At 35.1% G+C, this 72,089-nt stretch overlaps 3 protein-coding genes across 4 annotated transcripts; 1 reads left to right on the top strand and 2 right to left on the bottom strand.

Annotated features, from left to right (window-relative positions):
- Positions 1–46,807: 46,807 nt before the first annotated feature.
- Positions 46,808–48,444, bottom strand: LOC114307829 (DUF1262 family protein (DUF1262)). Its single transcript, XM_028253254.2, has 2 exons — positions 47,986–48,444; positions 46,808–47,824 (listed from the first exon to the last, which is right to left on the bottom strand). Exons 1-2 carry the CDS (start codon positions 48,300–48,302, stop codon positions 46,942–46,944), a joined length of 1,200 nt encoding a protein of 399 aa, XP_028109055.2. The 5' UTR covers positions 48,303–48,444; the 3' UTR covers positions 46,808–46,941.
- Positions 48,445–49,528: 1,084 nt separating this feature from the next.
- LOC114307830 (uncharacterized) lies at positions 49,529–55,449 on the bottom strand. Its single transcript, XM_028253256.2, has 6 exons — positions 55,180–55,449; positions 53,989–54,395; positions 52,518–52,663; positions 51,938–52,214; positions 51,005–51,277; positions 49,529–50,443 (listed from the first exon to the last, which is right to left on the bottom strand). Exons 2-6 carry the CDS (start codon positions 54,295–54,297, stop codon positions 49,955–49,957), a joined length of 1,494 nt encoding a protein of 497 aa, XP_028109057.2. The 5' UTR covers positions 54,298–54,395; positions 55,180–55,449; the 3' UTR covers positions 49,529–49,954.
- A 5,300-nt stretch (positions 55,450–60,749) lies between these two features.
- Positions 60,750–67,822, top strand: LOC114307831 (uncharacterized protein At1g32220, chloroplastic). Of its 2 annotated transcripts, none has more exons than XM_028253257.2 (10): positions 60,750–60,885; positions 61,897–62,017; positions 62,117–62,205; positions 63,469–63,524; positions 63,607–63,662; positions 64,737–64,830; positions 65,174–65,253; positions 65,702–65,744; positions 67,029–67,120; positions 67,322–67,822. In XM_028253257.2, exons 1-10 carry the CDS (start codon positions 60,824–60,826, stop codon positions 67,499–67,501), a joined length of 873 nt encoding a protein of 290 aa, XP_028109058.2. In that variant the 5' UTR covers positions 60,750–60,823; the 3' UTR covers positions 67,502–67,822. The 2 variants fall into 2 exon arrangements, with proteins under 2 accessions (XP_028109058.2, XP_028109059.2); XM_028253258.2 differs by having other exon boundaries at positions 61,915–62,017.
- Positions 67,823–72,089: the final 4,267 nt, after the last annotated feature.

Here is a 72,089-nt window from a genome sequence, read left to right on the forward strand (position 1 = left end):
AGATTTATGAATGTTCGTACGTAACACGACCACAAGTAGCACAAAGAAGGTAATCATGGTCCCGCCTCTAAGATTAAAATTTTGATATCGCACAAGTATTGGATAATTTCAAAACCCAATTCGCTCAAACTTGATTTCATAATGTAATTCACAAAAACTTCTTTTGCCTCCGTTTGGGAAGTGGGTTGGCTTTTTGACTTTTTTGGCTATTTTAACCTAGGCTAAAAAGCTTGATTTGTGAGGGCTTTTTAGTTTTTTGACTTTTTTTGTGAGAGAAGAGTGTAATGATTATGGGTTACATGTGATATTTTGTTTGTTATGACTAAAATAGCTTATTTTATTTTTTGTGGCTATTTTAACCCCAAAATCACTCGCTAAACATCACCTTTGTGCAACGATGGGTCCTACCAGACCTCTTATGTTCGTGCTGTCGTCCGACATGGTCACATTGGATTAAGGGTGGGATAAAATGGGGAGAAGTTATTAATTGGATTTGGAATATTACTCTATACTATTTATCGAGAGATAAGTGTGCCATTATTTTTTAGAAAAAGAAAGTAAAGTAGTGAATTTCACTAATTTAATTAATAAAAACTAAGTTAGCTTGTTCCATGAACAAATAATATTTCTTCCTAAAATGAGACTATTTAGGTGCCGTTTGGTAACACTTACATTTTCAATTTTCTATTTATATTTACAAAAATTTAAAAAACTCAAATAAAAACTTGTTTGGTAAATTTTTGATTTATAAATCAGTGGTCTCAGTTTATAAATTTAGCCAAAAAATATAAACTCAAAAAATGTGTTTCCGTTTTGAGTTTTCATTTTTTTTTTTTTACTACCCAACACTAACCACCACCCGCCACCATTTTCCACCACCGTCTTCCGCCACCACCACCCCCCACCACCACCTACCACCACCTACCACCACCACTCACCACCCACCTGCCACCCACCACCCACCATCTGCCATCTACTCGCCACTACCTCCCACCCCTCCCCACCACCCACCACCCACCTGCCATCCACCTGCCACAACCCACCACCCGCCACTACCATTCACCACCTGCACCACCACCCGCCACCACCACTCACCAGTCACCTGCCACCACTATCCACCACCCACCACCCACCACCCACCACCTGCCACCTACCCGTCACCACCACCCACTCGCTACCACCCACCACCCGCCACTGTCACTCATCCACCCACCACCACCACCACCACCCGCCACCACCAGTCATCTGCCACCCACCTGCCACCACCACCCACTACCTGCCACCACCACCACACCACCCACTCGCTACTACCCACCACCACCCGCCACCCGCCACCCACCTGCCACCACCCGTCACCACCACCACCCACTCGCTACCACCCACCACTCGCGCACCGTCACCCACCCATCCACCACTCGCCACCGTCACCCACCCACCCACCACTACCACCCGCCACCTACTCGCCACCATCACCCACCCGCTACCAACCACCACCACCCGCCATCCGCCTACCACCACCACCCACCACCCGCCACCACCCAGCCCCGCCACTACCACCGCCAGCGTCACCCACCCACCCACCACCACCCGCTACCTACCACCCACCGTCACCACTTTCCACCACCATCTTCCGCCGCCACTTGCCACCACTTGCCATTTTTCACTCTTTTTTATATTTTTAAATTTTTTATCAATTACCAAACGCGTTTGTAGTTTATGTTTTTCTAAAAATAAATAAAAAATAAACAAAAACTAATTTATAATTTTTTTATAAATGCATACTAAAAACGTAAACGTTACCAAACAAACCCTAATGATTAAGAGGAGGAGTGCTTAGGTTTCTTAAAGATTTGAGTCAGTGCTCTCTCAAACAATTTATAGGAGGAGCACTTGGATTTTCTCAAAGATTTGAGTCAGTACTCTCAAACAATTTGTAGTAGTATTAAAATTGTAATGATAAAATAAACGATATTATTTTTGACCCTATTTATTATATAAATTATAAATATCAAAAAAAAATTAAATTATATCACATCATCAATTAATACACTAATTAATACATTAATTGCTATAGATAGGATTATTCATGCCACTATTTTCCCTATTTATTTCTCTTTACATCGAGGCACCCCTTGGGTATGTGTAGCATGCGCAATAGCAAACTTCTTACAATTTCTTATACGACTATGTAAGTCTTTATTAATTCTAACATTTTTTTTCTCATAATTTGGCTGTGGGGAAAATACAAAACTAAAAATAAAAAAAATTACACATTACGGGTAACGTCACAAAATATTTACAAATTAGTGGTAAACTTTATCAATTTTAATAATTAAAATTATAATTTTCCAAACTTAAAAGAGTTTTCAAAAGAAAAAAAATTATAAAAAAATAGAATAATTATCCGTAGGTACTAAAAGTTGAATTTAATTCCTATTAGTTTGGCAACTTTCAGTTTTAGCCAAAAGTCAAAAAGTTAAAAAGTCACTGTAAATTGTCACATCACTCTCTATTTTTCTTTACATTTTTTACATGTCATTAAAACTTGACAATTAGTGATTTTTTTTAATCACGGTTTTTATAAATTATTGATAAAACTTACAATTGGTGTCTTTTTTGTGGCGAATTTTTTAAATCGTTGTTGAAAGCTAAAAATTAGTGATTTTTTTTTGTAAGGATTTTTTAAATAATTGCTAAAATTTTTAATTAATGATTTTTTATAACAAAGTTTTGAAACTGTCATTAAAAATTAACAATTAATAACGCTTTTTAATAATATTTGATGAAAAATATCAATAATTATCACGTGACCTATTGGATGATAAATCCACTTATTAGGGCCTACACGTAAGTCTCCCCAAAAAATATCAGAGTGACCTTTATAACAAAATAAATTTTGAATTTTTAAATTTTGTCAATTTAAATCCTACTATTTTTATTTATTTTCAATCTAAACTATTAGTCCTTTTTTGTTAAGTAAAAATGACAGAAAAATGATATTTCATTCATTAAATAAATGTAGGTGTACAAAAATGCCTAAAAGGTTTTTTTAATTGAGTTTAATGATTAAAATATTAATTTTTATTAATTTTATTTAACAAAAAGAAATAAATAGTTTATATTTAAAATAAATTAAAAGTTGAAAATTTAAATTAAGAAAATTAAAATTTTACTTTGTTACAATAGTTAAAACCTAAGATATATATATATATATATATATTTTAATTTCTCCAATAGTTTTCTATAAGAAATGGAAATTACCAAACAACAAACCCATTTTGTTTTCAACAATTTTCCAACACGAAAAAGGTTAAATCAAGGGTCTCTAACCAAAAGAAAAACAAGGTGACATGTTGTCAGAAATCAAATTATTAAGCTTGATTTGTAATGGGTTTGATTAGTGGCTCACCAATTAATAATTATTACTCGGTTTGTTCACAAGTCAACCCAAAATAGGTTTGTAGAAAAAGGCTACATTTATCATGTTGATGTGAGTTAAAATAGTTATATAGGATAAAATTAATTATTTAAATTAAATAGAATAAGATGTCAGATTTAAATTATAATTATTTTATTTTTTTTTATAAAAGTCAAAAAAATTAAAAAATTTATCTTAAATAAGACTTTTTAACCTCAAACTAAATAATCAAAAAGTTAACAACCCACTCTACATCTTAAACGAAAGCTTAGTTTCGAAACTATGCACAAGTCAAAGGTTGAAATTCAAATAGATAAACCTCGCCGAATACAAATATAAGTTCAAAATATAATCCAAGCAACAATTAAACACATTAGATCAGACATCGTAAATATAAAGTGATGATGAATTTTACTATTGAAGTTAATAAAAATCAAATTAAAATACTATGGGGTCTTTTGGGAACAATGGTAACAAGTCAACTTTTTGACTTTTTAGTTTTTTTAGCTAAAAAAGCCACCAAAAAAGTCAAAAAATTAAAAAGTCAATTTTTTACCAACTTTCCAGAACACCACTATATATTTGCTCTAATATTATTACATAATTTTACCACACCAAATACAATTATATCCCACATAATGACATCATTTCAAATAAATGTTAGCCGATAGAATCCTTCAACATGCTCATAAGAATCTTGAAATATCATAGAAGTCAAAATATAAATGTCACACACAAACACACACACACACACACACACATATATATATATATATATGTAAAAGAAGATTAATACTTTGAATTGAATGTTAATAATAAGAATTAAATATACAAGCACAAATAAGGACTATAAAAAATTGGAAGACTTACGTTTAGATCCTAATGGGTGAACTTGTTATCCTGTGAGAATTGATGGCATTTTTCATCAAATATTATTAAAAAAACGTTACTAATTGTTAATTTTCAATGACAATTTAAAATTTGTCACAAAAAAATCACTAATTATAAGTTTTAGCGACAGTTTAAAAAAATTGTCAAAAAAAATCACTAATTTTCAACTTTTAACGACAATTTGAAAAATTAGTTTAAAAAAGTCACTAATTGTAAGTTTTAGCAACAATTTATAAAAATCGTGACAAAAAAAAAATCACTAATTATCAATTTTTGGCAATATATGCAAAAAATTGTCACACAATTATTTTTAGTAACGATTTTACTAGGATTTCTTTTCAATAGAATTTGATGGAATTTAAGTCCAATTATTAGAATATATTAGTAATTTATCAAAAAAAATTAATGAGCCGTGAATAATCGGAGGTATTCAAAATTTCAGACAAAAAAAAAAAAGAAAAAGAAAGGGATTTATATGTATATCTTCTTCAGTAGCATGAGCGCGAGCAGCACAAAAGAACACCACCATAATCGTAAATCTAATATTGAAATTCTAGCGTGGCACAAAGAAGTGTTTGATAATATTTCATATGCCAATGTGCTCACAGATGATTTGACAATGTAACTCACGAAAACTTCCTCGGCAAGGGAAATTATTCAATACTTCCGGGCACCACGTGCCCATACTTCAAACCAATCGTCAATTAGTTAGTCTCATGTTGTTCCCTCATCCTTAATATAAATCGTGGACTCTTATGTCTCTCCACCAATTAAAACCTTATAGAACATTACGTGTCTATACTCCACGAGTACTGAATAATCACCCCCTTGGCAGTTTCTCCAGTTGCACCTATGCTAAGTGTTGCTGAACTGGCTTGAGCTTCCATGTTGCGTTGTTGACGGGGAGAATACTCCGACGCTGCCTGTCAACTATACTAGTGTATAGGACCTTGGAATTGGTATATATAGACCTAGGACGGTGCTCTCACTTCTTCTTCTTGGGTGGATCTTCTACCACGGGTCCCTCCTTTCTCTCACATCTTTATTTTGGTCATACGTGGGGCATACACACTGGTACTCTTCACACAATTTCTTAAAATGAATATTCGTATAGTGTTTATTCACGGAAGTTTATCATTTCTTTATGAAAGAGAAAAAAGTCACAAAGTATAAAAGAGTTTTTTATAAGAAAATAAAAATGGTTTTGAAACTATCAAAAAACAAATCAATTTATTTTGAAAATTCACCAACAAAGAAAGGTTAAGATTAGTAACAACCCCCCCCCCCCCCCCCCAAAAAAAAAGGTAGGTTAAGCTTGGTCAATTTCTCTCATTTGCATTTTTTTAATTTTTGCCAACAGAGAAGTGTTAATATTTACTAAAGGTGTTAGATCATTGAGGTAGTGTTTGGTTCATTATAATGGATTGTAATGGAATAATAATTACTTCAAAATATTCTTTCTCGTGTTTGGTTAAACTAAAAAATTGATAAAAAATTGATTTTCAAGGGATTATTATATAATTTGCTTCTTGGATTTGGATTATGTAGTAGTGCAGGGCAAGGGTTATACATTCAGCCTCAGTTTTTTATTTATGTGAGTAGTGCAGGGCAAGGGTTACAATTTATATAATAAGGGAGAAGTGTTTTTAAAAATGTATAAAATGTATAAGAGATACATTTCATTTAAATGGTCTAGATCAATCATATTCAGTATCTAACGATTGAGATCTATTTGTTTCCCACCCAAACACTCTCTTTCTCTCTTCCCCACGTCTGCCTAAACACATCTCTTCAACTCCCTCTCTATACGTTTCTCTCTCACGTTCTCTCTTCAAATTCAAAAAAAAAACCTGATCTCCTGTTGTTACCTTTACCCTTCTTCATTCTTCACCAAACACCACCACTGATCCGCTGCCGCCACTCACCACCACCGCCGCTGCTCATCATCATCGTCGCCATTGATCTAACTCCGCGACTGTCCCACCTTCCCTCTCTATCTCTTTCCCACTCTATCTCTCTCCCACTCTCTGTTCTTTTTCTTTAACAGAACGATCTCACCGACCCTCTTCCTCCTCAACGAAAGGCGAAAGAGAGAGCAGCAGCAGCAAAGTCCCAAGTGGCCGATGAAAGTTGAATCGGAAGCTAATCCGATGGCAACACCATCTGAGAAGCTCTCTCTCTCCAAAACCTTTGCCATACCCGAAAGTAAAACACCTCTCTCTCTCTCTCTCTCTCTCTCTCTCTCTATCATATTATATAAAACTATCTCTGCAATCGATTAACTGTTTTGGGTTTGTAACAGAGGATTCAAGTCTTGCTGCTGAAAAGAAATTAGGCGATCCAACTAACAGAGGTATTAAAAAATAAAAATAGAACATTTTTTATTACTCTCAGACTGTTTAATCCAAAGGCCCAATTTACTCTATGCTCATATCAAATTTTGTACCTTCCTTTAATTTTATTAGTTATGTCATGAATTGTAAACTCTTCTTAATCCTTTATTCTTTGTGGTTAAATAATTTGTATTATATAATCTGTATTATATAATCTCATTGTTTGTATTTTTAATCCCATTTTTGTTTGTATATAATCCTTTGTTATATACATGAGATCTATAATCCCATTGTTTCTGCCTAAACATATTTGTGGGATCCCATTTTTGTTATATACATGAGATCTATAATCCCATTTTTGGGATTATATAATCCTTTATCCCATTGTTTAATCCATGAGATCTATTGTTTGTATTTTTAGCTAATAATCAAGAATAAAGGATTAAAAAAAAACCTAATTTGTATTATATAATACAGTTCACAATCTGTATTATATTTGTATTTTTAGCTAATAATCCTTTATTCTTTGTTGTTGAATAATTTTATTTTATTTTTTTAATTTCATTTTGGTTTCAATTTCTTTTGAAGACACCCTATAAACTCTCAATCACGCATATATGGGTATGTGTTTGGATCATCACCAATCCCTCAATTGCTATTACTTACTCTCACTTTCCTTCATTTTCTAGCTGAATTTGTAGATCCGTGAACAGGAAACTTGTGTGTTTGATTGTTAGGGTTTTTGAGGTTTTTTTGGAGAGAATTTGTGTTGTAGATCTGTGAATTTTGAGGGATTCTACAAATTGAGGGTAATGCAGACCAAGTACATGGAGAGGATGACCTCTATAAGTAGAGAGAAGAGGAATTTGTAGGGCGGTGACGATGACCAATTGGAGCGCAAGCGACCGGCTTTAGCTAGGTAAATTTGAGTTTTGTTCGGTCGGTTGTGTTGATTTGGTGTTGTTTTGTTGTGTTTTATTTGTTAATTTTTGCTAATTGATTAGTTGGGTAGTGAAAACTGTAGTTGTTTTACATGTATGGTAATTATGTTAATACTTGATTGTATTGCCTCGGTGGAATGGAATTATTATGATTATGTGATATGCTTAATGATGTTGACTGTGTTTCTCTAATTGCAATCTTGAATTGAATTTTTTTATAGCTTTGTTGCAATTATTGGTAAGGAGAATAGGAGAGTTTCAGACAGTTTAAGATAGGTGGTCAATGATGGTGGGATGAGAGGTGAGTTCCTTTTGGCATGTAATAATGAGGAGGAGAATGGGAGAAATGTTTATTTACACTGTGCCTTTAGGCACGGCATACACTAGACCAAATGTCTGACTTAGAGCCATAACGTATGTCAACAAGAAACTCAGGGCACATATAACTTGAAGTTCCTACAACCTGAGTTACAAAAAAGAAATCTTGAACAATAAAATTAATGCAAAAGTTGGAACTTGAAAAATGAACCAGTTATGTTAAGCACAAGACTTACAGAGGATGCAAGATCATCTGATGTCAACATCTTAGCAAGTTCAAAATCACTTGCAACAAGATTAATCAATGGTGATTCAGCAAAATACTGACACCTCTCAAGAATATTAAAGAAAGAAAACATATCACTTACCAAGACGTATGTCTTGATCTTTTGCCAAGAATATATTTGAACACTGCAAGAACAAGACTGTCAATAACATGCAATTTTAGAAATTTCAAAAATATAATTCATCAATCCTTAGGTATACAGATAGATGCAACTTACCTTAACATCTCGATGAAGAATATTGAAAATCCTAATGTGATTCTTGATTAGATCAAGATTAAAATATTCCAAATCCCAATTATTTAAAACACGCAATCTAAATCTTCAAGCACTTACGAAAGTGATTTAGATTGTTGTTTTTCTGAATAAACAATAGATTGACACAAACGATTTTTACGTGAAAACAACCACAATTGAAGAACCTTCAATTGTAATAAAAAACCACGGGCGAAACGCCACTAATCAATCCACTATTGAAGAAAGAAAGATTACAAAGATAATACACAAATTACCCAACTCAGTCAATTTGTCTTCGAATCTTCTGTAACTCTTTCACCACGCCTTCGTCTCGGAATTGATCAATCCTGAAGTTGAATCCACAACTTCACTTATCGAATTAATGACTACGTACAGAATCAAACGCCTTTTGAAACTCTACGTTTAAATCTTCGGAATCCACCGAAGAGAACTCTCTTGAATATAAAGTAACAAACTCCTTTATGTATGAATCTCAAATCATAAGTTTAGAACTCTCTCAAAAACATCAAGAAAAACTCACAAAAACCTCAAAAGAAAACTTCAAACAAAACCCTAGGACTCTTGAATAAGATCTAGGAAAAGTAAAACCTAAAATCAACCTAAACAGGTATAAATAAGCAACCTGAGTCCGCGATCTCCGCTCGAGCGCCCAACATCCCGCTCGAGCGGCTTCAGCAAAATATGCGTGTGACAAAACAGAGTTTTGCTCGAGCGCTTGATAACCCGCTCGAGCGCGAAATCACACCTTCCAGTATTTTTACAGACCTGACAAAATACTGAGAGACCCCAATCTTTGCTCGAGCACCAATGGTCCCGCTTGAGCGGGAAAGACAAAAACATAGAAAAAATTACAACTTTTTCAATACAAAGTTTTGTACCCGGATTTGACAATAAAGGGACCTAACAAATATGATTCACATGTAAGTTGTCAAGAGCCATAAGCAATTGAACAAGCCATTTACAAAGCTTCTATAAACAATTTAACATCAATGTATCAGTGAACAAAGAAATTTGCTTAATAAATTAAAAGAGAATATTCAAGAGAAGATGGAGGTCAAAAAGTCATTTTCAACATTTTTTGCTATTTTTTTGAGTTCATTTCCATGTCCTTATACAACCCACTTAATAGTTTATTTATTATTAGGTCAGCTGGTCTTCTCTCTCTATTAATGCATGGGCTACATTCCAGTGTTTGTGAATGCATAGGACACATTCCAAGCTCATCATTGGTTAGTTGTACACATAACAAGCTCTGAATTCTGTTAATGGCCATCCGATTTTTGTTTCAGTGGCTTCAAGGTTCTGATAATCGATCTGTTTTTGTCCGATGCTGCTCTCCAGTTCTCCGGTCCTCGATTTTTGCATCTCGAACTCAGCTTGCAAGGTAACCTTCATCATCTTCTGAAATTTTTGGGTCTGTCTTTGCGCCTTTTTCCAAGGTATTCATTCACTTTTCCCACCACTTTGAATTGTGTTGATTGTGGACATTTAACGAGTTCCTTGCATTTTCTTTGAATTATTTGATTCAATTTCAGTTTCTTTGCATTTTCTCTGAATTCTGTTAATGGGCATCAGTTTTTTTTTTTTTTTTTTTTTTTTTCAGTGGCTTCAAGGTTCTGAGACAAAATAGATTTAATTTGATATAAATGGTGATTTTTTTATAATGTAGAAACTGGGAAAACCCTTTTTCCATTGGATTGATAATAGTTTGCAACTTGAGCCTTTCAGCTCTTTACAGCAACCTCTCACACTTTTGGTGTATAATAGATAGCATAAACAATAGAACTAATGCAGATAAATTAAGCAGTATATATATCCCACTTACCATGTAGAGGATTAGAGGTCTGGCTAAAGTTGCTCATAACAAGCTCTGCAAATATTGAGAATTACAAATGAAATTGTCACCACTAATTTTGCGTGTCATTTGCCAAACTACAACTCCAATGCATATCCTTAATCCAGAGCTTTCAACCAATAATAAACTTACAGCATGAGTAGTAACATCTTTGTGAATTTGGGAGTTGCAATCATCAACATATGCATATATTATTCATAGATGCTAATGTCCATCTAATGTTCCAAGAGCCTCCTTGAGAAGTCTTTGTGCTTCTAATTAGAACCTGTTTTTGAGGTTTGTGTAATAACCCTCACCACTGCTTACCGATAAACATTGATTACCGTCAAACTGAACTGATTATGACTGATAACTGAACTGATTATGACTGATAATTGAACTGATTAAAGTACTGAACTGACTGACTGAAAACTGGAACTGAATTGACTGAGTGTATGTGTTAATTTGTATTCTATCTGTTTGATTGATTATTTGATCTGTTCACGTTTTATGTTTAAACTGCTAATTGAAGGCCTTATCGGCGGCCGAACCGGGAATTGATTGATGTTTTATGATCCTCATAATTACTGTGATTTGCTGGTGTATTTATCTAAAAACTGATTAGGTATGATTAAATTAGATTAAATATTAATAGATTGCATAGTTTGACTTAATTACCATTAGACCACTTAGTGGCCACTACCTCACACATATTGAGCCTTGTACACACTTAAATCAAAACATTTGCTCAGCCTTCCTCCTTGCCATAGCCAACCAAGAGAGAGAGAGGGAGAGAGTGAGAGAAATTGGATTCATCTTGAAGAATTGCTTGGTAATTGAAGTGTAGATTGCTATTTGAGCTCCCCAAACCTTGAATACAAGACTTACGTAAGGATTTCATCTTCTCATTCTTGTGTTTGAGCTAGTTCTTGCATGATTCATGCTTCATTGTAGAACTAAGTCATGTTTTGGTTCATTGTTGTCGAATTGAAGCTCAATCCTTGCATGCATGTTTGTATTGTAGATGTTGAGCTGTTTTCATGGCAATATGTTACATGCATGCTCACAATTATGTTTAAGTCCATGATTTCATCATGTTTTGGAAACAATTGGCTCCTTAGAGCATCAAATTGAAGCTTTGAATTGATTTGAATTCATGCATGTTTGCATGTTCTCCATGTTCATGAAAATGGTTTGAAATTGGATTTGAATCAAACACCCTTAGGCTTTGATTTCTTAAAATTGAGCTTTGAACCATGTCATTCTATATGTTTACAAGTGTTTTCTGGAAATTCAGCCCAAGAGGATTGGTTTTGATGCATTTAAACCTGGTTTTGGCTTGGAGGTGCAATCTGGAATTCCCAGATTTTGCACTTCCGCTCGAGCGGGGACTAGTGACGCTCGAGCGTGGAATCCGAGCATCCAGTATTTTCTCTGTACTGTTTTACAATCCGCTTGAGCGGAGGATTGGGCGCTCGAGCGGAGGCATGTGTCTCACGATCGAGCGGGCGTCGAGCGTCCGTCGAGCGGAGATTTCACCCATCCAGTACTTTTACAGTACGCTCGAGCGGGAAAGTTGACGCTCGAGCGTATACCTTGTTACATGTCCGCTCAAGCGGGTAAAACCGCGCTCGAGCGGGACTCTATTTTTTCTGAAACTTCTGAAAATGCTTTTAAAAGTGCATCTTTGCATCCTCATCCCATTCTAGGCATTCTTAGGCCTAGTTTAAGACATCTTCTTGAGGATATAGATGTAGAACACACCGAGGCAAATTAGGGATTAAGTTATTATCTTTCCCAGCTGTGTAGCTTAGTGTGTTCAATCTGTTAACTGTGTAGGGTTGGCGACTGGGGAGGCACGCTCTAGCATACTGTAGCCCAAACTCTGTGAGTAACGATTGTGTAAAGATATGTTCACAAATGATTATCTTCTGAACAACTGAACTGTACTGTTTTCTGCACTGATTACTGTTAACTGAATGAATATATGTCCTATATTCTGAACTGTATTGTGGCATCCTTAGCACCTACTGTTTACTGTTACTGTGACAGAAATCTCTGTCGGTTCCCTTGTTGGAACCACTACTGTTTACTGACTGATGGCCATCATTACTGTTCGGTCTTTTAAGACCTACTGCTTACTGTACTGTTATGCTAATGGGTGTACCACATATGACTGTACTGACTGAACAACTGAAATACTGTTTAATTAAACTGTTTTCATACTGTAAGGACATTCATTCTTAACCTCTTTACGCATTATGTTATTCACTGGGCTTTAGCTCACTGCTCATATATATATGTAGGTGTTCAAGCACCAGACCACGGCTAGGAGCGTCAGGGTTACTCCAGTTTTGTCAAGCCAGCCTATGTGCCTCACTGCGAGGTTCCGAGCCTATCGTGTTAAGGCCTAGGGGTGTTTTACAATTCCCCCTTCTGTACTGTCTTACTGTTTTGTATAGACCGAATGCTTACTGTACTGTTATATAGGGAGTAAGTCCCTCTTCTGAATGATTGTACATATTGTGCATACTGTTCTGTACTGATTATGTGTATACGTATGAAAAGTCTTTTTGTATGCAGACTGTCACAGCTCATTGGACATTGTTTATTTACTGTTTTGGCTTCCGCCAGGCCCTGTACTCTGTTTTACTGTTCTACTGTTAAGCAGGCCTTCGGTAATCTCGGATTACTGGTCGGTTACGGTGCTAAACCCATAGGGCCGGGTTTGGATCGTGACAGTTTGAGATCATTGGGTTTCATCACTTTGGTTCTTCTATGTTGTGTGCTTTTGAATGATTCATGTAACATTTTTTTAATCAAGATAGTATTGTGTTATGTATAGTTCACAAGTTAAGGCTCAATTTTACAATCAATTGGTCAACTGACTTGACAAGATTGGATGAAAAAAAACTCACCCGCTTCTAATCGAATTTTGATTTGAAACTCGTTTGGAAATTATGGTTTGAATGAGAGTGAAAAAAAATTAAGTCGACTCAACCCTTTAGCTCTTTGGGGTGGGTGTGTAAAAAATAAAATTTTAAAGTCTGTTTCGGAATTATAAGTTTTAATTAAAAATTTAAAAATCACTATAAAATATTTTATCATTTAAAAAAAAATTGTAAAAAATTAGAAAATTAACTAAGTTAGCAATTTATTAATTATTAATTATTGGGAAAATGCCTACAACTTGAAATGCATACCTGTTCATTTTATTAATTATTGTTTAGGCTAAGCATAGTTTTTAATTATTGTTTTACAAACGTCATAATTTTAGGGGGAATGTATAAATCCGGATTGCTTGAAGAATGACCCAATCAGCAGAATACGATGGGGGCGGTTTCGACTACTCGGTTGTGGTTGAGATTGATGAATTTAATTCTTATTTCGGACAAATATTGAATTTAGGCCAAGTTTGGGAAGTTGAAAATAATCCATCTTTTTATCTTTTTATCTTTTTTCCACCACATCACCTCTCTACTTTTTTGCACATCTTTTCATAAAAAGACAAAAAGTGCACTTATTTAGGTCATCCAAAACAACGCCTTAACATATAAAAATCCATATAATCGACCCAATCAACTTATTCATGTGTACAACTTCAAACATGTTTGTTTATTTTCTTAATTAATAACTTGAATTCATCTTTAAAAAGTTGTCACTAAAGGACTTCAAAGAAGCAATTACAACCTGTTTTTGAGATTTGAGATCCTTGGGTTTCATTATTTTGGTTCTTCCATGTTGTGTGCTTTTGGATGATTCATGTAACATTTTTCATTTCAAATAACTTTGGGGAGTTGGTCTAACCAATTTGTTATGTTTGCACTTGAAATTGGAATTACTATTTTGTTGTTTTTATTGCAATAATGCTCTGCAAATTTTTCTGCATTTTAGGAACACCAAAGGACTCCAAAGAAGAAATTATAACCTGTTTTTTAGGTTTGAGATCCTTGGGTTTCATTACTTTGTATATTGTGTGATTTTGGATGATTCATGTAATATTTTTCATTTCAAATAGCTTTGAGGAATTGGTCTAACCAATTTATTATATTTACACTTGAAATTGGAATCACTCTTTTGTTGTTCTTACTAATGTGCTTTATTAAATAGATTTAGTATTTTTTTTCCTTTTTATTATAGATTTAGTATACAATAACTTTAATTTATGTTTTTTGTTCAGTGTCCACAATTTTTTTTTACTTGCTCTTATATTTTGATTTGCAATATTGGTGAACATTATAAATTTGATATGTTTGTTTCTTAATTTGTATTAAGATTAGGGGAGTTGTTATTTTATTTGAGTTTTGTAAAGCATGTAATACAAGTAAAATTGTTATGAGTTCTTTAAGAAGAAAAATATTTCAATATATTTTTATAACTACATTTTAATCTTAATATTATTTACACCGTGCCTTTAGGCACGGGCATACGCTAGTATATCACATATGGTGTGAGAAATCCTTATTTCTTTCATATAATTTCATTTCGATATAGTTAGTACAAATACATATTATTCTTATACAAATAAAATTATCTTGTTACCTAAGATTCTCCCAAAGAAAATGGAATGAATCGTGATTTTAAAGGAACCCTAGGATGAATTTTGAATTTTGAATTTTTTTTTTCATTTTTAATTTTATAAGGGTATTTTTTGGAGAATGGAAATTGATCGTGATTTTAAAGGAAATAGGATGACATGTAGATGAATTTTTAATTCTATTTTTTTTTTCATTTTTAATTTTATAAGGCTATTTTTTGTTTAGAATATGATGATTTTAAAGGAAATAGGATGACGTCTCTAGGGAATTGAATTGATTCATCCATCAATAGGATGGATTTTTAATTCTATTTTTTTCATCGGATGTCATCTTCATATCCATAGGATGACATCTCCTATACAGGAGGATGTTCTATTTTTTTATCCATAGTTTTTAATTCTATTTTTTTCATCCATAGGATGACAAATTGATCATGATTGACATATATGTGTAAGGGTACGTGATAGTAACACTCCCACAATTTCTTATTAAACCTAACAATTTATGTGGATGTTTATTAACTCAACATCTGTGTCTTATATTTTCGATATGGACAAGCACAAAGCTTAAAAGAATTTTCTATAAGAAAATAATAAAGATTTTGAAAATTACAAAAAAAAAAAAATCCATTTTATTTTTGAAAATTTCCCAACACAAAAAGGTTGAGATTAGTCTGTAACGAAAAGAAAAACAGTGTGACATGGGGTAATGAGAAATCAAATTATTAACTTGATTCATGAAGGATTTGATTAGTGGCTTATTCAACATTGTTCACATTTTTTTTTTTTTATAAATCAAAAAAAAAAATTATTGCAAGACTTATAAAAGATCGGAAATATCCCAATAGTAATTATGTGTTACAATGAAAAACTAAACAGCCAAAAACTAGGTCACATTTATAAATTGTAGTTTTTATTTTTAAAACAAGTCAAATACAAATTATCTATCTATACAATTATAAAGAGAAGATTGGAGTCCGTGTTTATATCTTATTTTTTGAGTTTTCTCAAAATACTCCAATAGTAATTATGCCTTACATTTTTTTTTTTTTTTTTTTTACATGGGCAATTATGAATCTATATATATATATATATATATATTTCGAATTTCTCAATTGTTGATCTTTTTAGATTCATAAAATGTTTTAATTTTTAAATTTTAAATTTAATCATACATTTCACAATTTTATTTTATTTTTTTTGAAAAAAAATAATCATATACATACACGCGTCGCTTATACCCATCACTTTAAATTCAACTCTTGGCAAAGTTGTTATAAGTCTCTTGGTATCATCTAGGTTGGATAAATTTTCCATACAGTTTATGTGACCACCAAAGTCTAATTCGACCATTATGCCTTGATTGATTAGCCTTATTTTAATTTATCGTTAATAAAGTTAAAACCTTATTCCTAATTGTTTTGTAATAGAGATGGCCACTGATGTTTTTCCTTGCATGCTTATTAGTAACTTAAGAAAATCTTCATTTTCTAAGAATGTGATCGATCGCACTTCCTTGCAGGATCAATTGTTTCATAAAGATAGATTGTGTTCGAGTAGTAACTAGTAATCGCTAGAGGATCGATAGCATGTTGATTTCTTCAAATTTTGAAATTTTAGTGGTTAGTGATTGCAAGGGGATCGTCACATACTTGCTACCACAAATGTGATCGATTGCCTTGTTTTAAGTTTGCGATTTTCTTTCTCTCTTCTCACACTTTTTCACCTTCTCATCCGAAATTCCCTTTTGCTTCTCTCTACTTTCTCTCACTAAAAATTTGTGTTGTTAACTCATTGAAACCTTAATCTAAGACTCCTAAAGTGGGTATTTTACAAAAACTCAATAAATATTGTAAAACACATTAAGAGTTACATTTTCATCATATTGGATTTTTTATTTGATCACATTTGAAATCCTAGGGCTCTACTCTTCTTCATTGAGGTAGAGATTTCTTACTTATGTTTAAATATGAGTTAGATTGTAGATATGTGGTAGTATTTTGAGGAAATATTATTTGCCCTCCAACTATCACTCAAAAATTAATTCAACTGTTAACTTTTTATTATATCAATTTTATACCTAAACTATTCAGTTTTGAATCAATTTCATCCATTGGGCTTTCCAATTTTAGATATGAACATAATGTTTCCTCAAGTTTGAGGAGCCTACGTTTCCTATTTCACTTGGGCCCTATTATTTGGTTTTGTCTCCCTTCCATAATTGCAATCTAAGAAGTATGGACACAGACATACAGCATAAATACTCTAATACAATAATTTTTTAAAAAAAATACAGGATACAACACATTGGGAAAATGTACAAAATATATTATTTTATATATTTATTATGTTTAATGATAATTAAAAATTGCAACATAATACTAATTTTCAACATCTAAAATAGGAGAGCTTAATATGTACAAATTTTCATTGCTTTTATTTTATCATTGGATCCCAAATTATTTTCTTTAAACTAGTATAAATTTTCATTGCTTTTATAATATGTTTCATTTGTGTCTAAGGAACGAACATGTATCTCCAAATTGTGTTACATATGTTGAGAAGTGTTTGACATGTCTCCAATAAGGGCATGGTTGCTTCTTGTAAGCTATGAAAAATGAATACTTTGAAAATATTACAATATGAATATTGGGTACTTACCATAATATGGGTAAGCACATTGGTACGGATGCACACACACGGGGTACGCAAAATAATCTAGGTATGGCTTGGGTATGGACCCGTATAACATGAATACGTCTCAGATACGACATGAATATGTTTTAGGTACTTTGTAGCATAAATGTAATTTTTAAGTTGTAAAGGTACTGAAACAATTATATTGTGCCTATTTTTTATATTAAAAATATAAAAAAAAAATTAGTCTTTTTTTTTTACTATTATAAAAAAAAATAAAAAAAACTTTGGTTATTTTTCACATTTGAGTTTTTAACTGTAATATACTACAAATTATAAAAATATTCTTTTTATAGACTTTTAAGCCTTCGTATGGGATGTTGGTTGACTTTTTGACTTTTTTAGCCTACAGCTAAAAAGTCTCATTTGGGATAAGGTTTTTGGCTTTTTTGACTTTTGTGAGAGAAAAAATGAAATGATTATAATTTGAATGTAACATTTTGTCTTATTAACTTTTTAGCTTATTTTGTCTTTTTTGTGAATATTTTGTCTCGATGGCTAATCTATCTCCAACTTCCTAAAGATGTTCTTTTTCCTCCGTAGCACAACTTACATGTCACGTGGCCTAATCAATTGTTTCTATTTAGGGTACAGACAAGAATAAAGATTGAGAGCTCTAATTTTGGAACTCTAGTGACGTGGCAAGGAGTGAGGCTCACATGTGATGCGATGTGTGTGCTTATATTTTTGTTTTGTTTTGTTTTTTTGTTTTTTTTCTCTTGCTACATTACTAGAGCTCTTGTTGGTACAAGCAATGATATAAAGTAAAATGCCAATCTAGAAAGTTGCCTTCCGTGGATATTTTTCTTGATCAGTATGTCAGGGATTAGTAAGACACTTGCCTACTTCATGACACAAAAAGTTTCTTTTTTGTTTTCTTTCTTTCTTTCTTTAATATGTGTTTAACTGCTAGGTTATTGTAAAAGAGGTTTGGTTCTTTGTTTGCTTCTTGGTATGATACACTTGTAAATTGATTATCACTGGATACTGCTCTTTTAGGCAAATGAAGGAGTACGTATGCCTAATCGCATCAATCAAAGCCCAGATTAAGATGGTATGTTAATTGTGATTTATATTTCATCTAGCTTTATCTTCCCTTTCCCACCCCTTATTTATTTCAAAACATTTGAAAACGCGCTTCATTTATTAGATCGATGTAGGTTTGTGAAAGGATACGGGAATTACTCCAACTTCCAAGAGAGGGGTCTTCCTAAACGAGAGTTCTCGAATTTTGTATAACTCAGTTCCTGCTGCTGCTTTGCTAGCATATCTGCACAATGAAGATAGAGAAGAGAAAACAAGGTATAGCGATTCCGGTTCTTAACCCATCTCTTGTTATATTCCGGACTCGAGTTGTATGGATTGAAAGGTTATTCATATCTTGTTTCCCTTGTCTCCCCTCTATTTTTGGTTATCGGGTTATAATTGTGCATTTGGAATAGGTTAGTTACTCCCTTTTCAAAACCTGTGTTGTCCAAATTTTGGCCTCTTCGCTCGATCGGGCATTCTTGCGCTCGAGCGAGCTTCACAACTTTTGCTCCTCTATTCGAGCAGCCATTCCCGCGCTTGAGCGGGATTCTACAACTCTCAGCATTTTTTTTTTTGCAGGTCTGTAGATGCTGAGAGAGTGCATTCGACACTCGAGCGTCTAGTTTCATACTCGAGTGGAAGTCTGTATCTGACCCTGGAGCGGGAATTCCCACGCTCGAGCGAACTGCATGAATATCAGTCCGAGAAGATGAAATTTTGAGTCACTTTTTCTTATCTCTCTCTCTCTAAAACTCTCCAAAAAGCTTATTCTTGAGCTTCTCTCTCTACATGTCACCTTCTCTCTTAGATTTCATTTAGATCCATTCTCCTTTTCACTCTAGTGCCTTTGGAAAAAAGGTAGAGCTTATCAAGATCTACATTTTGATCTGAATAGAAGCGGGTTTCGGCATTCTTGGAATTTGTCTCTTGTTGGGTTCGTCTTCTTCTTTGAGGTAGAGATTTTTTCTACACTTTCATATGATATTTAGCTTAGATATTGTCTTTGTGTAACAATGGTGTGATTTGGAGATGTTTTAAAACAAACCTTGGGTTTTGAGTGTAGAGTTTCAAAGAGGGGTTTTGGGTGTAAATGAAATTAATGTTTGTGAGGTTTGAAAATGATGTTGTGCTATGCCTAACTTGATGATTTTGGCACTTGGCTAATATTTGGAAAAATTGAGAAATTGCCTTAATTGGGTCAAATTATTATTTTGTACAAAAATTGGAATTGACATTGAAAATGTGAAATTGAGAGAGAGTTGACATAAATGGTGGAATTGGTTATGTATTAACTTATTCTTTTAGAAGTTTTGAATAAACTATCTGTTGAGATTGAATATCTGTTTAGAGATAATTGTATTGGGCTATCAGTAGAGGATAGCTTTGGATTGTTGTAGAAATAGCATGTGGATTAGGTAAATTAAAACCAATCATGATGGTTGTCATTGAATATGACCATGTTTATATACATTGTATATGTATGTTTGTTAGGAAGTAGAAAGAGGATGTGCTTCATGTTTGATTATCTATTTAAATACATTGCCTATGTGTAGATATTTGTTTGGGAGGAGAAAAGGAATGGACTCCAGTATAATTAAGTCGGCCGAAGTGTCTTGGGTGAAAGTCTCGAAATTATACATGGGTGCCTAGCCCGCGGATGAAATATCCTTAAAATGGCAATTGTAGTGCCTATATGGCCTACATTTACATGGGTCCTGTTTTACGACTGCCCGCAGACGAAATTTCCGTGAAACAAGAAGTTTGAAGTGTTTATGCATATGTGTTATGTGATTTTCAATTTATCGAGTTGTAGCCTCAATTCATTTGTTGAGAAATAATGAAATTGACTCATGAATGGAGAACATATAAGTGAATTGAAAATGAATAGATAAAGGCTTGAAATTGATACCTTATAAGTATTTAATGTTGAGAAAAGTTTTACCACATGCATTGTTTATGCACTTGTACATATACCTTTGCTAAGTTTCATATACTGTGTTAGATGATCTCTACTGTGTTGTGGCTCACTCTAGTTGGGAATAACATTTTCAGGTATTGATGGCATGCCTCCTCCAAGGCAATAGCATGGGAGTGATCTTTGGGAAGCAAGAGCTTCATGTTTTGTTATGTTTGTATTTTGTATAGCCTAGGGCTAAATATGTAAAGAGTGAAGCTCACTTTTGTTGTAGCGAAGTTAAGGCTTGGAAAGATGTAAGCCAATAGGACAATTATTTATATTAAACTCTTTTGTACCTTTAACCTCGTGTAATGAAAGGATTGAGGGTCTGATTTATGCTATCATCTATATATTTGCGGATGTATTTATATTATATTTTGGGGGCATTACACAAGGACATACAAATGAGGTTTGTTATGGACCTGCATTTCTGTGGTGTTTTTATAAATAGAAGACGATATTGCCATCACAAAGGTGTCAATATTGTGAATTTGATGGACTATACTTTTGTGGAAGCAGAAAAAATTAATTCTAATATGAAATGCATTTAAATTCGACAGTTGATGGCTTGTGTTCATTGGTATTGACAATCTATTGCCATATTTGATTCCCGAATAGAATCAGATGGGATAACTTATCTTAGGGGAACATTTTAGTCATTTAATTGTAAAAAAGTTATCTTGGGATAAGAAGTTTCGCCTCCATAAGACAAAATAATTCTACAATACACCAGTCTAAGCCCAAGGCCATTACTGAATAGGGTTGGATTGACCGATCTACATCAATAATTTGTAATGTGGAAGCAGTAAATAGCAGTATACACATGTTGAGCACATTTACCTCTCTATATATAGAGTTGTTGCTATATATAATCATCTCCAGCAGAGTGTTAAAGACACTGCCAATGTCATGTTTTAGCAAGATTTCCTCAAATTTACACTCTAGTGGTTTGTCAAAAGACTTGCCAAATTAAGGCTAACATCAGTTATCATTTAACATTTGTTAAGATGTTCTCCAATAGCCTAACAAAAAGTATTGAGTCAGACAATTTCAATCATTAATATTAAATTGGGCCGCCCTAAGAGAGATGAGATCTAAAAAAAATGAAAAAGAAAGAGAATGAAGATTGTGTTGTTAAGTCGGAGATTCAACTGAGTAAAGCATGCCGGAAATCTTATGCTTTGGTTTTCTCAACAAAATCATACAATCACATATTCAAAAAAATACCAAAATATTTATCAATAAAAACACAGATCCAACCCAGAAAAATATCATAAAATTGACCAGAAACAACAAACCACAAACCATGATAACTTGTATTAGCAAAAAAATTCCTGAAATCACATCGGAAATACCCCAAAATTCCCCAATGTCCCAAAATAGGCAGGACCCATTTTCCAACACCTCCAGAGCCACTCAAGATTCACTTTTTTAGCAAAGATTAATGTATGAAGAATGAGACCGAGATCCTAGTGTACTTTAAGCTTCTCTAAATTATTAAACAAAATACGATCCAAAGTAACAAACTCAACCCAAAGGATCAAAACTCAATATGAAATGGTGAACCACCAAAACTCCATTATACATCTACAATCTTGAGAGAGAAAGCCAGAGAGAGACAAAGAGACAGGGAGTACACCATGTTCGTCGGCAAGAAGACCACATACCAGCACAAAGAGTCCGTGAGATCATGAGAGAGATATGAAGATACAGGCTAGGTTTTGGGGATAAAAGAGGGGAGCCTCTGGACCAGAGTTTTCGGTGAGAGAGAGATTCTGGAGAAACAAATAGAGATATTACCAGTTATGCTTGGTTACACTTGGTTGAATTGGGAAATGGAAAAATAAAATAGGCTGAAACTCTGTTTGGATAGAGGAATTTAACTAGAAAAGAAAAGAAATGGAGAAAAATAAATCCCTTACCTTATTTGGATGATTAAATAAGTGAGAAATTATAAGAGACAGTGGGAAAAAAAATTCTCACCAAAACTGTATTTTGTTTCTCACCAAAAGTGGTGAAATTTAGTAAGAAAAGAAATGAGTTTAATGAAATTTTTCTAAAATATCAAAATTATCCTATGGTAGAAGAAACTATTTTTTTTATTTATTAATATGGAATGTTATTTTGGTAAAACGCGTTCTTTGCTTTTCTTTTATTGACTCTGTCTAAATAAAATAAGTAAAAAAATCACATTATCTTCTCTTTTATTCATCCAAACACAATAATAAGAAATCATAATCACTTTCTTCTTTTCCCCACTACTACAATCATTCCTCCCCCTTCTGTCAAAAATTAAGCAATCGAACAATATGTCCAAACCTTAACGAAAACTAGCATTTGCATTGTTGTGATAATGTTATTTCTACATTGTAAATATCAAATTGTGAGTTTAACATTATCACACATCATTAGCACAAATTTAGGAGTTTTTTCTTAAAGATTTTAAAGAATTTTTATGAATAGTAAAATTCTTCAATTTAAAGCTATTTTTTAAGAAACCATGGAACAAGTGCCATAAACGATGAGTAATGTTGAAAAGTACCAAAAAACCTCACACCAAATTGAGAAGATATTTAATGGTTTTGAAGCAATAAACCACACTATTCATATTTTTATACTTGTCCAATTATTTGATAGATTTACTATTTAAATTAATAAAAATCAAATTAAAATAACATTACATATATTTGCTCCTGTACTATTACATCATGTTTGGCAACTTGGATCTTGATTAAAATAGTTAATAAAGACAAAAAAAAAAAAAAAGACTAAGATAATTAATAAGACAAAATATCACATCTTACACTTCAATCAATTATTTTTTCTTCCACAACCATCTATTCAACTAAAAGAAATCCACAATTCATCACAAACACAATTTTTTTTCATCTCGCAAAATAGTTAAAAAATCAAAAAAAAAAATTAAAATAGCCAAGTTCCCAAACAAGGCTATAATTTATTTCACCAAATACAATCACATCGGACACAGCAACACCATTTCAAATACTCAACATTACAGCTGATAGAGTCCTTTGAGACGATCATAAGAATCCTGAAATGGCATGGAAATTAGAATATTACACGTCATGGTTTCGAGTTTTAAAATTTTGAATTTGTATTTTAATAGTTTTGGTATTTTTTTTAAATATTTTATTTATTTATTTTTACTTTTTATATCTACTTAGTCTTGATATATACTTAAAATATATATAATTTGTACAAATGTTTTTATAAAATTCATTAAATAGAACAAAATATAAAAATGTACTAAATTTTTATATTTTTGTATATTTTTTGTATTTGATGAATTTTTAAAAGTTTTTTTTTTGCAAATATTATACTTTTTAAGTATACCTAGATTAGGTGTATCTAAAAATTAAAAAAAAAATTACATAAAATATTAAAATATTCACTAGAAAAAAAAAAGGAAAACAAAAAACTCAAGTCCGTTTAGTTTGGTTTTCAAAATCAATTTTGAAAAATAACTTTTTAAAAAGAGTTGAAAAAATTTAAAAACTTGTTTAGTTGTATATTCTAAAAATAGTTTTTAAAATTTTGAAAATTCAAAACTCGTTTGCTTTTCAAATTCTTAAATAATTTTTAAACTCTGTTTGATTTTGAAATTTTCAAAAATAGTTTTTGATTTTTAATTTATATTTGTAGTGAACTTTTTAAATATTTTAATCAATGTTTTTTTAGTTTGTAGATCCACTCAATCTAAATAATATTTGGGCAAATTACATATACCTCCCTTGAGATTTAGTTAAATTATAGATACCCCCTTGAGGTTTCAAAAATTACAGATACCCCCTTGAGGTTTATATTTTCATAACAAATTACCCCCTGAGATTTATATTTTCATAACAATTTGTCCCCTAATTTGTTATGAAAATATAACCTTCAAGGGGGATCTATAATTTCTCAAACCTCAGGGGGTATCTGTAATTTTACTAAATCTCGATGGGGTATATGTAATTTGCCCAATATATTTTATTATGTATAAAATTTATGATTTTTTTTTGGAAATATTAAATACTAAAAAATATATAGAAACATATATATATATATTTTTTATTTTTTTAAAGCTTTTAGATGGACTCATTCTAAATACACTTAAAACGTATAAAATTTATGAAAAAATATTGAAATCTCAAAAACCTTTCCAAAATCCAAATTGGGCTCAATTTTTCAAAAAAAAATGAGCTAAAATTGTCTTGATATATATGTATATATACTAGTGGTCCATACATACATGTATATACAACTCGAAAAAATAATAATATTATAAAAATAATAATAAAAGAAGAAAATCTATATAATAAGGGAAGAAGTTTTTTGAAAATGTGTGAAAATGTATGAGAGATACATTTTCATCAATGGTTGAGATCTTTCCTCATCATCATCTAACGGTTGTCTCTCAAACACTATGCTTCTGTCTCTCAAACACTCCTCTCATTCCTGCCCAAGTGTATCAAACACTCTTCTTTCATGTCTGCCTCCCACCTACCCCTTCTCCCTCTCTTTTTCTTGATTTCAAAATTTAAACTCTTTATCTACCCATTTCTCTCTCAGCTTTTGCCTCTGCATTTCTCTCTGGCTTCATCAGAGCTTCCTCCGACCGTCGTTCAAAATCACTCTGACCTGCAACTCGGTCCTCTGCGGCAGCTCGGTTCACTCCGATCGTGTTCACTCCAGCATCTCGGTTGCAAAATCAAAGCTCTGATCGACCACTCTTGTAAGCCTATTACAATATGAGCTTGGTGTGATTTTAGTTTTATGATTTGGGTTTGATGTCTTTGTTGGGGTGAGGCTTTTTTTAGATTGGTCTACTCTGGGTTTGATTTTAGTTTGGCCCTCATTCTAATCTGGGTTTGATATATTGGAATATCTGGGTTTGATATGTTGTTGTTGGAATATTGGAATATCTGGGTTTGTATACGTATCTATTGGTCTAATTTGGCTGACTTGATCTAATTTGGGTTTTATAGTTTTTGGAATCATGTTGTTGTGTAGTTTATACATATCTATTGATCTAACATCTGGGTTTGTATCAATGGAGTTTGTATTCATTTGTATTCATTTGTATATGTATTGGTCTAACTGATAGTTTATAGTTTATACTGATAGTTGATATGTTTTGGATAGTTAATAGTTCATCTGATAGTTGATAGTTTATAGTTCATAGTCTATATGTATTCATCAACGAAGTCTCATTTCTATATTGTATCTATTGCTCTAACTGATATGTTTTGGATATATATAGATAGATTGTATAACAGAACCTTGGTTAAGTTAGATTGTCTTTAGACTTGAACTCATGTTCTCAAACTTCGCAACCTGATCATTCACTATTCTAGCAATCTCTATACTAACTGTATGTATTTTTTTTTAATTGTTCTAATACGATTAATATTTCTGAGACTTCACTTATCAGGAAAATAATTTTGAGTACTTTAATTTATTATTAATAAACTATTTGGCTCAATAATCATGGCCATAAGAACTCCTTTCATGATAATAAAAAACCAAGAAAAAACTGGTTGGGAAAGAAATTCCTTGAATGTTTTTCTATCCTATTCCCTAAGAAAAGGATTACCATCATTGAACGAGATATGAGTTGGCCAATTCCCCCAGATATTTTGGTCATAATCCCTCTTCTGCTTTATTAATTATGGCATAGTAAAGTATCCCATACCCATTTCAATTAAAAAGGAGCAATTCCCAAACTACCAATTTAGTCAACCAACCACATGACAAAATAACATAAATTTATTGCAACCAAGGATATATATACATATATATTGATCAGTCAATGGAGCACAACTAATTAAACTTTTCTATTAAGACACAACAAGTGAAAACTGATAGTGTATAGGATTTCTATTTGTGTTTTTCTATTTGGTTTCTAAACTGATATGTTTGCAAGTATAAACTGATAGTGTTTTTCTATTTGGTTTCAAAACTGATAGTCTATAGGATTTCTATATTTCTATGTTTCTCCTAGGTGATATTTTCATAAATTTAAATTTTTTTTTTCCTTTTAAACAAAGCCCAAAGTAATTGTTGCTATCAAGTTGTTACTTTCTTTTGTTGCTTTCTTTGTACCACTGTTTTTTTTTTTTTTTTAAATTACATAAACTCCATACATATGATAAACTCCATACTTTCAACTTGATATGCTTTTGAGGCAAACAAATTGAAGCAACTTTTTGTAACTTTGGAGAAACCCATCATAACATTTTTTAGTTTTATTACAAAGCTGCAGAAACCAATTCCACTCTCATCAGTATCTTTGGGTTTAATTGGTTGGTGGGTCAAATCTAGGGCATGCCAAAGGCATTCAATAGCCATGTTAGGGACTCTTGAGTTGGTCATCACTACTTCTAGCTACCACATCCCTCTACCTCAATATCTCACATTTGTCTTAGATGTAGACAAATGAGGGTGTGGAGGAGAAAGAGATGAGTTGTCGTTGAGTGTTGCTATGGGAGGGGGATGGTAGACAATGGTGGGACAAGGCAGGAGAGGGAATTATATAGAGGGATGCCCTAAACATAACAATCACACTAACTTTTATTACATCATATTCAAAGGTGAGGGTGGGAGGGGTGTCTATAAACCATAGGGAGTTAAGTGCTTATTTTAGTGTTAGGGAGTTATGCACATGTGGTCCAAACCACAAAGAGGTAAAGTGAAATTTACCATTAAACTTTAAATCTTGAGAGTTCCCTAATTCAATTTTGCCTAATAAAGCAAACATTTTCTTATTTGTTTGCTATATGCTTTCTATAATAATATGCAAGAGATTTCTATTAGTTATTTTGTTATTTTTTTCTTGAGTTTGAATTAAGCATTCACTATGTTTGATATGAGTATCCATTGAAGCAATCATATAGGTCATTCACTATAATAATATGCAAGAGGTTTCTCATATGTTTTTTTACGGATTTTCATTATTTTTTTGCAAAACTTTCTTATTAGGATAATTAGATTACACATTTCATTGATCCTTTCTCGCTTCCCAATTCCCCCATATATTTTGGTCATAATCCCTCTTCTGCTTTATTAATTATGGCATAGTAAAGTATCCCATACCCATTTCAATTAAATAGGAGCAGTTCCCAAACCACCAATTTAGTCAACCAACCACATGACAAAATAACATAAATTTACTGCAACCAAGGATATATATACATATATATTGATCAGTCAATATCAACATAAGAAAATTTAATGGAGCACAACTAAGTAAAATTTTCTATTAAGACACAACAAGTGAAAATATTATGCAAGCATAAACTGATAGTGTATAGGATTTCTATTTGTGTTTATTTTTCTATTTGTGTTTTTCTATTTGGTTTCTAAATTGATATGTTTGCTCTAAACTAAAATTCTATACAATTTCTATATTTCTATGTTTCTATATTTTTCTATTTAATTTCCTTTTAATATTTCTATTTTTTTTTTTTTTTTTGCACCTTTTTAAGCGAGTATCTATATAACAATGGAAGGGTGAGTTTGAAAATGTCTTTGAAATTAATGGTTCAGATCTATCTAATTTAAAAAGCAATGGCTCAGATTTATTTTTAAAAATATCTCTCTCACAAACTATCTTTAATGGTTTAGATTTGTTCAATTTAAAAACAATGGCTGAGATTGAAAAGAGTTTCAATGGTCAAGATTTATCAATGACTAAAATTCAGTGGTTCAGATTTGTTTACCAATCTACTCTCACCAAACCACTGCACTTACCAGATAAGGCACTCTTTACATCATTTCTTTACATCATATGTATCATCAATGAACAAAGCTCTGAGAAAGCTTTGAAGACGGAAGAAAGCTCTGAAGAAGAAGGAACAAAGCTCTCTTCTCCACCGTCACCAGGTATGGCACTCTTCTCTTCTCCACCATCATATGTATCATTTTTTTTTACCTCTCTTCTTCATCATCCCGTCATCCCCATTTTCAGTTTGTTTTTTCCTATAGCAAAAAAAAAAAAAAAATTCTTAAAGCAAAAATGTGTCTCTTCAAACATTCGGAGGGTTTGTTTTTGAAGCAAAAATGTATTTATCAAACATTTGTTTTTTCAAAAAAAAAATTATGAAGCATTTGTTTTTTTAAAAAAAATTTGTTTCTGAAGCATTTGGAGGATTTGATTTGCTTTTTCAAAAACATTTGTTTCTTCAAGCAAAAATTCTGAAGCAAAAATGTGACTCTTCAAAAAAAAAAAATTTGTTTTTTTTGTCTCACATTTGGAGGGTTGAGATTATATTTATCAAACATCTATGGGTCAAGATGATTTGTTTGTTTTAGATTTGTTTGTGTCTCTTCACTTACTCTGTCTCTCGTTCCCATGTTAAGAGATAGATTCATCTCTTTCTCTTCTTACATACTCCACCAACTCTCCATTTTCCTCTTTGATTTCATTGAAGTGGGTTTCTATTTCTGTATGTATTTTATTGAACCCTTCATTGATTTCATTGAAATGTGCCCCTATGTATTTTATTCTATCATGAACAATAGTGCTAGGTTAGATTGGGTACTGGATTAGATTGGATTAGGTTTTTTTTAAGATTGTTTAATCTCTTTGATTTGTGTTTTGTACTAAGATTAAATAATATGTTTGTTTGGAATGGATAGGACATGAGACACATGGTGAATTTAATATGATTTGGAGTGATGTTACAGGAAAGTTTTGGAGTGAATTTAATCTGAATTTAATCTATTACAGGAAAGTTTTTTTTTTTTTTTTTGAACACCCTCGAAGATTTGATACTATATGTCGAAATTAGTAAAACTTTAGATAAGTGCTATTGTACAAATAAAAGCTCCCCAAACATGGCCTTAATGCGTTAGATGAGATTGATTCACTTATCTCACCACAAAATTACACGAAGGAAATGTCTCTGCTGCAAGAAATGTTACCACTTGGTCAGGCACTTGCTACCTAACACCCCTTATTGGAGCAGTCTTGGCAGATGCATATTGGGGAAGATATTGGACAATTATTGCCTTCTCTACAATTTATTTCATTATAAGTATGAAATGAAGTTGTCATTGTGCTCAAATCTTAGTGCGTTCATGAATAATTGGATGATAATGGATGAACAACCTCAGTTTTTTCACACTGGCTTGAACCTTCTTTGTATTGGACATGTAGTGCATCATCTTATAGTTTTCTGCTCAAACCATGTTTGTAGTTTGAATGATCTTTTAGCTTCCAATTATGTATTACCTACAACATTCTGTTGAACAATCTCTTCCTACTATTGGTCATGGTTCTATTATAGAGGTGAGTGACTTACTAATTATTGGGTGGTATGAGGTTATTTTGGGGCATTTCCATTTAGGATATTTTAGTATTCTAGAAATTTACTGTTTGTGACCATCTCTATTCAAGGTAATGGTTTGTAGGAGTTTGATATATTTTTTATTTTTTTCCAATTCAGTAAGAAAAAATGTCAATTAAAAATTTATAATCATGGCTATTTCCTGGATTTACCTCTTACTGCCAGTTAATGATTGAGCCGTACCTCACATTGAGGGAACCACGTAAAAATTCTTGTATTGCTTCTGATTTAATTTTTTCACATTAGTTTTTATTCCCATTGATTGATTTACTTGTGGGGAATCACATATTTTCCTTAACAACTGGTATCAGAGCTTACGGTCTATTTGAGTTTATTTATTTGTGTAAATCAATAGAGGGGAATGTGGGTCGTATGTCTAGCTTCAATGGAAGTAATTGGGTAACTTGGAAAACTAAAATGGAGGACCTATTATTTTGTAAAGATTTGTATGGACCCATTGAGGGTGATAATGGAAAACCCGAGGGTATGAAAGATGATGAATGGAATAGGCTTAATCGAAAAGCCGTTGGTGTTATCCGTCAATGGATTGATGACAGTGTGTTTCATCATGTTGCTACTGAAACTTCGGCACATGATTTATGGAAAAAATTAGAGGGCCTTTATGACAGAAAATTAGCCACAAATAAAGCCTTTCTGTTTCGTAAGTTGGTTAATTTAAAATATAAAGAGGGCAGCCCTATTTCGGAACATCTGAATGAAATAAAGAGTATTGTTAACCAACTTGCTTCTATGAAAATTGTTTTTGATGATGAGTTGCAAGCTTTGATGCTACTTAGTTCTTTGCCCGAAAGTTCCGATGGAGTTGTCACAATGGGGCAAGTCACTAGTAGCCTGTTGAATGAAGAAACTAGAAGAAAATCAGCAGGTTCCTCTCATTCAGAAGCATTTGTTGTGAGAGGCCGAAGCAAAATAAGAGGGAGGAGTAAGACTCCTCATGGTCGTGATCAAAGCCGTGACAAATCGAAAGATGGTTCTTTTTCAAAGAAAAACATTGAGTGTCATTATTGCCATGAGAAAGGGCACATGAAATGGGAATGCCGAAAGCTCAAGAATAAGGAGAAAAGGCGTGACAAAAGTGTGGACAAGAACCAAGAAGACACAACGGCAGTTACTACCTGTACGGGAAAGAAATACGCCTTCTCGTATAATCCTGTTGACCAAGTCCACGCTCCTCCGTACGACGTCGCTTTATCACCTGAAAAAACAAACGTGAGCTAGCCGGCGGGTGTGTGCCGGAAACCTCTCCGATGCCTAAGTCAGTAGGCTTGACAAATAGACAAAGCTCTATGTTCTCAGAAAGCAAAATTGTGTTGTGTTCTGTTACCTCCTCCAAGGTGATGTTTGTGAGCTTTTTATAAGTTTCGTGTGGCACAATCCTAGTAGGACTTTTATTCCTCCATGCAGAGTCCTCCTAGGATTCATACTCCTAAGGATAATGCTTATCCTTTTACACCCCCCCCACTGCTTAAACCAAGTGGGATGGTTTTCATCACGGCCGAACTGTCATTTGACCGAGATAAGTCTAATCGTGTTGAGCCGCTGAGTAGGCCGAACTACTCTTAGTTCGGTTCTGTTTTTACTCATCTCGATTCTCCTCTGCTCAACCCATAGCACGGCTGAACCAATCTTAACAAATTGCGACCGGTATAACTCCTAGGTCGGTCTAACTCAAAGACACTGCTAGACAGACCTATTCAAGATATATCTCGACCGGACTAACTCCGAGACCAGCCTAGCTCAAACCCGCCCGAACTAAAGTAGCTTTACTATTCTTGAACCGGAGTAACTTCATAATTCATGGGCCGGAGTAACTATTTCTATTGGGCCGGAGTAATCATTACGGCCTTTTTACTCAGTCCTTCGCACTTTGGACCACAAAGCCCAACTCACAGTTCGGCCCATTTTTTCCCAAAAATTACCCTCTCAATTACCCCTTAATTCCATCTGCACAGCATGATTGGGATTATTAGTCTATCAGCCGATCTGGAGTTCTTTAAGCCTTTCCAGCCGAGCTAAAAAAAAAACAGTTTAGCCTCTCCAGCCGAGCTACTTTCACTCCGGGCTCTGTTTTTCCGGTCAAAACGTCTCTTCAATCACAGCGACTGTAACGCTTCCCTTTCCAATGACACGTGGCAGATTCTGATAGGCTGAGGACGGCTGTCACGCCGTCTTTCATACTTCGCGAATTTTGAACAGTCCCGCCCAAATTTTGGGCTTTCTAAAAACAATCCCCGTGGCTAGGTCCCTTCATTTTTGCCATTCACTTTCTTCCTTTTCTTCGAGTTCTTCATTTTTCTTGCAACTGTGAAGTATACTTCGTGTGTGCCCCCTTTACTGTTGCCGCTTCCATTTAGATCTTCTTCAATCTGGTAAGCATGCCCATCCTTCTTACTCTGTTTTGCTGTCGTATCTGTTCTACGTATTTTGTTTACCGTATTTTTGCAAAACATTTTCTTCCCTTGTTGCTTTGCTTTTGTACTTTCATGAAAAAACAATAGAACTTATACGTGTATGAACTGTGTTGTAGAAAATTAGTCTCTGATCCAAAATCTTGTCCCAACCGAACTAGGATACTGTTTTTGTGCTATATTGGTAGATCACCTTAGACAATTAACCGAACTAAAACTTGTAGAGATGACAGCAGCTTCGAAAAATAAACTTCTGATTCAACTTAGCCGAAATAAGATCACCGAACGAAGTTTGAATGCAATAAACTAGGAACCTCAGTCTTTAACCGAGCTAAGCCTTTGGGGCTAAGCCAGCTTTCTCAGTTTCTATATCAAACTCCGAAAGCTGCCCCTAGAGGCTCAACCGAAGTAACAAAACACATAGCTTAACCGATTTAGGCCTTGGGGCTATGCCAGCTTTTTTAGTTTTTAGACCGAACTAAGAAAGCTGTCCCCAGACGATGACCCGGTCTGATACGCAACCCGCTCAAACCGAGCTACCAAACCTTTTGATGAACCAAGGTAGAACCAGTCCACAAGGCTGAAGTAGGGCTCTTATACCTTGCTTTTAATTTGTAGCACGGTCCAATGGTCTGTGCTTAACCCGTGTTTTCTACTTTGCAGACTTAGGTTGCCTAGGCACTCCTGCGTGCGCTCAACCGAGCTACTGAGCATAATATTTGCACCGAAATAACTTATTCTTAAATTATATGGTAGATGGGGAAGTATAGATACCTAGTAAATACTCCGAGTGGCCTAGCCGAATTCAGGAAAGACTACCAAATACCTGATGACGTCCAGCTGATTCTGGCCGAAAAAGACGTCATTCCCTGGGACAACGAAGGCTTCGTCCCCTTCACCCTTTTATCCATTATAGAAATCGGGCTACGGTTTCCGGTTCAACCGTTGATCTGTGAATTTCTTAGGCAGACCAGATTATGCCCTACCCAACTGTCCACCAATACGTATCGCATCATCATGGGAATAGCCGAACTAAACCACCAAGCCGGACTAAATCTTGGCCTGGCCGAAATATTCCATCAATACTCCATCGGCTCAAAAGAAGATGGGTGGGTCTATTACCTTAGGATACGCCGCCGCCGAGAGAAGATAATTAAACACACACCGGACAAAGATGTAAATGACGACGACTTTTTCTGGGTCTCTGGGAACTTTGAGGATTTTCAAGCCCAAATTCCTGGCCGACCTATAAATTGGAAAAAAGGGGAGCCCGGTAATTTAACTTCGGTCTTGTTCCTTGCAATTTTTATTTCGGTTTTGATAGTCCATCAACCGAACTAACAGTTGTCTCTATTTTCACAGATTCTGCTCACCTTCATTCCTTGTACAGTTATCCAAATCTTGCAGTGTTGCGAGCCGCACTACGATATCCTGAACGTAGTTGGGCCAAGTTGCTGCAATTCGAGCCGACCTACCGATATAGCGGTCGCCGAAAAGCCCGAGTGACTGACTTCCTTCTTGAAGACGCACCTGAACCGGACCCTACCTTGCCCGAAATACGACTTGTCCCACTAACCGCTGAAGAAGAGATGGCAAAGAAAAGCAGAGTTAGGGCCCTTCTGACCGCAACAACCAGGGCCGAAGTACCACCAACAATCCAAACGCAGCCTGCCGTTGTGGCCCTCCCTTCTCAACAGCCTTCTTCATCTCGCCATTCAAAACGCGCCCGATCTACATCGACCGAACAGCAACTCGTCGATGAGGTTGAATCCATCCCCCAAAGTCCTCAACCTACCCTTCAACCGGAGCAAACTGACCGAGCGGAATCTTCCAAATGGGCTCCGCAACTAACCTTCAACGACTGAGATATCAAAGACTCTGATTCGGTTGTTGCTGAAAAAGATCATCAATTGGCCTTCAACCTGGCCAAGAGTGTGTGCCTCCCCAAAGACATGGAGCACCACCTAAAGCAACTAAACACCGAATTGAAGTCCATCCGGTCTTCATCGAAGTCCATGATTTTGGTAAGTAGTTCTGTCCGTTTTTTCTGGCTAATTTTTCCAACATTTACTTCGGCTTAAGGGAAATCTTCGTTTTGCCAGGCCTTACAGAAAAACAACATAACTTACAAGAAAGTCCAAGAGCTTAGAAAAACCACAAGGCAAGCAATGGCGGAAGCTGAGGCAAAAACGGCCGAGCTGGAGGATGCCAGAAAGGAAATGGCCGAGCTACGCGGGGAGGTCAGCAGACTGACCGGACTAGTTAGTTCGGCCGAAGCCGAAAAGCAAAAGACTGCCATTGCTCTGAAGGACAAGTACCTGCGTGAGCTGGTAAAACTTGAAAAGAAGAAAGACGCCGAAATAACCCAGGCGAAGGAGGACGCCAAGGAGGCCCAAAAGAAGGGTTTCAAGAAGGCAGAGGATGTATACGTCAAGCAATGTGAGGCTGCCAAGGAGCTGTTTTTTAAGTGCGGCTGGAGGGGAGCCGTTGAAAAGCTCGGTCATGATCCACAGACCGAGGTTTTCAACCCTCCAGCCTACTTCATACCGAACTCCCTCCTGGATTATGCAAATGCTATGCAACAGGAGTTTCTTGAAGGCTCAGATTCTGATGAAGATTCTGCCTCCGAGGATACTCCGGTTGTCAGCGTGGATCAGGCGGTTCGGCCGGAGCCGATAGTGGAAGATCTAACTATTGAACAACCGAGTGAAACTGTGGTTCCGGCCGAAACCATTCTTGCGACCGAAAACGTCCTTCCGCCTGAAACCGGTCTTCCTGTTGACGCAGATGCTGCCTTTGACGCCGAAATTGAAGATTATTTTTCCTGATTTTTTCTCCTTTTTTTGTTACCTTTTCTTTGTAACCGGGCTAAGTCCCTCTTGTACTTGCTTTTCAATGAATGAAAATTTTGTTGGACTCTTATTCCGGTTCTGATATGTATGCCTGTGCTTCGTAATGCCTTCTAATACTCCAACTTCGATTTCGGTTTTTACTTGTTAAACTATGCTTACCAGCCAACCACTCCTTAGCCGACATAATTACTGCGGCTGAGGAGTACACAGAGTTTGGTTAATCCAGCCAACCACTTCTTCAGCCATACCCTTACTTCGGCTGAAGAGTAATAAGAGTTGGTTTTATTCCAGCCAACCATTCTTCAGCCGTACCCTTACTTCGGCTGAAGAGTAACAAGTGTTGGTTTATTCCAGCCAACCACTCTTCAGCCGTACCCTTACTTCGGCTGAAGAGTAATAAGTGTTTGGTTTATTCCAGCCAACCACTCTTCAGCCATACCCTTACTTCGGCTGAAGAGTAATAAGTGTTGGTTTATTCCAGCCAACCACTCTTCAGCCATACCCTTACTTCGGCTGAAGAGTAATAAGTGTTGGTTTTATTCCAGCCAACCATTCTTCAGCCGTACCCTTACTTCGGCTGAAGAGTAACAAGTGTTTGGTTTATTCCAGCCAACCACTCTTCAGCCGTACCCTTACTTCGGCTGAAGAGTAATAAGTGTTGGTTTATTCCAGCCAACCACTCTTCAGCCGTACCCTTACTTCGGCTGAAGAGTAACAAGTGTTGGTTTATTCCAGCCAACCACTCTTCAGCCATACCCTTACTTCGGCTGAAAAGTAATAAGTGTTGGTTTATTCCAACCAACCCTTCTAAGTTAGTTTTTCCAACTATCTTAGAATAATGTTTGGTTATTCCGTCCAAACGTCCTGCAGCCTGGATCCTTATCCTGGGCTTAGGAAGGGTGTTGGTTTATTCCAGCCAACCTTTAAGTTAGTTTTTCCAGCTAACTTAGAATAAAGTGCTTGCAATGTACCTAATTTTCACTAAAGCTAACTTTTACAATGAACAACTCGTACTGGAAAGAATTGCTTGTTTTATTGAAGAAAGAAAAAAATTACATGTTTGAAAAAGAAAAGCTAGAAGTAAAATAACTTGAGATTGGCCGTGTTCCATGGCCTAGGGATCGCTTTGCCATCCTTGTCTTCCAGGTGGTATGCCCCTTTGCCTGCTAACCCAACCACCTTGTAAGGACCTTCCCAGTTTGGCCCTAACTTGCCGTCTCCTGGAACCAAGGTGTTTCCCATTACTTTGCGCAGTACCTAATCGCCGATCTTGAATTGTCTTGGATGCACCTTTTTGTTGTATTTTCTGATTAACTCTCGTTGGTATGCGGCGATGTGAACCAGTGCTCTTTCTCTTCTTTCTTCTGCAAGGTCGAGTTCTAAAGCTATGGCTTCTCCATTTAAGTCTGGATCAAAATTTTCGCTTTGAATTGTAGGGAGGCCAACTTCTAGTGGGATTACTACTTCCATTCCGTAAGCTAAGGAGAATGGTGTTTCTCCTGTCGATCGCCGAGGTGTGGTGCGGTATGCCCATAAAACATGAGGAAGTTCGTCTGCCCACTTGCCTTTTGCCTTCTCTAGCCTTTTCTTTAGTCCATCCAAGACGACTTTATTCGATGCTTCTGCTTGGCCATTCGCTTGAGGATATGCTGGTGTAGAATTGTAGAACTCTATCTTGTATTCTTCACAAAAGCTTCTGAAGATTCTGCCGTCGAATTGAGTGCCATTGTCTGAGATTAGGGCCTTTGGTATGCCAAATTGAGTGATGATGTTTTGCCAGACGAACTTCTTCACATCTTTTTCCTTGATTGATGCCAATGCTTCTGCTTCAACCCACTTTGTGAAGTAGTCTGTTGCCGCGAGAAAGAACTTCCTGCCGCCGGGTGCTGTTGGAAGTGGTCCTACGATGTCCAAGCCCCACATTGCGAAAGGCCATGGGCTAGTCAATGGTAGGAGTTCTCTGGCTGGTTGATGTATTTGATGTGCGAATTTCTGACATTTTTCACACTTCTTTACATATTTCTCTGAGTCTGCCTGCATATATGGCCACCAATAACCTTGTGAAATGGCCCTGTAAGCTAGCGACCTTCCCCCTTGATGGCTTCCGCACACTCCTTCGTGTATTTCGAACAAGAATGCTTCTACTTTGCTGGGATGAACGCACTTTAGGTAAGGCCCTGAGAATGACTTCTTGTATAATGCCAAAGATGGAGATAGCCAAAATCGCTGCGACTTCGCCTTTATTCTGTTGGCTTCTTTTTTCTCTTCTAGTAGGATGCCGTCTTTTAGGAACAGGATGATGGGATCCATCCAAGAGGGGCCTAGTTCTGCGCAACATACTTCTTCTGCTTCGGGGTCTTCTATGCTTGGTCTTGGTAAGTAGTCGATGAGTAATGGATGAGGGGTAGATGCATCTGCCATTGAGGCAAAGCCTGCTAGTTCGTCTGCTCTGCTGTTTTCCTCCCTGCCAATTTGTTCTATCCTTACTACATCGAACTTTTTGATCTCTGTTCTGACCAGCTCTTGGTACTTGGCCATTCTGTCATCCTTTGCTTCGTAGTCGCCAGAATTTTGGTTTACCACCAGTTGTGAGTCGCTGTAAACCATTAGTTCGGTGGCCTTCATGTAGTGTGCTGACTTGAGTCCTGCGAGAAGCGCCTCATACTCCGCTTCATTGTTGGATGCTGGGAAGCCAAGGTTGATTGCTTGCTCTACAACCAGGCCGTCTGGAGAGATGAGGACTATGCCAAGTCCTGCACCATGCCAATTGGATGCTCCATCCACAAAGAGCTTCCACATCTCTCCAACGAATAACTTCCAGCAAGTGGAGGGGTCAGATGATGTCGTGGGGTCAAGGATGGTGTTTTCTTCAAGGTCCATGTTTGTTGTCTGCCCTTCGTCATTTGATTGTACTGTTGGTGAATCTTTGTTTGTTTCTTCCTTGTTGTCCTTGGTCTGGTCTGCCTTGGAGTCTGACTGAGTGCTAAGTGCTAACTGCTAGGGGCTGCGCTATTCCGGCGTCAACTTCCATCCCTAGTTCGGTCGTGTCAGTTAGGTCGACTGGGCAGATACGATGATTACCAGGAGTGAATTCTGCGACGAAGTCTGCCAAAGACTGGGCCTTTACTGCGGTTCTGGGTTGGAACTTGATGTCGAATTGTCCCAACTCTACTGCCCACTTTAAGATTCGCCCAGAAAAGTTCGCCCTCTCAAACAAAGCTTTTAGTGGAAAAGCTGTGAGGACGACTATGGTGTGGGCATGAAAGTAGTGTGCCAATTTTTTGGATGCCATCATTAATGCTAATGCTAGTTTCTCTAGTGGCAAATACCTCGTTTCGGCTCCCAGCAATGTCTTGCTGACATAATAGATGGGCAGGTGTTGGATTCCTTCTGAACGCACCAACACTGCGCTAACTGCGTGCTGAGAGACTGCCAGGTACAAGAACAGTTCTTCGCCAGGAACTGGGGTGACAAGTAGTGGTGGGGAAGACATATATTCCTTCAAGCTTTTCAGAGCTTGGTCGCATTCTTCATCCCACTCAAACTTGGCCTTTAGAGCTTGAAAGAATGGTCGCAGTCTGTCTGACGACTTGCTTATGAACCGGTTGAGTGCAGCCGCCATGCCGGTGAGATGCTGTACTTCTTTGACTGAGTTTGGTCTCTCTAACTCCTGGATTGCTTTGATCTAGGAGGGATCAGCTTCTATGCCCCGGTTGGTCACAAGGAAGCCCAAGAATTTGCCAGATCCTACGCCGAAGGCGCACTTGGACGCATTGAGGCGCAACTTGTGCTTCTTCAAGACTTCAAACATTTCTCCCAAGTCCTTGAGATGGTCATTCTCATCCTTGCTTTTGACCACCATGTCGTCGATGTAAGCTTCCATTGTTCTGCCTAACAATGGTTCAAACATCTTGGTGACCATCCGTTGGAATGTCGCCCCTGCGTTCTTTAGGCCAAAGGGCATGACCTTGTAGCAGTATAATCCTCTTGGTGTTGTGAAGGATGTGACCTCCTGGTCCGGTTTATGCATGGCGATTTGGTGGTAGCCTCTGTATGCATCCAGAAAGCTAAGTCGATTGTGCCCCGCCGTTAAGTCTACCAGTTGATCTATCCTTGGTAGAGGGAAGCTATCTTTTGGGCACGCCTTGTTGACTGTTTTGTAGTCGACGCAGACACGCCATTTACCATTCTTTTTTGGCACTACGACTGTGTTGGAGATCCATCTTGAGTAGTGCACTTCTCTAATTGCTCCTACCTCCAGCAGGTTGCCTACCTCTTCTGCCACTATTTCGGCGTGGTGGAGTACCGATCTGCGTGTGCGTTGAATGACTGGTCTGGCGGATGGGTGGACATTGAGTTGGTGACTGATGAAGTTTGGATCAATACCTGGCATGTCGTAGGGCGTCCAGGCAAACACTTCGATGTTAGAGGTCAAGAATTCCAAGACCTCTAATCTCTCAGCGCTGGACAACGATGAGCCAAGCAAGAAGAACTTATCCGGGTTCTTCTCATCTATTTTTACCTCCACCAAGTCCTCCACCGCTTTCTGATCAGCCTCTTTACCGACGTCCGCGAATAGTTCATTACTTTCTGGTTCTTCTACCGAATGAACATATCCTTTGGCAGCGCGGCTGCCATTCACCGTGGCGAAACATTGCTTTGACATGATCTGATCTCCATAGACTTCTTCAATTATACCGGTGTCGTTGGGGAACCGCATTACCTGATGGTATGATGACGCTACCGAACGCATGGCATGCAGCCATGTTCTGCCCAAGATGATGTTGTAAGTGGAGGGGACCTTCAATACCCAGAACTCCACTTGTTTTGTTACGCTTCCTGCTCTGACCGGAAGAATTATTTTGCCGACGGGCCATTCTGGCATGGAGTTGAATCCAATTAGGAGAGAAACTGCAGGCGCCAAGTCTTTGTCTTGCAGCTTCAACTGTTTGAATGTTTCGTAGTACATGATCTCACATGAACTACCCTGGTCAATCAGAATCCGCTTGATGTCAAAATCTTTGACTCGGAGAGTGACAACCAGAGCATCATTGTGAGGACAGTATATTCGATCCAGGTCTTTATCCGAAAAAGACATGACGTTTGTTGCCTCTGTCTTCCCTTTCTTGGTAGCAGGTTGGGCACCTAGCACTTCTCTAAAGTGCTCAGCCTTTTTGATTGATCCTCTGAGCTCGCATACGCGCTCAGGTTCAAAAACTCCATGTATGACATTGATAATACCTTGAGGCGGTGCGTCGATTGGCATTCCGTTGGGATGGTTATTATGATCTTGGGGGGCTGGTTGCGTCCCTCCTTCAATATATTTGTCCAAGTGGCCTGCTGCTACCAACTCTTCCAAGTGTTGTCTCAATGGCGTGCAATTCTCAGTGCGGTGCCCTTTTTCTTTGTGGAAGGTGCACCGTGATCTTTCGTCATAATCCTTCTGGGCTTCTCCTAGCTTGGCTGGCCACTTGACGAAAGGCTCATCTCTTATTTCGCTAAGAATTTGATATATCGGTTTCTTGAACACAGTGGTTATGGCAGTACGGATTCTCAACCATCTTTTATCAGGGTCTTCTCCGTTATCTCGTCTGCCACGTCCGTTTTTGTTCTGACGATCTACTGTATTGACCTTTGCTGAGGTCTTCTTTTCTGGTACTGCGGTTGCACTAGATTTTGCTTTGGCTCGTGCACCATCCTCTTCTACCCTGATGTGCTGATGCACTCTTTTCATCAGGGCTTCCATAGTGAGGGGTGGCGTCATGGTGATCGAGTCCCTCAGTCTGTTCCCAACTGGAAGGCCTCTTTTATACTGTGCGATGGCGAGATTGGTGGGACAGTCCCCAATCTGATTGAATGTCTCCCAGTAGCGACTGTTGTAAGATCTGAGGGTCTCTTTTTCACCCATGTCGATGGAGAGTAACTGGTCTATCTCCACCGGCGTTTTAGTGTTTGTTCGAAACCTTGTTACGAATGCTTCCGCCAGTTGAGCCCAGGAGGCTATGCTGCCTTCTGGGAGTTTCTCGAACCAAGTCAAGCCCAAGTCGCCAAGGCTTGATGGGAAGAGTATACACATTAAGGCCTCGTTTCGCCTGTACACAGCCATGACTTGGCGAAAGTGGCTCAAGTGTGAATACGGGTCCGTCTTCCCTTCATATGTAGTGAATTTCGGCTGAAGGAAGCCTGATGGTAGGGGCGCGTTTTCAATTGCTGGAACAAACGGCGAAGTCTGTAGTCTTGCTAAGGCTTTGTCCGTTGGTTCGTAGGCAGGGCGCGGTATTGGCATTCCAACCTCGACGCTTCCATGCGTCCGAGGAGCCAACCACTGTAAGGCAGAAACTCGGTGTGGATCCCTTGCCCTGGCATCCTCCTTGCATCGTGCTTTTTCTTCGAGCACGGTTCGTAAGTCGGATGACCTGGGCAGCTCTGTCTGTCTAGATCTGGTTTGGTGTGAATGTGAAGGCCAATACGTGTTTCCTTCAATGTATGATCTCTCAGATCTCGTCCTCTCAGACCTAGAGTGACGAGTTCTGGAAGACAAGGATTGAGTGTCGCCTGTCCTGAGGCTTCTGCTTTCTCCTTGTGAGGGTGTAGTATTCCTACTACGATTTTCTGAGTGGCGAGGGGGCGTCTTGTTTTTGCGCCCCTCTCCTGTCGCCACTTCTTTTTTCTTTATCTGGCGTTTCAAGGCCTCCATGTCCGCCGCCATCTTTCTTATTAATTCATCTTGTTCTTTTACGCGGTCTTCCAGAGCTTGAGGGTCAATCCTCCGTCTTTGCCTGTCTGGACTTTGTGAATGAGAGCGATGGGGGCTGTTATTCCGCCTTCCCCTAGCATCCCTCCTGGAGGTATGTCGTTGGGGCTCCAAGTCCGCCATGGGAGGGACAGAAGGTAATCCTTCACGCCTTGCGCCCCCCTCTGGAGTTAGTCCGTCGACAGCAAACTGTGGCAAGTCTTCAATGTGTGCCATTGAATGAGAAAAGGAGAAGCTTAGTCAAGAGGTTTTTGTTCTTGTCTGTTCTTCCCACAGACGGCGCCAATTGTACGGGAAAGAAATACGCCTTCTCGTATAATCCTGTTGACCAAGTCCACGCTCCTCCGTACGACGTCGCTTTATCACCTGAAAACACAAACGTGAGCTAGCCGGCGGGTGTGTGCCGGAAACCTCTCCGATGCCTAAGTCAGTAGGCTTGGCAAATAGACAAAGCTCTATGTTCTCAGAAAGCAAAATTGTGTTGTGTTCTGTTACCTCCTCCAAGGTGATGTTTGTGAGCTTTTTATAAGTTTCGTGTGGCACAATCCTAGTAGGACTTTTATTCCTCCATGCAGAGTCCTCCTAGGATTCATACTCCTAAGGATAATGCTTATCCTTTTACACCCCCCCCCCACTGCTTAAACCAAGTGGGATGGTTTTCATCACGGCCGAACTGTCATTTGACCGAGATAAGTCTAATCATGTTGAGCCGCTGAGTAGGCCGAACTACTCTTAGTTCGGTTCTGTTTTTACTCATCTCGATTCTCCTCTGCTCAACCCATAGCACGGCTGAACCAATCTTAACAAATTGCGACCGGTATAACTCCTAGGTCGGTCTAACTCAAAGACACTGCTAGACCGACCTATTCAAGATATATCTCGACCGGACTAACTCCGAGACCAGCCTAGTTCAAACCCACCCGGACTAAAGTAGCTTTACTATTCTTGAACCGGAGTAACTTCATAATTCATGGGCCGGAGTAACTATTTCTATTGGGCCGGAGTAATCATTACGGCCTTTTTACTCAGTCCTTCGCACTTTGGACCACAAAGCCCAACTCACAGCTCGGCCCATTTTTTCCCAAAAATTACCCTCTCAATGGTAATCTCATGGTCGTTTGTGAAGATGATTGTATCAATTTTGTGGGCCAAGAGAGCAATTGGGTGATTGATTTCGGTGCTTCTTTTCATGTGACTTCTCGAGGTGATTTCTTCATTACCTACACCGAAGGAGATTATGGTTTTGTTCGGATGGGTAATGAAGGTTTGTCCAAGATTATTGGTATAGGTGATGTTTGCTTGAAAACAAATTTGGGCTGCAAGTTGTTGCTTAAAGATGTGAGGCATGTTCCCGACATTCGCCTCAATTTGATCTCTACTGGGAAGCTAGATGATGAAGGCTTCAACAACAAATTTGGTGATGGAATATGGAAGCTCACAAAGGGTTCTTTGGTGGTGGCTAAGTGCAAGAAGACTCATACACTTTATTCGATGCAAGGAAAAATTTGTAAAGGTGTTGTCAATGCACTTGAAGATGATACTTCTACCGAATTGTGGCACAAGCGGCTTGGCCACATGAGTGAAAAGGGGCTGCAAGTTTTGTTCAAGAAAGACCTTCTACCCGGTTTGAAAGGTACACATCTCAAAACTTGTGTTCATTGTTTGGCGGGTAAACAACATAGAGTTTCTTTTCATAAAAATGTTGCTTCTAGAAAAGAAAATGTTTTGGAGTTGATTCATTCAGATGTTTGTAGTCCTTTAAAAGTTAGAACACATGGTGGTGCACTTTATTTTGTTACTTTCATTGATGATTATTCAAGGAAAGTTTGGGGTTTTCTACTAAAGACTAAAGATCAAGTTCTAGAAGTATTTAAGCATTTTCAAGCCATGGTTGAAAGAGAAACAGGGCAGAAATTGAAGTGCATCCGATCAGACAATGGTGATGAATACATTGGGCCATTTGATGAGTATTGTCGTAGCCAAGGTATTCGGCATCAAAAGACAGTTAAGAAGACTCCTCAACAAAATGGAGTTGCCGAGAGGATGAACCGCACCATTGTGGAAAGAACAAGGTGTTTGCTTTCACAAGTTAAATTGCCAAGATCCTTTTGGGGTGAGGCATTGAAGACAGCGGTTGACGTGATCAATTTGTCTCCTTTCTATCCATTGAATGGTGATGTTCTAGAAAGAGTTTGGACCGGCAAAGATGTGTCTTATGAGCACTTGAAAGTATTTGGTTGCCGAGCTTTTGTTCACATTCCAAAAGATGAGAGGTCCAAGCTTGATAGTAAGTCAAGACAATGTATTTTTCTTGGCTATGGGCGTGATGAATTCGGGTATAGATCGTGGGATCCAGTCGACAAGAAAGTCATTCGAAGCCGTGATGTTGTGTTTCTTGAAGATCAAACAATTGAAGACTTTGGCAAAGGTGATCAACCGGAGCCAAAAACTAGTGATCTCATTGACATAGATCCATCTCCTTCATCTTCAGTTGATGATGAAAATGGGGGAGATATGCAGCCACCTATTGAAGATGTAGAGGATGATGCTAATCCTAATGAAGTTGAGTCAGAAATTGAGGAAGAGCATCCAACTCAAGAATCGCCACCACAACTTGAGTTAAGAAAATCTATAAGGGACCGACAGCCTTCAAGAAAGTATCCTCCCAATGAATTTGTGTTGATTTCTAATCAAGGGGAGCCGGAGAGCTACCAAGAAGCAATTGAGCATGCAAAGAAAGATGATTGGAAAAAGGCAATGGAAGAGGAATTGAATTCCTTGCATGAAAATCACACTTATGATTTAGTGCAGTTGCCTAAGGGGAAGAAAATTTTGAAAAATAAGTGGGTTTTCAAATTGAAGAATGATCGCAAGAATCTGAGGTACAAGGCACGTCTTGTTGTGAAAGGCTTTGGGCAAAAGAAAGATATTGATTTTGATGAAATTTTCTCGCCGGTTGTAAAGATGTCTTCTATTCGGGTTGTACTTGGCATGGCTGCAAGTATGAACCTTGAAGTTGAGCAACTTGATGTGAAGACCGCATTTCTTCATGGTGACCTTAAAGAAGAAATTTACATGGAGCAACCGGAAGGTTTTGTAGAGAAAGGGAAAGAAAAATTTGTTTGCAAATTGAAGAAAAGTTTGTATGGCCTCAAGCAAGTCCCGCGGTAATGGTACAAAAAATTTGACTCTTTCATGATGAATAATGGTTTTTCTAAAACCACTTCGGACCATTGTGTGTTTGTGAAAAAATTTTCGGATGGTAAATTTATTATTCTTTTGCTTTATGTTGATGACATGTTAATTGTTGGTCAAGATTCTACCATGATAAACAGGTTGAAATTGGAGTTGAGCAAGTCTTTTACTATGAAAGATTTGGGGCCGGCAAAGCAAATACTTGGTATGAAAATTGTTCGTGATCGCAAAGAGGGGCTGATTTGGTTATCTCAAGAAAGCTACATTGAGAAAGTTCTTGAGAGGTTCAACATGGATAAAGTAAAGCCGGTTGGTTGTCCACTTGCGGGTCACTTCAAACTTAGTTCGAATCAATGTCCTACAAGTGAGAAAGACAAAGAAGAGATGTTGAAAGTTCCTTATGCTTCAGCAGTTAGTTCTTTGATGTACGCTATGGTTTGTACAAGGCCGAATATTGCTTACGCCATTGGTGTGGTGAGTCGGTTTCTCTCTAATCCGGGTAAAGAACATTGGGCAGCGGTAAAATGGATTTTAAGATATCTTCGAGGGACTTCGAAGGTGTGTTTGTGTTTTGGGGATGGTAAGCCGATGCTTGATGGGTTCACAGATTCTGACATGGCCGGTGATATTGATTCTAGGAAATCTACTTCGGGATATTTGATGACTTTTGCAGGGGGAGCTGTGGCATGGCAATCTAAATTACAAAAATGTGTTGCTCTCTCAACCACCAAAGCTGAATTTATTGCTATTACAGAAGCTTGCAAAGAAGAGTTATGGTTGAAGAAATTTTTGCAAGAGTTGGGTTTAAAGCAAGAAAAGTATGTGCTTTATTGTGATAGTCAAAGTGCTATTCATTTGAGTAAAAATTTTGCTTTTCATTCGAGATCGAAACACATTGATGTGAGATACCATTGGATTCATGATGTGTTAGATTCGAAATTGTTGCAACTCGAAAAGGTTCACACAGATGACAATATTTCGGATATGTTGACAAAGACTTTGTCGATGGATAAACATTTAAAGTGTCGAACTTTGGCGGGTATGGTTGATTTCTCCACCTAAGTCGGTAGGGGGAGAATTGTTGGGTATACCTCCTTATTGGAGTGTAGGACCCAATTGATTTACTAAAAGAGTTTTAATTTGGCTTGGTTTAGTATAATATATTTTTATATATTATATTTGAGGAGACCTAATCTAATTTGGAAACAACTAAGGTTTGATAAAAAACCCTAGATTCAATATATTATTGGTATTGTTTTTTCCCAAGAGAAAAAGTACAGCAGCAGCAAATTTTGGGTGCATCTTTGTTTGAGTGCTTTGGTGAAGCTAATTTGGGCTATTATTTTGGATCTTCTTCAACTCTAATTCTGAAGATTTTTGTTCATCTATTTGGTAAGGTTTTTCCTCTTATTTATTTGTGATTATTTGGAATTCACCTAAGGGTGGTTTTGTGAGACTATTCGAGTCTCGTTTGTAATCGTTTGGAACTATTTGGTTGATAGTGGAATCGAATTTCGATCCCGTGAACGTACCTCATATTGAGGGAACCACGTAAAAATTCTTGTGTTGCTTCTGATTTAATTTTTCCGCATTAATTTTTATTCCCATTGATTGATTTACTTATGGAAGATCACATATTTTTCCTAACAATATGATGTGCATTGTTTTGTTTTATCACTACAAAGTGTAGATGTAGATTAAATTCTACCCCGTGACTAGGCTAATCCCACTTGATTTTGTGACTTTTTTAATCATATTAAACCAAAATTATGAACTTTTTAGAAGTTCAAGAATGAAATCGAAAAATAAAGATAGTTTAAAAGATAAAAAGTAAAATTAACCCAAATTGATAAAATAGAAAACCTCACTCCCATTTGCATTGGGTCATGTGGGTGTGCCTAAACTTGCAACTTAGCAAAACAAGTCCATCCATTCTTCTCTTCAGAACAAAACTCTCCACCAACACATAACAACTAAATCTCTTCCACGCACCTCTGACCTCTTCTTCCCTCTCCACTATCACACCTCTCTCTCCTCCATCAACCCACCCTCTTCTCTCTTCCACCCATCTCATCTTCTCAACAATTGCTGAACTCAAACCCACACCCATACCCACCACTCTTCTCCAAACCTGGTCTTCAATTACTCTAAACCAAACAAACCCATCAATATCATCAACATGTCTCTCATCTTTCACAGCTTCAATCCCATATGCTAGAACAGCTTCACTCTTCACAGTAGCGTTCACATTCACAATCACGACAACATTGGCTTCATTGCTTTCGTTTTCGCACAAATATATCTCTTCCCACCATTGCTCAAGTGTCATCTCATACAACAAAGATCTTCTAACTTGGTATTCTACTGTAGTAGCTTCCTCCTTTACAAACACAAATGGGCAATACCATTTCGCTATCACAACTGAAGGGGAGCACTTGTAATATACTGGGAAATTGAATCTGGGGAGGTGAATTGGGAGAGAGGTGTTGAGGCCTTCAGTTTCTCTTACTTGAATTTTCATTGATGAAGTGGAGGCGTAAACTTCCCATCCCTTTCTTCTTAGGAATTTTGGAGGAAAACCGTCACCAGATACTGACTTTGCGTAGAAACTACTTTTCAAATAGCGATGAATCTCAACTTGTTGGTATATGTCCCTATGATCGAAAGGTATTGGCTTTACGTCTCTTATGACATCTCTAAAACAGCATCCAACAACGTCGTCCTCTCTTGAACACGTGCAAACTAGCCTGCAAAAATTGCTACAGTGGTTGCAACATTACAAATATCCAAATAATCAAATTTGCATCAAACTTCAAGGTCAGTTGAACCGACTTTCATAACTCGATTTTGGTGGTTGTTTAGGAATTTATATGAATTTAAAGATATAAGAGAGATAGGTATAGCATACCCTTTATACTTGCCTCTGGCTTTGATGACGTAATAGCGGTTGGATGAGAGCGGTTGATCAAGAACTGGGATGAACCAGACCTCTGTAACAGACGGCTCTTCGTGTTCAGATGAGTGAACAACCTTTAAAATCTTGTCTTGAGGAAATGGTAGATTTGTAATTCTCTTGTTCTTGCATACACCCCAACAACATGTTTCTTGCGCTTCTGCTTCTTCGTCTGTAAAAACTAGATAACCTGAATATGAAGCATCTGGTGGCTGTACCGAACCAGCACTAGGAGAATTCCGGTAGAGCGATAAAGGCCTTGTCACATACATCTCTCTCTCTCTCTCTCTCTCTCACTCTCTCACTCTCTCTCTCTCTCTAAGTGACTAAAAAGTTAATCATGTGACGAAAACAATTGAAAATTATGGAAGTTGATCTGATTGCTTTCTTATGAGTGAAGATAAAAGGGTGGGGGTGTCTTCGATATGAAAAATGAGTGAGGCCATTAAAAAAAAAAAGAGCATTAATAGCTTTAAAGTAATGTAGGTCTTATACAATGGGATGTTTTGCTCTTATGTGTTTTTTTTTATTTTTTTTATTTTTACCTCATTGGTGGTCAATTAATGTTCTCAAATTAGTGTGATGAATCATTGTTGCTTCAATAATTGACATTTGATATGATGAATGCATGCATACAAAAATAGATAATGTCAATAAAGAGCAAGTTAGTGACAAAAGTATACAACTCCCATGCTTTAAGATTAGAGTGATGATAGACGGCATCAAAATTGGAGTTTTAATGCCAACTCTAGTGATATGATCATACATAAAAAAAATAAAAAATGTAACATCACAAGTCAAAACATCAAATCACAAGGTGAAGCCATTTAGAGGTCTTCAATATTTTTGTTAAGATTATCATATAACAATACAATTAAAAATAATAAAAAAAAGCAGCCAAAAACAAATTGCAAAAAAACACATTTGATCAGTCCATTTCAAGTGAAAAAGGATATATAATAAAAATATAACAAATGAGAGAAATATATAAAGTAATTAAGAAAAGAGACAGATAGAAAAGTAACTCCTTATCTTTCACTTTCTTTTAGGCACTTTAAAATGTATTGAAGCTGTTGGCTGTGATTTGTAGCTCTAAAACGTGCATCAAGTTAATGTACATATTAGTATATCAATTAGTATTATATTATTATACTCAAAATTTTTAAAACTATATTACATCATCTATTAGTATACTAATTGGTACATATAGCATTATTCGGCTCTAAAATGTCCCTACCTTCCACAGAGCAAAGGTACCAAGGCTGGGCCTTTCAGGCAGTGTTTGGATTTAGAATTTGGGCAGGGGTTCTAGAGGGAAAGGAAAATGTGGAAAGAACATTTATTACATTTACATACACGATATATTTATATCTATGTCATGTATACGCAGGGAAATTGAGGACCATTTATAAAGCAGTATGGAGGCCTTGAGCTTGCATTAGTAGAATACAATTATTGATATAATTAAAGTATGTGATTCCACTGGAGCAATTCCAAATAAGTAAAAAAAAATTATATTAAGCACTGAGAAATTTATAAGTAACTAGGTTAACTTATTTCAGAAAATGCAAAATTAATTAAAACAAAAAGACAAAACAACTCGTAGAAATAAAACTACACCTTTGGCCCTTTACACATTTAAAGGACAAGCAAGACTCTTCCTGAGTATCAAGTTCTTTCAATTAGCTCCTACTCTACCAATGCAGCCAGAAGCATAGAATTGAACCAGAGTGAAACATATTTGCCAAAAAAAATTACAACACCAGCTGATCAGCTAGTTCTATGAAAATGTCCGAAGCAGCATCGAAATTGGATGATCCAAATCGTCCAATCTCGTTATATTTTGGTCTAAATAAACCTTATTGGGAATCCTCCCACATAGACTTGGAATCACCGTCAACCTCCTAAGCCTGAAGTCAGCAAATCATAGTTTGAGTTTAAGAAATGTCTTTATAATTCCCATCATCTCACCTCCAGGAAAACGCCCAAGACAACCTCTTGCTGCTGCTACCTCATCAAACTCACAAACTGAATCACCACAGAAAGCTTGAAGCTGTCCAGTTCTTTTTGCTTCCTCCAATGCCAACGCCGCATCATCTGCTAGATTTTCATCAGCCTTGATTGTCGGAAGAGGAAACGGATCAAGGGAAGTTTCCATAACGATGGACTCCCCACCCATTGCACCCACAAAGTCCTTTAATCGACACAACGTAAATGGAACAGGTTCAAAGCTGTGGTCACCATATTCAACTGGAGTAGAGTGATCTCCGGTGACACACAGGAAAAATTGAAAATTTCCAGTTGATTCGGCCTGCCAAAGAAGCCTGGCCAACTGTCCAATGGCTCGATCAACAGCCTCCAACCCTTTAACTTTGAAAATGCTAGCTTTATCATGACCTGCATCATCTATTGCCTGCAAAACCAATAATCAATCAATTTAAAATTACCAATATGGTGGGAAACAAAAAACAAAGTGGGATCTATCTAAATAATTCATACAATCAATTAATTAAAAAACCATCAAATTTTACTAGTTCTCTTTGCCAATTATATGGTGTTCAATTTTGCTGCATATGCCACTGAAAATTCCAACTGAGAGAGTCTAAGATGGTCCAGAATTATTCAATTCTTCCATGACAATATTTAATCTGAGTCCATGATAAATGGCTTCATTTTGTGGTAAGTCAAGTATAAAAAATTATATGCTTGACAAACAAATGGCTTCATGTTATATGTGGCACCACCCATGGCCAGAATTATTTAATTCTCCATGACAATATTTGACCTGAGTCTGACAAATAGCTTCATTTTGTGGCAACACATGCATTCACAAATATATGCTTGACAAACAATGGTTAATATGTCATAATTTGATTTCAGCCTCAAAAGCAGAGTTTCCCTTTTGTGGTATTTGCAATAACAACAAAAAACAAAAACAAAATAAAGAGTAACAGGATCTCAGTTAAGTCAGCACCTTAATGTGAAGGAACCCAAAATCATAGCCATCTGGTTGTCCTGGTTTGTGCTCATCCTGCCCTGGTACAAAAACATTGGGGCAAGACTGCAGAGGAGCTGAGAGTGCCTTAGCTATTGCAGTTGCTTTGGAAGTCAATAGTGTTCGATAGTCTCCGGTCGCTCCTGTCGCTTCCAGGATATCAATTCCAAGTGATAAGCCCAGGCCAGCTATAATTTTAGTAGGAGCTACCATGCATGGCAACAGCCCATGTTTCTTTGCGAATGGAGGAACCTAACACATAATTTCATATATATATGTATATATTCAGATGTAGGTAGCTCAATTCTACAAATTGAAATAAATAAACAAAACTTGCACACATGCATGCTGCAAAGGCATTCATTCTGACTTGTAACTGCTAATGCTAACTCTTCATTGAACATCTCAAGCTTGTAGGTTGGGGATTTCATTTCATTTGGAATCCTACAGTGATATTTGCTTTTTTGTGTCATAATAAATCAAATCAGACACAAGGATGATCACCATACATAAAGGTATCTGAGAATGTTCCAGACAAAAAATGAAAACCCAGCATTTGAATGGACAAAGGCAAAAACTGTGAAAATCAGATGTTCAGCGTACTTTCACGGTTTGATGCTTCTCTTCTTTCTTTACAATCTTTTTCTTATTTTCATTTCCCTTTTTATTATGCATATTTTGGAATTTGGATAAAAAAACAAAATTGTCAAAGAAAAAAAATGACTACTAAACAACCATTATTGCTTCCTGATAATAACAGTCAAAGTATTATAACTAGTCAGATAATTGTAAATATGTACCAATCAGCAGCACCCCTTCAAGTGAGTGTCTGTGTGTCCCTTCAAGTGAGTGTCTGTGTGTGTGAGAGAGAAAAGAAGGGGGGGGGGGGATTTGATAATTAAGACAACAGACCTCAATTCGAATGCCACAACCTCGCAAAAGGACAACATTAGCAATGTTCTTTCCTTCTGCAGCCCGTTGAGCATTCAACGGATGAGAAGTCAAAATTCGTGACATCTCCTTTGATAATTCATTAACAACTGCAGCTGTGTGCCTTGCCTCGTCAGTATCATCTAAACCTTCAGCTTGTAAAAGTAAACGATTGTCCTTTAATGGGTCTGTTCCTGATATATTTCCACTTAAGTTTGGTCCTTTCACGACCACTCCGCACCTGTGTTCTGTAGCATACCTGTAAGATATGTTTTTTTATGTTATTTATTTATTTATTTTCTTATTTATGAAATTAGAATCCATAAATAACTTCAAGCCAAGGATCAAATCACTAATACTTTAGTTGAGATTTAATGTATGAAGTCACTCAAACTTTAAGCTGGAGTTAAAAAAAACTCTTCATCAGATATGAGTCAATCTCAGTCTTATCTATCATTCAAGATGCTGGGGACGAAGAAAATGATTATCTAAGGTCCTAAAGAACTTTTTCATGCGATGTACAAAAGGGAGTTAAGGAATTTTCTTGTAAAGCATCTGGCACCTGACTCTAACTTCATACTGAGGAAATGATGGTAGCTTCATTCCATCCAATGCTGCACAGAGGATAGGTCCTTCTTCTTCAAAATGGCGATCAGCCCTCCTACTGATGACGGTTCCAGTTTTCTCATCTAGTGTTGCAAAATTTGACTGGAAATTGAAGACAATAATGGGTTGTCATGAGGAACAACCAACAATGACCAATAAATTCCAGAAAGATGGAAACAGATTAATATAAAAACTTCTTGGATCAAATAGAAATAAAATATAACATCAACATATACAGAGGAGCCTTTGCTGCACAGAATTAATTCAAATTGTGAAGCCATCACAAGAAATTACATCAAAATATATTATCCTATTTGATGTAAGTACAAGCACAACACATTGATTCCATTCAATTCATCAGCAACACCAATGACTACTTCTTGTTATGTATATTTCTAACATATTCGCCAACATAATTATATATGAAGGGCATATACTAATTATAATAAACAATTCACAAAGCTTTTTGTGTCTGCATTCCATGATGAGGAAGAGAGGGGAAAGCCCTATAGCATTGTGGTGAATTAATGTAAGATCAATATGAAAGAGTAGAAAGTCTGGGGATATCCTGACTCACACAAGCACGCATATGCTCATGTCTACAAACAAACAAACCGCCTGGCTTGTGGCCTCTTAGTGAGGTCTATGATTCTATGATAAGCTAGGAGATCAACTGGGGTTAGAAGAAACATAAATCTATGCCCATTCCTATCAACTGAATGTTATAAAGGAGAGGACTAAACCCATCTCAGGGTAACTGCACGGCTCAGATAGGTGGAAGAGATGGGTCAAGCTTTGTAGGTTTAAGGTTTCAATCGTTTAGAGGTGCTGTAATCTTATTTTTCTTGGTGGCCATACTTTTTTTTACTTGCTTGACTTCTTCAGTGTGCTTGTGCAGACTATAGTTTCATAACACTATTTTTTCACATTCAGCAATTGAAAGTTGCATATTGTCATCTACAAATACAAGGGTAATAATAGAAGCAACCAAATCTAATATTTTCTTCCATCAAGAATTTGTCTCAAGGCTATCATCTTCTCTCTTGTCTTCTATTTTTTTTATTTTATTATTTTAAAATAACTCTTGAAGTCATGATCTTCTCAATGTTCTATAGATGTTGTAGCCAAATCTAACTCCTAATGATGCTGCAACATACAAATTAAAACAGCATAATTGCAAAAATTACAGAACCATCACATAACAGAGCTTTAAAGTACAAATATCGTGTTTTAGCCATAAATGCAAAATAACGTTAAAATTTAAAATCCCTACATGCCTCTTTGTTGAAAATCCTTAGCAAGGATCATAATAACGTTAAGAGAATTATTCTCTATGATGCAAAACCCAATAATGATAAGAAGAAAAAAAAAAAGTCATACAAACTAAGGAGTAAATAATTATAACAAGGACAAAATGTAAAACATACTTTGAAAGCAATATCACCAGGTGACATCGCCAATCCAGCTCCCATTGATTCAAACGCACCCCTACCTCGATAATACACTCTTGGGTCATAACCTAATAAAGAAAGGTGTGCCGTGTCACTTCCGCATCCCAGGCCTACTTCAACAGGGTCCATAAGACCATTAACCCCAGCAGAAGCAATGGCATCCAAATGGGGTACTTTGGCTACTTGTAGAGGGGTCTTATAACCCAACCTCGGCAGTGACACATCACCCAACCCATCAATCAGCACAAATGCTACTCTTCTTTTGGGCTCCTTGGAGTTGACCATGCTTTCTGTGTGCTGATCGCCTTCCCTCTTTTATAAGAGAAAGGGCAATAATAAATATGCCAAGAAATGACAGTCTGAGAAAATCAAGGCCTTCTCTCCTATATATTTAAGACAAGACAATACAATTCGCTCAATCATAAGAAGAAGAAAAAAATGAAAGTTAGATATTGTTCGATAAATGACAACCTTGGGTTTTCATATGTACTTAAAAAAAGAATAATATATATACATAAAGCATTAATAACAAGAGTAATATGAGTGTGTTGTGGGGCAATTAAACAGTAAAAAAAAAAACTCGCCCCTCGGAAACCTCAAACCCGAGAACACTAATATTGGTTTCAATTCTTGTATAATTATGAGCAATTTTCTTGATGCAAAGTTGAATCTGGAAAATACAGTTATGCAGCACCAAACATCCTATGTTACCCTTATTAGATACAATACAATCTAGATTTATAATAAGCAGCTGTATATATATGTATCATATAAATATGCATAAAATAAAATAAAATAAGATAAAAAGAACCTTAGAATTTTAAGAAAGCCCATTTCAGGTGACAAATGCTCTCCCCATATAGATAAATATGCATAAGAGAGTGAAATCAAGTTATAAATGCATTGCAGAAGATGGGTTTTCATCAGTAAAATTACAAATGAAGAAAAATTAATTAATTAAGACAATTATAAAAAACAAATCAATTCAAATGCAAACTGATTTCTTCAAATTCACCCAAAAGAAATACATACACGCAAATATATAAGATGGGTATTCATCTACATAATCCGAAAAAAAATTAAAAAATTAATCTAAGGACTATTAACATATCAATTAAAAAGAATAAATAATGAAATCATCAATACTGTGATATAATCTTATATTACCTTTGAAAACAGATTTAGACGTGAATGTTTATATGTATTTGGGCATTGAAGATGAAGAATATGATGATTAAAGTCTTCCCAAATTCCTAAAGCTCGTGTCTTCCATTGATGCAATAATGATCTCAACTATGGAACGATGAACAAAAGATTGATTCCATCGGACTCTCTCTCACAAAAAGTATGGGACACTTGTTCTACGCACCCAGAAAAAATAATAATAATAAATTGCAACCTCACTCCCTGTGATTTGTAAAATTAACATTTTCACCCAAAAAGAGGGACTGAAATCTCGAATATTTACAAGGCGGTGTTAATCGTAACTCCAATAATATTTGGTAGCCCAAAAATAGTTTTGTACGAGTTGGCTCGAAATCTAAAATGATGTTGTTTTGGGTTTTTTTTTTTTTTTTCCCTTTCTTTTCTTGCTTTTGAACACAAACAAAGGCGAGAGAGAGAAATGAGAGAAGAGAAGAGGAAGAGAGAAGAAGAAGAAGAAAAGATAGAGAGAATGAGGAGGAAGAGAAGAAGACGATGATGGCAGTGATCGGATTTGAATCTAAATCGGATCTGAATCTTTTTTTTTTCTTTTTTTGGCTGATGATGATGTGTTGATAATGATGATGTTCATGAAGATGTTATTGTTGTTGACGATGATGAAGATGTTGTTGATTTTTTTTTTAGTGGATCTGATCTGAAGATGAAGGGGGCAAAAAAAAATTTGTTGGTTGTTGATGAAGATGTTGTTGTTGTTGATGATAATGTGTCGATGAATGTTGTTGGCTGCTCTCTCTTCTCTTTTTTTCTTCTTTCTTTTTCTTCTGCTTCATCTTCATCTTCAAAAAAACGAGAAAGAAAGAAGGGAAAAAAAAAATCGTTTTGGATTCGGGCCAAATTCGAGCTTGAAAATTTCGGGCTATGTATCAAAATTGCGTAACTCTGCTAGGGCTCGTTTGGAGAGTTTTTTTTTTTTGGATTAATTGCATTAATAGTCCTTATAGTTTGGGACTTGTGTCACTTTGATCCCTGACTTTTCAATTGTGACACATTTGACCATGAATTTTGAATCTTGTTTCAAATAAGGACAATTGAGAAAATTATTAGATTTTTCAAGGGTAAAATCGTCAATTTGATAAAATATAAACTAATTTGACAAAAATAAATGTCAAAAAATTATTTTTAATTTTTTAAAAATTATTTTTATCCACCAATGATAAAATTATGTAAAATTAATAAAAATTACATTATTAATTTTTTTAAATTAATTTTATACATAAACATATAATAAAAATTAATTTGGTAAAAAAAATAAATAAATGTCTAAAAGATTTATCAATTTTACATAATTTTATTTTTAGTAGGTAGAAATAATTTTTAAAAATTCAAAAATATTTGTTTGACATTTATTGTTGTCAAATTAGTTTATATTTTATTAAATTGACAATTTTACTCTTGAAAAATCTAATGATATCTTCAATTGTCCTTATTTGGAACAAGATTCAAAATTTATAATCAAATGTGCCACAATTGAAAAATCAGGGACCAAAGTGATACAAGCCCCAAACTATATGGACTATTTGTGTAATTTGCTCTTTTTTTTATAAATATTCTTTAAAAAAAACAATTTAGAGAATTGACTCATTTTTTAAACTGTTTGGAAAACTAACCTGTTTTTGAAATCGCATTTTGAAAATAAGATTTTGAAATTGAAATTACGTTTTCAACATGTAATTTCGCCTTGAAATCACATGTTAAAAATGTGATTTCAATTGAAATTGCATGTTGAACATACAATTTCACTATGTCATCATAAATGGTATTTTCAACCTGTGATTCCAAGGTGAAATTATATGTTGAAAACGTAATTTCAATTTCAAAATCACAATTTAAAAATATGATTTTAAAAAATAAGTTAGTTTCTTAAATAGTTTAAAAAGTAGGCCAATTTTCTAAATTAAATTTTTTTTTCAGAATATTTTTTAAAAAAACCTCCTCGTTTGGAGCTCCCTTTTTTCCAAAAAAAAAATTAAGTTAAAAGCCACGCTATGACGAATTGCATTAAGAAAATTTTTTTTTAAAAAAAAAAAGTGTTTTTACGAATTCTAAAATGCTTTCATTTATTATTTATTTGTTTTTTAACACGGACGTATAGATGGCCTGCACCATTTTTTTATTTGTTTATTGAAATATTATCATTGTATTTGATTGAATGATTTAAAAATGAATTTGAAAAGATAAAGGAAAAAAATATGTGTAATTAAGAGAAATATAAGTATATTTTATTCATATTTTACTTTACTTTTCTTTTCTTTTTTCAAATCTCTTTACAAATTTTTTAACTAAACACAACATAGGTAAATAAAAAATAATAAAAATTAACACAATACATGTGACATATGTCTTCGGTACAAGTGCGAATTGTATAAAAATGACACAATTTTTCACTTGTAATTTTTTTTTTTTTGTGTATGTATAATGTTAATGAGTTAATAAGTTAAATTATAACAAAATAACCACAATAGCTCAATTGACTCGAAATCTAAGCCTTCACACTATCTAAAAGATAATTACATAAATTGCTGTACTAAATGATTGTTTAAAATAATTTAAATAAGTGTTGTTTTGGGATTTATTTATTTATTTTACTTATTTTTGTCTTTAATGAATTTTTTTTTTATTTTTTTTTAAAAAAGTTTAAGCTTCTATAGTCAACTTCACCAGACGAATCGAAAAATTATAATTTTTTTTTCAATTTTTTTAAAATTTAGAAAAGACAAAACAAAACAAAAAAAATAAAAATAAGTAATCTTTTTTTTTTTTTTGCTTATTTTCGCTTATTTTTTATTTTTTCAAAAAAAATATGCTTTTTAGATTCGTCTTGACAATATTGATTGGAAAAAAAAATTACATAATTTTAGAAAAATAAATTGCTAAAGATAAAAAATTTTTTTAAAAAATCAGAAAAATAGTTGACATTTTTTGAGTTGCCAAAAAATGCCTAAATATATTTTTTGATTTTTTACAAAAAGATATACAATGTGATAGATAGATGATGTAACCTAAATAAAACGTAAAAAAAAATTAAAAGATGTGCAATTGTAAATTAATCCAAACAACCCCTAATTGTCCTGTACATTTTTTCATTTTCGTGTTTTTTTTAACAGTCCTGTTTAGGGGTGCTTACAATTTGGTTTTGGACAGTTTGGTTTGCGATTTGGACTCGTCCGCATATGTGCGGTTCGAAAAAAATTAAACTCGCAACTGCTCGTTGTGCGGGATGCGATTTGTGCTCATAGATTTCGCAGGTGTGCAGACGATTGCAGACAGTTTGCGGATTGGACTTTTTTCTTTAAAAAAATTTTTTTGACTTTTTTTTCCCGTTTTGTAAATATTTATTTTTGGCCATTTTCCCCCCCATTTTCTAAAATGTTCAACATTAATAATTAATGAATTAAAATTGTAAAATTAAAAATATAACAAAATCAACTCCTAAACAAGGAAATCATTCAAAATCCTAAACTTTTAAATAAAATTACGACAATGCTACGTAGCTCAAATTTTGTGGCTCAAAAGTGGCTCAAATGGCCAAAACGACGTCGTTTTGAGTACAAAACAACATAAAAATGGCCAAAACGACGTCGTTTTAACCATTTGAGCCACTTTTTAGCCACAAAATTTGAGCTACGAGACATTTTTCATAAAATTATAAACTAACACAAACACATATTTCAAAATCCTAAACTAAATCATCAAAATTATTCACTATCCAACAATACAATTAAAGTAAAATCATTCAAAATCCTAAACTTACCTAAAAGTAATTCTTCATTAATTTTTATATTCATCGAAAATGCAATAATAAAATAGCAATAAATTGTTGTCAAACTCCATCCAATTCAAACTCATTAAATAAAATAAAAACATTTGCAAACTAGCAAACTCCATCATGAATCACATCCAACTTTCAAAAAATACAATTCCATGCATATTTTTGACGAACCCTGCACAAAAACAAACTGAAAAATATATAATTTAATCTTCAATCTTCATAATTCATTTGACAAAAAAGAGTGTAAAAGAATAAAGTAATGAAAAAATAAACAAATGTGTATATATTGCATCTCAATATAATAAGAAAATGTGTCGAGCATATGAAAAAATTTACTAATGAGCAAATAAATATATTCCAAGTAAAAAAAAAAACTTAAGTGGGGGCGAATTTTTACGGGTGCAGGTAAAACCAGCAACTCGTAATAATGTCATATTTTAAATCACATCCGCCCACATTGTGCCTGTAAAACCACTCATTTATATACGGATCAATTCGAATTGCACAAATTAAACGGTTCAAATAGCCCTATACTCAACGCTAGTCTCATTACGTCCTCTAACTAATGCCCCTTAATTTGAACCCCAATGAAGTAGCTAAGTGTGAAACATTCTCACACTTCTCTTCCCTCTGTATCCCTCTAATTCCACATTATTAAGGGTGAAATTTGGAGACTAAATTAGGGGATAAATCAAATTTTTTTTTTTTGGGTTATTTTATTTAGCCTTCGTTTGAGAATAGTTAATTTAGTTTGGCTTTTTGGCTAAGCCTAGTTAAACTAGTTCTATTTGGGAAGTTTTTTTTCCTTATAGATATAATGATTGTGAGAGAAAAAAGTGAAATAATTATAATTTAGATGTGACGTTTTATCTTATTGACTAAATTAATTTATTTTATCTTTTTATACTTATTTATGCATTTTAACCTATCTCAAACAATCTCTTATTAAGTTTTTAGTTTTACCTCTCATAAACCGTCAAATCTTACCATAAAAGTAAAAACTACAAACTTTGCCAAGCAAAGTATCACAAATAATAATAATAATAATAATAATAATAATTTTCATATATGGTGTTATAATAAAATTAAATAAATTATAATTATAACAATTAAAATAAAATACAACACGTCATTAATACAGAGAAATTATAAAAATGAAAAAGAAAAATGCTAATATTATAGGGATGGAGAGATCCAAACCACCTACCTGCCATACCCACACATGCTGTTGATCAAAATATCAATAATTTAATTGAAAAGGAATATTTTGTGAATAGCTTTTCCACAAATTAACATAATCAGGACAACCCAATAACTTTTTGATAAGAGAAGAAAAATGTATTTTTTTGACATTTTAAACATCTTAAAATATTTGTACATATTTTTATTCTCTAACATTTTTTTTTATTTTTTTATATCTCACTATATTTTTGCACATTTATAAAAAAAAAAAAACCCTACGAAAATAAAAATAAAAATAAAAATTTGAATTAAAAAAATTTAATTATAAATATATTTCATAGAATTTATTTAAAATACGGATTATTTTTAATAATTTTAAAAAATACAAACATTCCATTATTAGAACTTTATATTTAACAGAATTAACATAAAAAAATAAAATCACAAATATTATTTTATACAATAATAAAATTATATAAATTATTAATTAAAATATATTGATAATATTATTAAAAAATATTAATTATTTAATAATTTATTATTATTATACACTTTTGTTACCCAATTGGGGTTTTCAAATTCAATATTTCAAAGTTTAAATTCCACGACAAACCTAAGAGAGAAGAAAGGAAACCAATGATGAAGACGATCGTTTCGCGTTTGCTCTTCCACTCACATTCCTCTTCCTACAGACTCAGGTAACCGCTTTTCACCACTCCTTCTCTTCACATTTTTTTTGATATTGTTGTTTCAATTATTATTTTTAATGTTTTCATATGCGTGTTGATGATTTTTCTTTTTCTTTTATTTATTTCATGATTTAGTTAGTTTATATTACATGCTTTTCATGTTTATCTTCTGGATGTATTGATGATTTCGGTTCCAAGGGGGATGGAATTTGTAATGCTATTGTTGTGAAACGAATTTTGATGACATTTTTTATTTAGTTTTTCTTGGCTTCATGTGGTAATAAAATAGGGTTGATATTATTTATGAAACCCTAAAAAAACCAATTCTTTCAATGGTTAATTTGTGGCTGAGAAGTTGGATGGGAAGAGAAGTGAAGTTTGAAAATGTGAAATCTGTTTAACATGTATCCATATGTACTTTTTTTTTTTTGATAACCCTGTGTCCGGGTCAACTTGCACGTACCTCGACTTATTGGGCAGAAATTTGGAATTGTGACTTCACGAATGAGGGACCATATAAATTGTTTTAAGATACATGCTTATGTACATTATTCGTTAGACATTTTTCTTTTTTGTCTGTTGTTTTCGACGACTTGAAAAACCAAATTGATGTTAGTATTTCGTTGCTATGAAATGTGAAGTGGAAAGTTCCATTATCATGTGGTTTCTTAACACCTCTTCATCATTAGATTTTCTTATATCATTTGTTTGGTATCAGATTTCAGAAGTTAGTGTGAGTCTGCAATTTGTTGGATTTTGTGCTTAGAAGATATATTGCTTCCATGGCTCTGCTCTCTTCCTTATCTAAAAGCTTGGAAAGTCTGTAAACTTTTTCACCTGGCCGTCTTAGATCTAGCCCTAGTTTTAGCATCACCATGCATGCCATTTCACCTTCCCACCTTTCCATATTTGTAGATAATGGTCATCCTGTTCGTAGAAAGGTTGAGTTTGTTACCTTCTGTCTATTGATGATTAGTTTTTCTTCTTAATTTAATTGGCCTTCTGCCACTGCTGAGACAGTACAGTGGCTGTATCCAGAAATGGGAGATTATTGTCGACAACAGGTCCTAACAAGGTAGATGAACCTTTCAAAGTTGAGGAAGCAGAGACAGTAGAAGTCCCACCACCTCCAACTGAAAAGGTATTTTGTGTTCATACTGGGATGCAAGGTGCTCATTTTCTCATTCATTTATGCTAGAACTCTTGAATATGTATTAAGTTGTACTTTTGGTTGATTCAGTTACTTGTTTTGGGTGGGAATGGATTTGTTGGTTCACATATATGCAGAGAAGCTCTAAAGCGTGGTTTAAATGTATATAGCTTTAGCAGGTACACTTGAAGTTGGAACATATTGTTTTTTTTTTTTCCCCGTATGAAATGGTATTTTGCAACAATAGTTTAGGTCAACCCCATCTTAATATTTGAGACCAAGTTCATGTGAACATCAATGTCTATTTTCCATTATCTTTTTAACAGGTTCTTCTGGATTGCGTGATTTTACTGTTACTATAGTAACTGTCAGCTTGATTTTTTACTCACACATTGATGTTAATTGTTATAGTGGTTATAAAAGTACTAACATGGCATCAAAAGGACAGGGTGAGGTTAGAGATTTTATTCATATAATCTATTAATATATGTAAATTTACGTGTTCCCCTTAACTATTGTTAGCTGTTGAATCAGTTATGGACTTTTAGTGACCTATCAGCTCAATGTTGCTAGAAAATTGCAGTTCATGGAATGAGCTTGTCAATATTTTGTTTTTAATGGTACATGCACATCTTATGTGTTGAATTGTAGATGAATTGGTGAATCTTCAATCAATTGATTCTCTTTTGATTTTCCGAATCCAATTTTTGGTTTTTCTATTCTTTTTTTTTTTGCTGGAAAAAGAGTACAAACAACTCTTTTAAGTATTTCATCATTTGTCTTTCTCTCCCTATTTGCTTTTGAAGACTCAAACCCCAGGAAAACAAATTTTCTTTCTCTCTTTACTAGTTTATGCATGTTTTGTCTCTTCTGACGTTCTCCTTTTGATATTACTAAGTTATTGACTTTCCTTGTTTGCCTTAATTTCTAAAATAGCTACAAAACCTGATTTTGTCTACACTTATTCCTGTTGTCATTAAAAGTTCTAGCATTCCCTTTACATAATTTCCTGTTAAGAACTTGCCATGAAGATATTAAACAATTTGGTGTATGTCAGCTTATGTTGTTTTATATATGCCCTTTAACGTTTTTCCATTCATCCATAGAGGCAGGTCTCACATATCCTTCTCTAGAGAACATGCCACTTTCTCATTTATGATGTTTGGGGGCACTTAAGCTTCATGGTGTACCATGATTTTGTGTTTGTCATTTAGGACGATACTTCTTGTGGGTACAGAACTTACTGGCGCATCGGATATGCTTGTGGTTGTTTGTTATGCATATGCATATTCAGATATATGCACACACATGTATATGTTGTTTTCTTCCATATCTTTTAATATTTTCATTTGATGTATATACATTTGTCCAATTAATTGCTTCCATTCTCAAAAGAAACAGAAATTATAAAAAAATTATTTGCTGATTTTTGTTATTGTTAGGTCTGGGAGGCCGTCTGTACATGAGTCTTGGATGAACGGTGTCTTTTGGCATCAAGGTTTGGAAGGAGTTTTTATGTTTATTTTGACTTTCATAGATGTGGATATATGGTGTGTAATTCTCTTTTCTTTGTCAAACAGGAAATCTTCTTTCATCTGATTCATTGAAGAATGCACTGAATGGAGTGACCTCTGTGGTATATGTTCTCTTAGTTGTTACTTATGTAGCCTTGGGAAGTATCATTCTATTATAAAATGAAATTTAGGGAAGTAGGTGAGGGTTCAGATCTTCTTTGCTTGTTCATTACCGGGTGAAATTAGCCCAAATTTTGATTTTACATTTTAATAGGTAACAACCACTTTGACATGCTTCTAATATTGACCAGTTAGCAATTTGACATGGTCGTATAGGTTCTTGATTATTGAGGAACCATGCCTTAAAGATGATTGGGTTCATATTTTAGAGGACATGAGAACTATATAAGTTATTTCATCCGTAATCCCTGTCTGCATTCTTGTAACCCCTTTGTACCTCCTTTATACACTTTGCTGTTCTTTGATTTTAAAACAAATGGAGTGCTCATCATGTGATTTTCATTCTCACGGCAGATTGTGCGCGTTTGGCTGATAGCGTGCATGATTCCTGAGAGGAGGTTTTGAGTGGAGATTATTGATCACTGCTACTGCTGTTTAGATTTGCTTTTTAGTTGTTCAACTTGGCAAAGTAGAACTATTCTATTTTGACCATTTGAACGGGGGAAAATGGATTATATGGTCTTGACCAACTGTATGGGGCAAAATGTTGTCTATTTACCTTAGTTGATTGTGCCAATGCTGAAGCCAGTTTTCTCTCTGTTGAGAGCCTGAATCCAAACAATACATCTAGACTGGTTGGCTCTTGTTATTCAGTGAACCTGATTCCATTGCGAAGCTTGTAACAATGAAAAACCCTCTAAATCAACTGCCTTGCAGCTCTTTTTTTTTTTTTTGGATAAATTACTGCCCTGCAACTCCTTTAAGTTCACTTAGTGGTGCGATGGATACAATCAGGGTTTGAATCGTTTTGACCACAATGCGTTGGGGTTTCTTTCAAAATCCATAACATGATTAACTTTTTAAGGGCATTAAATCAAGTATTCTTCTTGTTGCTGAATCAATTCACACTCTGTATTTTTTTTTTTCAAGTTCTTTGTTTTTATTGTTATTTGTTTTCATGTGTCTCTTTTTTCAATTCAATTAGTGCATTTCTTGATTTAAGATGAAATTTGTAGATCTCATGTGTTGGAGGTTTTGGCTCAAACGCGCACATGTATAAAATCAATGGGACTGCAAATGTAAATGCTATTAGAGCAGCTGCTGAACAAGGTATTCCGCAATCCCGCTTCCAATTTTCTTCTTTGTTAGTTTTAGAAGGGATTTGTCATGGTACTGAGAACAAATAGAAAAAGAAAAGAAAATGGAAGAAGAAACTTTTTTAAATCTTGAACAGGATTTGTGTAGAAAGAGAATAGCAAAAAAGGAATGAGAGTGCTTGACAAGGTTGAGCAGCTATAGACAAGAAAAAAAAAGAAAGTGTTACACAGTATCACTTCAGAGTTTATAGAGAAATGGCTGAGATTTGTGGACTGCTTTTCAAAATTTTCTTGGTTGTTTATTGGAAAATTGCGCAAGAGGCATGAAGCATCTCTAATAGCATCAATTTGTGCAGGTGTTAAAAGATTTGTATACGTCTCTGCTGCTGACTTTAGTTTGGCAAATTTCCTGCTGCAAGGATATTATGAGGGGAAGGTAATATTTGGCTTTCTAGTTATTTTTATGCTGCAAACAAATTATATGCAAAACAAAAATAAAATGTGCAAACATTTTTTTTTGGGTATTTTGCAGTTAAAAGTTTTGTTGAACCCGGGGGATGGCGCTGAACTGAATGGTTCCTACTGTTTAGTTAAATTAAAAACATGTATATATATATATATACATATTATAAAGAGTTAAAGAAATTACATTGATGTATAATGTGAACTAATACTAATGCTGAAAGGTGAGTATTATGCACAGAATATAGAATATCTCCAGATTTTATTTACATCAAATAATTTCTACAACTGCCATGTTTCTCATGTAATCAATAATATGACAATATATCTCAATTTTGTCATAGTTTATACCTGAATTCTTTTGTTTTGAAGTTTCTTTGTGATTCTCTTTTTTCTGATGTAGCCTTTATACACTGATGCAGAAAGCGGCTGAAACGGAGCTAATGATTAGGTTCCCATATGGAGGTAAAATTCATATTCTCTCTTCAAGATTATTGACATCTCTATTTAGCACAGTATCACGGTTCTTATTCAGTCAATGTGTTCCGCAAGAGTGTTCCATTGCATAAAGGACATCGTTGGTGGATTTGTGCTTCAATTTCTTTGGCAATAATTTCATATTAATATCAAGTTGTATGTGCTACCTTTTGATCGTTTTGTATACTTGGGTTCAATTACCTCAAAGTAATTGAAGCTTCTCCCAAGTAAGCAACAATTGGGCAATTGGAAATATATTTTTTCCTTTAATAGGCAAGTTAAGGAGACCCGAACTTGAGTTTCTTTATTGGGGTAATGGAACCTAAGCTGCTGGAGTGTCCAGTTGAAAATCAACATAACAAGCAACAATCCCAATACTGTTGTATCTTTTGAAGGATATTATCAGTGAGGGTATCTGGTCATCTCATCTTTCAATTTTCTCTTCAAATCTTTTTTCTGTTTCTTATGAATGATTGAAATGAAAGTCATAAGATATACTTTTGACTTTATTGTTGCAGAGAAACATTTTCTTTTTGGGAAGGTTCAGTTTGAGCTTAATGTACTGAATACAACACAAGTCTAAGGGCAATTATAAATTTATAATTTGTTACAAGATCCTTTAATCACCTTATGAGCATCGCAACTAATAGCAATTTTGATTATTCATAATTGAAATTTGCAACTAATTATGGGTGCATGTTATTTTTGTGTGCTCCTAAATAAACCCACTTAATTTGTCTTCACACCTACCATATGCATTGTTGAATTTTTATCTTGTGGAGAAGTACTTGTACATGTGGGTGTAGAGAAAAGTTGAGTGGGTGCATTTAGAAGCTCCTGAAATTCTCATACCCTCAACCATTAGCACAATTCTTAGATAATTAATTTCTTCCAAATGATTATGAGATAATAGAATATGATTTCTGATATGATATCAGAATATAGTGTTATTAAGTTACCTGGTCTGCTTTGCTTAACCTATGAATGTTTTCATCATTGAGTTCACCACTTTGTTTTATTATCATCATTGTTTTCAAACCTCCCTGATATTTCCACCATGTTCTCGTGATCTAAATGTTGGATTTGTTGCTAAGTCCTGCATCACCATTGTATCTCAAACATCTCCATCCTAAAATGCTATATAATTTATGCATTAGGAAGAGTCTGTGGAGTACTGTGAAATCATTGTGCATAAAGTACATCTATTAAGTCTGAAGTCTGGAGCAGATATACATATATATAAGGGATGTTCTTGTTATTTCTCTTTTTCAGGTGTCATTCTGAGGCCAGGTTTTATACATGGCACTCGTCAAGTTGGGAGTATGAAGTTACCTTTAGGCGTTGTTGGGGCTCCATTGGAGATGGTAAACTGTTAAACTCATTACACTGTCATCAATCCTGTACGAAAAACTTCAGATAATTGATACTTCACATGTTTTTCCCCTCCATTTGGTTTTAGATTGTGGTCAAGTGGAATTCACAAATATTAGCCCATACACAGAGGGATTGTATGCGAATATGGTCTTTTATTATTTACATTACCACATATATGGTTGCCACTGCAGGTTCTCCAACATGCGAAGCCACTCAACCAAATTCCACTGGTTGGACCTCTGTTTACACCTCCAGTGAACGTGAATTCAGTGGCACGGGTTGCTGTAAGAGCTGCAACTGATCCAGTGTTTCCTCCTGGTATTATAGACGTATATGGTATTCTACGATATAGTCAACAAAAGTCAGCTTAGTCATCGTATTGGTTATTTTTCTTCTCCTCGTTCTTTTGTTATTGTTATAATAAGAACATCAATATCTTTCTTCCTATTAGAATAAATTTTGAGCCAGTCCTCATGTAAAATTATAGCAAGCTTACCTGAGAATTGTGCTTAATAAAAAGATTCAACACTCACTCTGCTAGGTGATCAAAGCCATGGCAGTAATGGGTAAAGGTAAATCATGTTAAGCATTCACTACTTGCCTCCATTAGTGCCTATGCTGTGTGTGTACAACAGGGTGGCCATGTGAAAATTCATATATTATATATGATATGCAGTCTTTTTGTCTCTAAATTCTCTGCTTCCCTTGTCTCAAAACATTCACATTTATTCAATTATGTCTTGAGATTATCGCATTTTGAGATTTTCAATGATCCAACGACTAGAATGTTTTGGGATAGAAAAATTTCGAGATGAACGATCATTTATGTTTGTCTATTGAGCACTAGAAAAGTATCATTTCATATATGACTTTGATGTGCACAGTTTATAATTCCACTTTGTTATGACAAATTTGCAAAGGAAATTTCTTCCATATGACCTTATTACTTATTTTTTGGTGAACATTATGAATTTTCGTAATAAATGTTAGGTAATTTTTTTTTTTTTGTATGATTATAACAATATGCAGTTTTTGAAGTGAAGTTGTAACAATATGTGATATAGTTACTGATTTTTATATTAGTGTTATACTTTTTTTATCCAAATGTTACTCAACATTAATATATTATATTTCAAAATGTCGTGATTATATGCAAGTTAAGCTCTAACTACCACTGACCAACAATTGAAAATTTTTGTACTTTTCGTAATAAGTAAAAAATAAACTTATTTAACACTTTTCAAAACAAACTCTAAGTTAAAAGTTAACTTTTTTAGCTTCTTTTGATTTTTTTTTAAAAAAAATGTAAAAAAGTAAATAGGAGATGTGACTTAAGAAAAATAAAAAAAGTTGCTTTTAACCGTGTTTTCAAAACAATTTGTGTCAAAAAAACTAAAAGTAACAATTTGACTGCCAAAATGAAGAACGGTCTTGAGGTTTTGCGAGTGACCCTCTATAAGCCTAAGTGAAGACAGATTTGACGCCTCTCTTCCTTCTCCAACTTCGTGAAGCTCCATATCCGGAAGATCTAGATTCGGAATCTGCCACGAACTTGAAGAACTCAATGCTTGACTTTGATGGAATGGACTCTCCGTTGTCGAGAAAAATGGACTGTTGCAATGCCGCATGGACTACCGTTGCCAACAACGGTGCTGGACTCCATCCTCCTTCAACTAGGGTTTCTATTCAAGTAGAGAGAGAGAAAGAGAGGAGGAGGGGTTGGGAATAAACGGAATGGTAGGTGGTGATACAATATACACGTGGGTGTTTTGGTCATTTTATCTATGCTTGTCCTTAGTTCTGGCTCTCTTGTCAAACAAAATTTAAATTTGAATTTATGGACGGAATGCCTTTTGATTTAATCCTAAACTAAGATACACAACCCAAACAACTTCATTTTCCTTTCGAAATGGCAGTGCTCTACACGAATAGAAAATCTAAAAATAATATTTAAGAAAATAATAATTTATTAGAAAATTTTCTTTTAAGTACTCCAATATATTCTTGTATTTTAATAAGTTTTATTATTTTAAACATTTGATTCACTAAATTTTAATTTTTATATTTAAGATATTTTATGGATAATTTTACCCTTATAAATATTTTTTAAACTTTTAGTAACTTGGCGATGTGAACATTGAGCTTGTTTAGGGTGTGCTATATAAGCACACTTTTGATCTTTTGATCTTTTTTAGGTTACATCACCTCTCTATTTTTCTGTATATCTTTTCGTAAAAAGTCAAAAAGTGCATTTATTTAGTTCATTCTAAACAACCATGAAATACATCATGAAATATTTACATTGTCAATGTCACGACCCAAACACATCCTTGTAGGTTTAGTATCTTAACCGGTTAGTAATCTTGAGATTACCGAAGGTCTCTGAGATAGATTAACATAATATTAAGAACTAGCGGAAGCAAATAACAAATATACAACGTTCATTGAGCTGTGCATAGGCTAGACAAAAAGGGACTTAGCTCTAAGTACAGATTAAATAAAATCACTTGTTAAACCAAGACAATAAAACAAAGCTTGGACTTTATACACATAGCCATAACCACTTGACATATTCGGAACCTCCACGGAAGACACATAGGTTGGCTGACAAAGCAGAGTCCAGGCAGAAGCTGTAGACCTGGTCACGCGTCTGATCACCTACATACATAAATATTTCAGTGAGCTAAAACCCAATGAATAATAACAGAGTAAAGATTTTAATAAATGATATCCATAACAGATTTAGAAATCAGATTTCAATCCCTTATCAAATCAGAAATATAGTCATGCTCGTATTCGTAACAGAAACAGAGTCATATTCGTATTCATATTCAAATCATGTATGGTACTTCCTTTAGCGTTACATATCACATTGGTTATGTATATCAAGTTATCAAGTTCCATAATGGAACCTCCGGTACTGGGTAACATATCTCATACGTGGGCCATGGTATTGTTTTCCCCGGATAAGGGCTTATGCCACGGTATTGTTTCTTCCAGGCAAGGGTCTGGGCCACAGTATTATTTCCCCTAAGCGAGGGCCTGGGCCACGATATTATTTCCCCCGGGCGAGGGCCTTATGACCATAAGTCACAATATTATTTCCCTTGAGCGAGGGCCTCTGCAAAAGATACCACAAAGGCATTTCAAAGAATTGGATCATCATTCATGTAATCACAAAATAGCTTTTTGTATCATTCAGAAACAGTTCATATCATATCATAATGTTCAGAAAGTATTTCATATCGAACATAATTTTATTAAGTTATTATTCACAGATTACAGAAGCAGATCAGGCAGACAAAAACGCACGACCTACACAAACACATAACATATACACATTGAAACACAATATTACTTCCTTGATCAAACTTGACTTCTCTTGTCTTCTGTCTAAATAATCTGAAAGTTTACTACGCTTATTCTTTCTTTAGTCAAATGAATCGGGTTCGCATTTCACATATTCTTTTATCACTAAATCATTCTTTTCTGGCTAAACCAATTGCTTACTCGGCTTCTTAATCAATTACTACTAAGTTAATGACTTATTCTTTAATCAACTAATTTATGTTGATTGTTAGTTTATTAATCTTCATTGAATCATAAATCATGTCTAGAATGCTTTAGGAGGAGATGAGATGAAAATATAAACAAAATATGATTTTTCATAATATGTTGAAAATAGCTTGGCAGCTACTGTCTGTAAAAATATTGGAAGCTCAAAATGTTTGCTCGAGCGGTCTGTAAATTTTCTGAGTTCCAACAATGAAGATATAGCTTCCAAATTTCATTTCAAAACTTAGATTCATGCATATTTAACCATGTAATGTCATTAATAAATATGAACATATAACTAATTTTCAAATCTTAATGCAAAACCCTCCTTAATTTGTCAAGATTAAAGCTATAACTTCATGAATATAATGATTCAATTTTTTTTTTCCCTTTTCTTATAAAATATGAAATTAAAGCTATAAGACTCTTAGAAAAATATCTACATATATGAAATTCAAATTAAGATCAAATTAATTCTTAATTGCCAAATTCAAATTATAATTTATTTATTAATTTGTCCAATTTTAGATTTAATTCATTTTCTTCATATCAAACACAATTTCAAACTCATGCAAAATTCACCAAAACATGAAAATAATTATGAGTCATGATCAATTTTCAATAAATCTTTGTTGCACGTAATTTATGGAGCTTAATTTAACAATAACTTTCGAAATCAAATCCAAAATAATTAATTTATAATTTAACTTCATAAACTTGATCTTTGCTCCAATTCTTCATTTTCTTGTCAATTTCCTAGTAAACATTGAATATATGTAATTCAAATAAAACTAACTAATTTAATATATTCCAAAATTTGTTTAAATTAAACAAAACTCTTAAATTACATTACGTGCATGGGTTAATAATCAAAATCAAAACTTTATCTAACTTTAGGATTAATTCTAAATTTTCATAAAACATTTCATTTTTCTCTTCAAAATATGAACTTAAATGACTCAATTTCTTCAAAATCTATGATGCATGTAAATGTAGTGGGTGTTTCGGAAGTGACTATTTTTTAGGCTTTTTGACTTTTTAATTATTTTAATAAGCTATTTTAATTTTTATGTTTGAGAAGATGAGATAAATTTTTATTTGGGTTTTTTTTGTTACAGGAAAATCCTCCCACTCTCCTGCAGGTCCAAGACAGCGCCCCTTGAGGAGATCACCAGGGTGTCCTGTTGTCCGTTCCGAGTAAGAGACTATAACCTGGAAGCTTGTCCCGACCTTCCAAGGCAAGTTTCGCTTAAGTCAGGACTCGCATAGTGGGGGAGAATTAAACCCACACCAAGTCAAGTTTTTTTCTTTTTCTTTTTTTTTTTGTTTTTTTTTTTTAATTTGGGTTGTTGTATAAAAAAATGGGTTTAAAATGATGGTGGGATGTAAATTGAACAAACCGCC

Source organism: Camellia sinensis, chromosome 1 (assembly GCF_055761805.1).
Source record: "Camellia sinensis isolate YWXY chromosome 1, ASM5576180v1, whole genome shotgun sequence".
NCBI lineage: Eukaryota > Viridiplantae > Streptophyta > Magnoliopsida > Ericales > Theaceae > Camellia > Camellia sinensis.

What these genes read in the sequence shown, in the direction of transcription:
- LOC114307830 (XM_028253256.2), bottom strand. Translation starts at nt 54,297, where the DNA reads ATGGTCAACTCCAAGGAGCCCAAAAGAAGAGTAGCATTTGTGCTGATT. An exon ending in CTGGTGATATTGCTTTCAAA is followed by an intron (nt 52,664 to 53,988) that starts GTATGTTTTACA and finishes TTCAATTTCCAG; the next exon opens with TCAAATTTTGCAACACTAGA. An exon ending in TTGGGTTCCTTCACATTAAG is followed by an intron (nt 50,444 to 51,004) that starts GTGCTGACTTAA and finishes TTGGTTTTGCAG; the next exon opens with GCAATAGATGATGCAGGTCA.
- LOC114307831 (XM_028253257.2), top strand. Translation starts at nt 60,824, where the DNA reads ATGATGAAGACGATCGTTTCGCGTTTGCTCTTCCACTCACATTCCTCT. An exon ending in CACCACCTCCAACTGAAAAG is followed by an intron (nt 62,018 to 62,116) that starts GTATTTTGTGTT and finishes TGGTTGATTCAG; the next exon opens with TTACTTGTTTTGGGTGGGAA. An exon ending in TTGGGGCTCCATTGGAGATG is followed by an intron (nt 67,121 to 67,321) that starts GTAAACTGTTAA and finishes TTGCCACTGCAG; the next exon opens with GTTCTCCAACATGCGAAGCC.
- LOC114307829 (XM_028253254.2), bottom strand. Translation starts at nt 48,302, where the DNA reads ATGTATGTGACAAGGCCTTTATCGCTCTACCGGAATTCTCCTAGTGCT. An exon ending in GCCAGAGGCAAGTATAAAGG is followed by an intron (nt 47,825 to 47,985) that starts GTATGCTATACC and finishes CAATTTTTGCAG; the next exon opens with GCTAGTTTGCACGTGTTCAA.